Source organism: Engystomops pustulosus, unplaced genomic scaffold, assembly GCF_040894005.1.
Source record: "Engystomops pustulosus unplaced genomic scaffold, aEngPut4.maternal MAT_SCAFFOLD_197, whole genome shotgun sequence".
In the NCBI taxonomy this organism is placed as follows: domain Eukaryota; kingdom Metazoa; phylum Chordata; class Amphibia; order Anura; family Leptodactylidae; genus Engystomops; species Engystomops pustulosus.
Genome location: NW_027285077.1, coordinates 257 through 72,345, shown reverse-complemented (window position 1 = coordinate 72,345; position 72,089 = coordinate 257). Strand labels below are relative to the sequence as shown.

General features: G+C 46.2%; 2 protein-coding genes across 5 annotated transcripts in view; one reads left to right on the top strand and one right to left on the bottom strand.

Annotated features, from left to right (window-relative positions):
• IL5RA (interleukin 5 receptor subunit alpha) overlaps positions 1-29,593 on the top strand; it is an 89,952-nt gene extending 60,359 nt beyond the window's left edge. For 3 of the 4 annotated variants that reach the window (XM_072132000.1, XM_072132003.1, XM_072132002.1), the window contains exons 3-11: positions 5,312-5,460; positions 7,373-7,505; positions 7,761-7,893; positions 14,477-14,658; positions 14,791-14,921; positions 26,973-27,120; positions 27,313-27,397; positions 28,503-28,581; positions 28,785-29,593. In XM_072132000.1, coding sequence (XP_071988101.1) covers positions 5,312-5,460; positions 7,373-7,505; positions 7,761-7,893; positions 14,477-14,658; positions 14,791-14,921; positions 26,973-27,120; positions 27,313-27,397; positions 28,503-28,581; positions 28,785-28,916 — 1,172 coding nt within the window. In that variant the 3' untranslated portion in view covers positions 28,917-29,593. Of the gene's footprint in view, positions 1-2,863; positions 2,978-5,311; positions 5,461-7,372; positions 7,506-7,760; positions 7,894-14,476; positions 14,659-14,790; positions 14,922-26,972; positions 27,121-27,312; positions 27,398-28,502; positions 28,582-28,784 lie in introns of those variants that run through there. The other variant, XM_072132001.1, reaches the window with a different exon arrangement.
• A 2,225-nt stretch (positions 29,594-31,818) lies between these two features.
• Positions 31,819-66,502, bottom strand: LOC140108920 (contactin-4-like). Its single transcript, XM_072132005.1, has 19 exons — positions 66,408-66,502; positions 62,212-62,415; positions 62,033-62,135; positions 61,532-61,716; positions 61,056-61,192; positions 60,832-60,961; positions 60,058-60,208; positions 48,933-49,060; positions 48,507-48,682; positions 48,260-48,380; positions 45,741-45,899; positions 45,134-45,283; positions 44,835-44,905; positions 39,825-40,059; positions 38,794-38,909; positions 38,528-38,714; positions 38,179-38,291; positions 37,935-38,103; positions 31,819-36,553 (listed from the first exon to the last, which is right to left on the bottom strand). Exons 1-19 carry the CDS (start codon positions 66,442-66,444, stop codon positions 36,453-36,455), a joined length of 2,673 nt encoding a protein of 890 aa, XP_071988106.1. The 5' UTR covers positions 66,445-66,502; the 3' UTR covers positions 31,819-36,452.
• Between the last annotated feature and the right edge of the window lie 5,587 nt (positions 66,503-72,089).

Here is a 72,089-nt window from a genome sequence, read left to right as displayed (position 1 = left end):
TTCTGCTGCTGGTGTAGTCACTGTACATACATGACATTATTTATCCTGTACTGATCCTGAGTTACATCCTGTATTATACCCCAGAGCTGCTCTCACTATTCTGCTGGTGCAGTCACAGTGTACATACATGACATTACTTATCCTGTACTGATCCTGAGTTACATCCTATATTATACTCCAGAGCTGCACTCACTATTCTCCCATCACTCTGTGTTGGTGCAGTTTCTCGCTCGCTGTGGGTTAGACACATATTATATTACAGCTGGAGGTCAGTGTATTGTAGGACACATATTGATCACAATCTATGACCTTGAGTTGTTTCTCCTCACATTCCTGGTGCAGACTTTTCCTGCCTTTAGTCTTTAATAATTTTAATAACTTTAATAATTTTTGCCTAAGTCACAATATTGTAAAGAGAATTTTCTAGTTTCATTGATTGCACCAAATATTTGACTTTTTTCTCATGACTCCGCACATTTCTGTCTCTATGTGTTGGATCCAGTGTAAATCACTAGATCTTCCTGACTGCAACATTGAAGATTTTAAAGTCCTTGCATTAAAAGACAAATCTCAGAGAGAAAGGAGGGTCTGGGTCTTTGACACTCTGAGAACAGGGAACCTGTCAGCAGGGACCTCATTTTCACTACAGACAGGTTGCAGAAGCCCATCACACCTGCAGTGCACATCTGCCTCTCTGCCTTCTCTAAGCATTTACATTACAATATAATTGTGTGTTTTAACTTACCTTGCACTCTGACAGAATCCTCTGTGTAGTCCCAGGGGTTGGGCTTTGGTTTTGTTTGTCTTGTCTGTGCTGCAGACTCCTCAGCTCTCAGCCACCACCTCAGCTCCTGTACAGCTCCTCCTTCTCCCACTGATGTCAGCTCTCCAGGCTGTGAGCTCTGTGAAGGAGGAGGAAGGAGCTGTACAGGAGCACAAAGGTGGAGGATGAGAGCTGAGGAGTCTTCTGCAGCATAGACGAGGCACATGTTGTTTTTTGGAAATGCATCCAAACCAAAACCCAACCCCTGGGACTACACAGAGGTTTCTGTCAGGTGCAAGGGAAGTTATAACACACAATTATATTGTAATGCAAATGCTTAGAGAAGGCAGAAAGACAGATGTGCACTGCAGGAGTGATGGGCTCCTGAACTGAGGACCCTAGTGACATGTTCCCTTTAAGTAATCTGCTCCTCAGACTTTATGGGGTCATCACTGCCCTGGACCAGAACTCAGTCGAGGGACAGTAAACATCTCACTCCCTAAGTGCTGGGACAGTTATTGCTACGAGCGTTTCCTTCTCTTCTTCCATAGATTGTTCTGTCTCTTATCACTTGCCTCCTCCATCACATGTGGCGTTTTGAACCCGTTTTTGGCCCGTTTTTAAGCAGTCTGTTTTTTAAAAAAAACGCATGTGTTTTTGACAGGTTTTACCAATTATCTTAATTAAAACTGGTGAAAAACGGATGCGTTTAAAAAAAAAACATGCTTAAAAACTGGCCAAAATCGGGTTCAAAGCGCCACGTGTGCCGCCGGCCTTAGTCTGGTGACTGTGTCCATCTGTTCTATTAGATGTTGTCTTCTACCTGATGAAGAAAGCCTGAAATTGTCACCTGATTAATTCTCCAATAAGTAAATTCTTTGCAATTGAGATTTTTGAGTAACATTGGGAAACAGGACGGCAGAAATTTTGTATCTCAGCCACAAGTCGCGGCGTAGACTGACACACCCGAGCGTCTTGATACATTGTAACGGATCCTGTTTGTTATGTTTGTTCTGTTTTAATAACAAGTTGCAGATGTGTAGTAAGAAGATCACCAGATGGGAGAATAGAGACCTGGCAATGCCGAGGAAGCAGCACTGCAGTGTAAAGCACGGGGGAGCGGCAGAGCAGGGACCTCTCATGACGTAGCGGGTGGAGGGGGGACTTCCTGAGGGCGCGTTCACACGTTGCGTTTTGACCTGCGTTTTCATTGCGTTTGAAACGCATATACAACAGCTGAGGAGGCGATATGCCTAATTACATAACTGTTAACATTTCCGTTTACAAAACGCATCGTAAATGCAATGTTAACACACATGTTAACAAAGCGTTAACACACGCATTTTGTTAACGCATGCGTTAACATTGCGCTTACAAACCTAAACGGTAATGTAATTAGGCAAATTACCTCTCATCAGCTGTTGTATATGCGTTTCAAACGCAATGAAAACGCAACCAAAACGCAACGTGGGAACGCGCCCTCAGGCTCCCAACAGTCCTGAGACAAATCTAGTTATACAGATAGATACTGCTGAGGCGTAAGGGTGGTGGCACACGCGGCGTTTTGAACACGTTTTTAGTCATTTGTTTTCAGTCCGATAAAAACGCATCCTTTTTGTTACTGTTTTGTCCGTTTTCCCAATTTTCTTAATACATAAACAGGTTGTAGGCAGCCCAACGCATGGTAAGCGGTCAAAAACAGTCAAAACGGATGCGTTTTTAAACGGACTGAAGGACCAAAATAATAGGGATAGGTTCCAGAATTTGGGACACAGTAACAATCACTAAGTTATCGGCCGCTATGTTACTCATATTAAACCTTCCTATTGGGTAGAGTGCGGCTCTTGACTATATTGTATTCATGAAACAGCAAGTCCTGGATGAACAATCCTGTGATCATTCATGGAGTTGTGCTAAGTTTTCGGCTGATATCTGCGGGGTTTCTTGGAAAGGTCTCAGAGGGATCATTAGTTTGGGATAATTGCAGTAAGTTTGGCTGTGATGGGAGTGCGTGGGCCGGGAGGCGCTGGACCCGCACAGCTGGAATCTGTCTGCAGCTGATATCAGGATAAGACGCGGCTGCTGCTCATTACTGCTGATCAAATACTTCAATATATTAGAGGAAATGTTCCTACTGTTGGGAAATGACTCCCTGGATGGTGACCCTAGGGTCAAAGAGAAACCAGAGTTACTCCAATGGCAAACCATCAGCAGGTGAGACCATACAGACTACAGCCAATGTTATGTATTGTCCCTGGAGAGATGTGTAATCAGACCTCACACTGCTGTGCTCTGTGCTCTCTGCAGCCAGTGTTATGTATTGTCCCTGGAGAGAAGTGTAATCAGACCTCACACTGCTGTGCTCTGTGCTCTCTGCAGCCAGTGTTATGTATTGTCCCTGGAGAGATGTGTAATCAGACCTCACACTGCTGTGCTCTGTGCTCTCTGCAGCCAGTGTTATGTATTGTCCCTGGAGAGATGTGTAATCAGACCTCACACTGCTGTGCTCTGTGCTCTCTGCAGCCAGTGTTATGTATTGTCCCTGGAGAGATGTGTAATCAGACCTCACACTGCTGTGCTCTGTGCTCTCTGCAGCCAATGTTATGTATTGTCCCTGGAGAGATGTGTAATCAGACCTCACACTGCTGTGCTCTGTGCTCTCTGCAGCCAGTGTTATATATTGTCCCTGGAGAGATGTGTAATCAGACCTCACACTGCTGTGCTCTGTGCTCTCTGCAGCCAGTGTTATGTATTGTCCCTGGGGAGATGTGTAATCAGACCTCACACTGCTGTGCTCTGTACTTTCTGCCGCCAGTGTTATGTATTGTCCCTGGAGAGATGTGTAATCATACCTCACACTGCTGTGCTCTGTGCTCTCTGCAGCCAGTGTTATGTATTGTCCCTGGAGAGATGTGTAATCAGACATCACACTGCTGTGCTCTGTGCTCTCGGCAGCCAGTGTTATGTATTGTCCCTGGAGAAACGTGTACTCAGACCTCACACTGCTGTGCTCTGTGCTCTCTGCAGCCAGTGTTATGTATTGTACCTGGAGAGATGTGTAATCAGACCTCACACTGCTGTGCTCTCTGCAGCCAGTGTTATGTATTGTACCTGGAGAGATGTGTAATCAGACCTCACACTGCTGTGCTCTGTGCTCTCTGCAGCCAGTGTTATGTATTGTCCCTGGAGAGATGTGTAATCAGACCTCACACTGCTGTGCTTTGTGCTCTCTGCAGCCAGTGTTATGTATCATCCCTGGAGAGATGTGTAATCAGACCTCACACTGCTGTGCTCTGTGCTCTCTGCAGCCAGTGTTATGTATTGTCCCTGGAGAGATGTGTAATCAGACCTCACACTGCTGTGCTCTGTGCTCTCTGCAGTCATTGTTATGTATTGTCCCTGGAGAGATGTGTAATCAGACCTCACACTGCTGTGCTCTGTGCTCCCTGCAGCCAGTGTTATGTATTGTCCCTGGAGAGATGTGTAATCAGACCTCACACTGCTGTGCTCTGTGCAGCCAGTGCTATGTATTGTCCCTGGAGAGATGTGTAATCAGATGTTATTGTATGTTGTATGAAGCAGCAGGTTTGTGATAAATACACTCATTTTCCAGAAATGCAGCTCCTCCTAGTGCACTCGGGGCGTGTCCTCACACTGCTGTGCTCTGTGCTCTCTGCAGCCAATGTTATGTATTGTCCCTGGAGAGATGTGTAATCAGACCTCACACTGCTGTGCTCTGTGCTCTCTGCAGCCAGTGTTATATGTTGTCCCTGGAGAGATGTGTAATCAGACCTCACACTGCTGTGCTCTGTGCTCTCTGCAGCCAGTGTTATATATTGTCCCTGGAGAGATGTGTAATCAGACCTCACACTGCTGTGCTCTGTACTTTCTGCTGCCAGTGTTATGTATTGTCCCTGGAGAGATGTGTAATCAGACCTCACACTGCTGTGCTCTGTGCTCCCTGCAGCCAGTGTTATGTATTGTCCCTGGAGAGATGAGTAATCAGACCTCACACTGCTGTGCTCTGTGCTCCCTGCAGCCAGTGTTATGTATTGTCCCTGGAGAGATGTGTAATCAGACCTCACACTGCTGTGCTCTGTGCTCTCTGCAGCCAGTGTTATGTATTGTCCCTGGTGAGATGTGTAATCATACCTCACACTGCTGTGCTCTGTGCTCTCTGCAGCCAGTGTTATGTATTGTCCCTGGAGAGATGTGTAATCAGACCTCACACTGCTGTGCTCTGTGCTCTCTGCATCCGGTGTTATGTATTGTCCCTGGAGAGATGAGTAATCAGATGTTATTGTATGTTGTATGAAGCAGCAGGTTTGTGATAAATACACTCATTTTCCAGAAATGCAGCTCCTCCTAGTGCACTCGGGGCGTGTCCTCACACTGCTGTGCTCTATGCTCTCTGCAGTGTTAATACACAGTCTGTTTAATAACTTTAGGTTGTTGTTTGTACAGTACTTCATCTGAAGATTTTATGACTTGTGCCCTCACCTCATAATATAAATAACCAAAGTAAATAATTCTGCTTCTAATATTCAGATCACATTGAACCTCCACAAGACCTGAACATCGCCGTCCCCTTTCTCGGTAAGATTGTTCTGACCTGGAAACACAGCAAAGCCCCGGAGAACAAAACCATCATCTACCACGTGAATATCAGCACCCCGGAAAAAACAGATATATACAAGGTAAGATCCCCGGGTTATACCGGCTGTACATATATCATTATATACAGGAGATCCCCAGGTTATACCGGCTGTACATATATCATTATATACAGGAGATCCCCAGGTTATACCGGCTGTACATATATCATTATATACAGGAGATCCCCAGGTTATACCGGCTGTACATATATCATTATATACAGGAGATCCCCAGGTTATACCGGCTGTACATATATCATTATATACAGGAGATCCCCAGGTTATACCGGCTGTACATATATCATTATATACAGGAGATCCCCAGGTTATACCGGCTGTACATATATCATTATATACAGGAGATCCCCAGGTTATACCGGCTGTACATATATCATTATATACAGGAGATCCCCAGGTTATACCGGCTGTACATATATCATTATATACAGGAGATCTCCAGGTTATACCGGCTGTACATATATCATTATATACAGGAGATCCCCAGGGTATACCGGCTGTACATATATCATTATATACAGGAGATCTCCAGGTTATACCGGCTGTACATATATCATTATATACAGGAGATCCCCAGGTTATACCAGCTGTACATATATCATTATATACAGGAGATCCCCAGGTTATACCGGCTGTACATATATCATTATATACAGGAGATCCCCAGGTTATACCGGCTGTACATATATCATTATATACAGGAGATCCCCAGGTTATACCGGCTGTACATATATCATTATATACAGGAGATCCCCAGGTTATACCGGCTGTACATATATCATTACATACAGGAGATCCCCAGGTTATACCGGCTGTACATATATCATTATATACAGGAGACCCCCAGGTTATACCGGCTGTACATATATCATTATATACAGGAGATCCCCGGGTTATACCGGCTGTACATATATCATTATATACAGGACATCCCCGGGTTATACCGGCTGTACATATATCATTATATACAGGAGATCCCCAGGTTATACCGGCTGTACATATATCATTATATACAGGAGATCCCCAGGTTATACCGGCTGTACATATATCATTATATACAGGAGATCCCCAGGTTATAGGGGCTGTACATATATCATTATATACAGGAGATCCCCAGGTTATACCGGCTGTACATATATCATTATATACAGGAGATCCCCAGGTTATACCGGCTGTACATATATCATTATATACAGGAGATCCCCAGGTTATACCGGCTGTACATATATCATTATATACAGGAGATCCCCAGGTTATACCGGCTGTACATATATCACTATATACAGGAGATCCCCAGGTTATACCGGCTGTACATATATCACTATATACAGGAGATCCCCAGGTTATACCGGCTGTACATATATCATTATATACAGGAGATCCCCAGGTTATACCGGCTGTACATATATCATTATATACAGGAGATCTCCAGGTTATACCGGCTGTACATATATCATTATATACAGGAGATCCCCAGGTTATACCAGCTGTACATATATCATTATATACAGGGGATCCCCAGGTTATACCAGCTGTACATATATCATTATATACAGGAGATCCCCAGGTTATAGCGGCTGTACATATATCATTATATACAGGAGATCCCCAGGTTATACCGGCTGTACATATATCATTATATACAGGAGATCCCCAGGTTATAGCGGCTGTACATATATCATTATATACAGGAGATCCCCAGGTTATACCGGCTGTACATATATCATTATATACAGGAGATCCCCAGGTTATACCGGCTGTACATATATCATTATATACAGGAGATCCCCAGGTTATACCGGCTGTACATATATCATTATATACAGGAGATCCCCAGGTTATACCTGCTGTACATATATCATTATATACAGGAGATCCCCAGGTTATAGCGGGATCTATTCCTCTATATTCAGTGAGTTTCTGTCTTGTCCTGTAGACTCGGGATAATGTCTCCTCTCGGTCCATGCTTGAGCTGTATCGGGGTCTCCGCGCTTCCGTTGCTGCACAAGTAATTGATGATAATCCTATAATCAGCCAGTGGGTTTCTGCAGAGCTGCCCCCGTATCCAGGTGAGTGGCAGCGCAGCACAGAGGATTTCAGGAGAGCTGGGTCGGGCGTGTTACTTGTCTTACAGGAGATCACAGGTCAGCAGCACAGAGGATTTCAGGAGTGGAGCGTATGGAGAATGTTCTGATATTCTGGAGGTTCCTGGATGCTGCATTATGTATGGGTAGCAGCTCGGCCTCACAGCAGCACAGAGTGTTTGCAGCAAACCTTCCCTCATCTTGTCCACTAACGATCTTACGTCTGTATTTGCCTTTAAGGGATTGAAGGAACATCGGCCACTAATGTCTCCTGTCAGATCGATTTAGTGGCATCCGGATATTCTTCCCTCGGGTGCACCTGGGTTCCTGGGGGCCGGGCCCCTGCAGACACTGAGTACCACCTATACTACAGGTATCAGCACTCTCATCATTGTAAGGGGAATAGTGGGGGTTGTAAGTACTGGATGTTTTGTGCCACACTGCGCCCCTACTAGTGGCGGCCACTCTGCGCCCCTACCAGTGGCGGCCACTCTGCGCCCCTACCAGTGGCGGCCACTCTGCGCCCCTACCAGTGGCGTGCACACTGCGCGCCTACCAGTGGCGTGCACACTGCGCGCCTACCAGTGGCGTGCACACTGCGCGCCTACCAGTGGCGTGCACACTGCGCGCCTACCAGTGGCGTGCACACTGCGCGCCTACCAGTGGCGTGCACACTGCGCGCCTACCAGTGGCGTGCACACTGCGCGCCTACCAGTGGCGTGCACACTGCGCGCCTACCAGTGGCGTGCACACTGCGCGCCTACCAGTGGCGTGCACACTGCGCGCCTACCAGTGGCGTGCACACTGCGCGCCTACCAGTGGCGTGCACTCTGCGCGCCTACCAGTGGCGTGCACTCTGCGCGCCTACCAGTGGCGTGCACTCTGCGCCCCTACCAGTGGCGGCCACACTGCGCCCCTACCAGTGGCGGCCACACTGCGCCCCTACCAGTGGCGGCCACTCTGCGCCCCTACCAGTGGCGGCCACTCTGCGCCTGTTAGGATTGGGTACACAAAAGACAGGGGATAGTGTGCCCTGAGCTTGCCCCAGCCTCTGTCCCTTCCTATAGCCCCCCCACGCTAAACCGTGGGGCGACTACTTGAAGACTCGGAATACTCTGGTTTAAGTGCGGGAAGGGAAATACAAACAGACTGACGAACATAAAACACAAAAGAATCGTAAACTAGCCGGAGTCACAACGGGAGGGTACGTCAATAGCAAAGTCAGTAAGCAATAAGTCAATGTCAAAAACTAGCCGAGGTAACAACAATACAGATACAGAGCAATACAACCTAGTGCAGCAAGCAAGTGGAGAAAGAGATTTCAAACACTGGCACAGGTGACTAGTGAAGCTGCAATTTATGCAGCCAGAACTCCACCTCCAGAACCTGATAGGAGCTGGACAGCATCTGGGAATTAACCCCTCACGGTGCAGAACAACAGGCACCAAGCTGAGGTTCAAAGTCCCAGCCACTCCTAGACAGCGCGAGATCTTAGCAGCCGCTGCCCAGGACGAGAGGTGGAGTTTGCGCGGACACGCGCCGGGGTTCGGAGAACGCTGCTGCCACCACCAGAAGTTCCAGCATTCTCCCTAGCGAACCTGACAGTACCCCCCCCCTGACGGGGGGCCTTCGGACCCCTAGATCTTAAAGATGGCTTCTGAGGGTAGGTCTGATGAAACAACCTGAGTAACCGTGGAGCATGAACATCTCTAGCCGGAACCCAAGACCTATCCTCAGGACCAAAACCTTTCCAATGGACCAGGTACTGCAGGGAGTTACCTACCCATCTGGAATTCACAATTTTTTCTACCTCAAATTCAAGATTCCCCTCCACAATAGATGGAGAAGGAGGGTCAGAAAGAGGCAAAACAGGCTCAACATAGCGCTTCAGAAGACTCTTATGGAAGGTGTTATGGACCCGCCACCCTGCTGGAAGTGTAATCTTGAAGGAAACCGGGTTAACAATATGAGTAACAACAAACGGACCCACAAACCTGGGCGCAAACTTCAAAGAGGGGACCTTCAATTTAAGGTTTTTCGTGGATAACCACACTTTATCCCCCACCACAAACGTATCGGAGTTAGTGCGCCTTCTTTCAGTTTGTTGGACCATAGAATTTTGTGCCCTCTGAATATTCCCCCGAACCTGTGACCAGAGTGAGCGCAACTTGGATGTAATGGCTTCCGCTCGAGGAATATTAGAGACAGGCACAGATGAAAAAGAGAAACGAGGATGAAAACCATAATTGCAGAAAAACGGAGATACCTGTGTGGACGAACTACTGTGGTTATTAATAGCAAATTCTGCCAACGGAAGGAATTTCACCCACTGGTCCTGACTGTCCGAGACAAAGAGTCGCAGATATTGAATCATCTCCTGATTCATTCTCTCGGACTGACCATTAGACTCAGGGTGAAACGCCGACGAGAACGATAAATTAACTTCCAGTCTAGAACAAAATGCTCGCCAAAATTTGGAAACAAATTGTACGCCCCTATCTGACACAATATCATCTGGTATACCATGGAGGCGTACAATATTCTGTATAAACAATTCAGCTAATTCTTCAGCTGAAGGCAACTTTTTTAACGGAACAAAGTGTCCCATTTTAGAGAAACGGTCCACTACTACCCAAACCACTGTACAGCCTTGAGACGCTGGCAGATCAGTGACAAAGTCCATAGACACTTTAGACCACGGCCTGGTGGGAACTGGAAGCGGAAGAAGAGGCCCCTCAGGACGTCTCCTGGGAGTCTTTCCTCGCGCACAGACCTGACAGGCTTGGACAAATGCGTGCACATCATTAGTCATGTGAGGCCACCAGTAACTTCTCTTTAAGAGATCCAAGGTACTCCGCATTCCCGGATGACCTGCCAACACCGAGCAATGCGTCTCCTCCAACACTCTCAAACGACAAGAAAGAGGAACAAATAATTTGCCTTCCGGAAGGTCTTTAGGTGCAGATCTTTGTTCTGCTAAAATTTGAGAGGAGAGGTGGGAGGAGACAGCTGCCAGCACAACCCCTGGAGACAAAATATTACTGTCAGTAGCCTCTGGAAGCTCAGGAGTCCCGAAGCTACGGGACAAGGCATCAGCCTTCACATTTTTTGACCCAGGTCGGTAGGTGACCACAAAATTGAAGCGAGAGAAAAACAAGGCCCACCTAGCCTGACGTGAGTTCAAACGTTTAGCAGTATCCAAATATACTAAGTTCTTATGATCCGTGAGCATAGTGATCGGATGAAGAGCTCCCTCCAAAAAGTGTCGCCAGACTTCAAATGCCCACTTAATGGCAAGGAGCTCTCGATTACCAATATCATAATTCCTCTCACAAGAGGAAAACTTTCTAGAGAAATATGCACAGGGCCTAAGTCTGGTGAGAGTGGAGGACCCCTGAGACAACACTGCACCAACTCCTACCTCGGAGGCATCCACCTCCACAACAAACGGTAGAGAGAGGTCAGGTTGAACCAAGACTGGGGCTGACGAGAATGCCGCTTTTAAAGTTTCAAACGCTGAGCAAGCGGCAGGGGACCAATTGTTCGGATCAGCACCCTTACGGGTTAGATCCGTGAGGGGTTTGGCGATCACGGAAAAGTTCTTTATAAAGTTCCGATAATAGTTAGCGAAACCTAAAAAACGTTGTAGGGCCTTAAGATTGGTAGGCCGAACCCAGTCCGTGAGCGCCTGAACCTTACTCGGATCCATCTGTACATCAGAGGGAGTCACAACATAACCTAAGAAGGAAACCTTCTGGACGCAAAAAACACACTTTTCCAGCTTAGCGAAGAGGTGGTTTTTGCGCAACCTGGTAAGTACTTGGCGGAGGTGTTGCTGGTGAGAAACCATATCAGGAGAGAAAATCAAAATATCGTCTAGATAAACCACCATAAACACACCGATGTAATCATGAAAGATGGAGTTCATAAACCCTTGAAAAACCGCTGGGGCATTACTCAAACCAAAGGGCATAACCAGGTATTCAAAGTGTCCCAAAGGTGTATTAAATGCGGTTTTCCACTCATCCCCTTCCCGGATCCGAATCAGGTTATAAGCCCCTCTGAGATCTAATTTAGAGAAAACTTGGGCCCCAGAAACCTGATTTAAGAGATCCGGGATCAAGGGGAGAGGACCTGAGTTTTTTACCGTTATCTTGTTTAATTCTCGATAATCAATACACGGCCGTAAACCACCGTCTTTTTTCTCAACAAAAAAGAACCCGGCCCCAGTGGGCGACTCAGAAGGACGGATATGTCCGATTGCCAAACTCTCCTCAATATAACTCTTCAGTGCCTCCCGTTCAGGTACCGACAGGTTATATATACGACCCTTTGGCAATCTAGCATCAGGAAGAAGGTCAATTTTACAATCAAACTCCCTGTGAGGAGGAAGTACTTGGGATAAGGGTTTTGAAAACACATCTGAGTAATCAGAGAGAAAACCTGGAAGACTCTGATCTTCCGCCACTACTGTACATAATGAAACTCTGGACAGGTGATCCTTACAGTGAGGACCCCAATGAACCAGCTCCAGAGTTTCCCAATTAATTACCGGATTATGGATCCGGAGCCAGGGTAGACCAAGAATGACATTTTCAGACAGGTTTTCCATAACTAGGAAAGAACACCATTCTACATGCATAGCTCCTACCATAAGTTTTATCTGCGGGGTTCGGAATTTAATCAACCCTGCCTGTAGAGGGGTCAAATCCGCACCCGACATCTGGATAGGAGTGGACAATGGAATCAATGACATGCGAAACTGAGAGACAAAACTATAATCAATTAAATTAGACGCAGCACCTGAATCCAAAAAGGCGCGACCAGTGCAGGAAACAGACTGAAACTTAATAGTACAAGGTAAATACATTCTAGACACAATTGGGAGTACCTGAGCTCCTAAGCAGTCCCCCCGACTACTGCTTAGGAGCGGAAGTTTTCCTGCTGCTGCCTCTTGGAACAGGTGTTGACCTGATGATCAGGACTTCCACAGTAGAAACAAAGATGATGTCTCATTCGATGTTGCTTCCGCTGTGCAGGAGAGATGCTATCCAGCTCCATGGATTCCAATTCTGGACTACCCGGAGACAGATTGGCCGCTGGCTGACAGTCAGAGGACACCCGAGGTGATCGCCTGGATCTTAGGCGACGATCAACTCGGATGACCAGAGTCATAGCATCATCTAATGTCTGAGGCTCGGCATAAGCTAAGACTAAGTCCTGTACTCGATCTGACAGTCCGGACATAAATTGGTCCTTTAGGGCGCAGTCATTCCATTGCGAGTCAGTCACATACTGTCTGAACTGGGCACAATAATCTTCTGCTGTCCGTTTTCCCTGACACAGAGATCTAAGGTGGGAAACTGCAAGTGCTCGGCGGTCAGGTTCGTCATAAATCTGGCCTAGAGCAGAAAAAAAAGCGTCAAGAGAAGAACGGGATGGAGAGTCAGGTGGGAGAGAAAAAGCCCAATTTTGCGGATCCCCACGCAACAGGGAAATTACCACGCCCACCCTTTGAATCTCTGTGCCCGATGAACGAGGGCGTAAAGAAAAGTAAAGTTTACAGCCCTCCCGAAATGAAAAAAATTTCTTACGGTCACCAAAAAACACGTCAGGGAGAGGAACCTTAGGTTCAGGCATGGGTGGCAGTGGATCCTGCGGTGATGTCCGTTGTGGAACCTGCATAGATTCCTGAATTTGGAGACGGGAAGCTAGATCCTGAACAAGCTGAGTTAGGGTCTGGACCTGAGCGACCACAGCTGACAAAGGCTCCATGGAAGGAGAGAATGTAGCAGGTCGGATACAGGATGCAGACCTATGTGTGGCCAGTGTTTCTGTTAGGATTGGGTACACAAAAGACAGGGGATAGTGTGCCCTGAGCTTGCCCCAGCCTCTGTCCCTTCCTATAGCCCCCCCACGCTAAACCGTGGGGCGACTACTTGAAGACTCGGAATACTCTGGTTTAAGTGCGGGAAGGGAAATACAAACAGACTGACGAACATAAAACACAAAAGAATCGTAAACTAGCCGGAGTCACAACGGGAGGGTACGTCAATAGCAAAGTCAGTAAGCAATAAGTCAATGTCAAAAACTAGCCGAGGTAACAACAATACAGATACAGAGCAATACAACCTAGTGCAGCAAGCAAGTGGAGAAAGAGATTTCAAACACTGGCACAGGTGACTAGTGAAGCTGCAATTTATGCAGCCAGAACTCCACCTCCAGAACCTGATAGGAGCTGGACAGCATCTGGGAATTAACCCCTCACGGTGCAGAACAACAGGCACCAAGCTGAGGTTCAAAGTCCCAGCCACTCCTAGACAGCGCGAGATCTTAGCAGCCGCTGCCCAGGACGAGAGGTGGAGTTTGCGCGGACACGCGCCGGGGTTCGGAGAACGCTGCTGCCACCACCAGAAGTTCCAGCATTCTCCCTAGCGAACCTGACAGCGCCCCTACCAGTGGCGGCCACTCTGCGCCCCTACCAGTGGCGGCCACTCTGCGCCCCTACCAGTGGCGGCCACTCTGCGCCCCTACCAGTGGCGGCCACTCTGCGCCCCTACCAGTGGCGTGCACACTGCGCCCCTACCAGTGGCGTGCACACTGCGCCCCTACCAGTGGCGTGCACTCTGCGCCCCTACCAGTGGCGTGCACTCTGCGCCCCTACCAGTGGCGTGCACTCTGCGCCCCTACCAGTGGCGTGCACTCTGCGCCCCTACCAGTGGCGTGCACTCTGCGCCCCTACCAGTGGCGTGCACTCTGCGCCCCTACCAGTGGCGTGCACTCTGCGCCCCTACCAGTGGCGTGCACTCTGCGCCCCTACCAGTGGCGTGCACTCTGCGCCCCTACCAGTGGCGTGCACACTGCGCCCCTACCAGTGGCGGCCACACTGCGCCCCTACCAGTGGCGGCCACACTGCGTCTCATACCTTGTACCACGTGACGCTTGGTCTCTTGCAGAAAAGATTACGTGACAAGGAGATGCCAGGACTACAGCGCGGAGCCCGGGGGGCGCAGGAGGGTCGGGTGTCGCGTCTCTTTGGGGGAGATGTCTTCCGAAAGGATCCTGATCCACATCAACGGAACAAGTCACAGCCGAAAGATCAGAGCCACCGAGAAGATCTACAACTCCATGGATATAGGTGAGGGGCCGGCTGGAGACTTGACCCCCGAAAACCCAAACATGAAGTCCTGCACCCCACAATAAAGTATCAAACCCCAAAACCTCCAATTACTTACAGGATAACAATGTAACAACTGTGTTCTTATTGCAGAGATGATCCCCCCTGTCCAGAACCTGAAGCTGGACCAGACCGGACTACACTGGAGCAAACCCATCAACACAATGAATGATATCTGCTTCACCTACCACATCAACATCTGGTCCCAGAGCAAGAACGATACCGTAATATAATACCGCTACATTGTATACATGACACAGGTCACATGTCTGTAATGATGGCGGAGGGAGTGCTGCAAGTATTATAGTAGTTATATCCCTGTACATAGGGGGCAGTATTATAGTAGTTATATTAGTGTACATAGGGGCAGTATTATAGTAGTTATATTCCTGTACATAGGGGGCAGTATTATAGTAGTTATATTCTTGTACATAGGGGGCAGTATTATAGTAGTTATATTCTTGTACATAGGGGGCAGTATTATAGTAGTTATATTAGTGTACATAGGGGCAGTATTATAGTAGTTATTCTTGTACATAGGGGGCAGTATTATAGTAGTTATATTCCTGTACATAGGGGGCAGTATTATAGTAGTTATATTCCTGTACATAGGGGGCAGTATTATAGTAGTTATATTCTTGTACATAGGGGGCAGTATTATAGTAGTTATATTCTTGTACATAGGGGGCAGTATTATAGTAGTTATATTCTTGTACATAGGGGGCAGTATTATAGTAGTTATATTCTTGTACATAGGGAGCAGTATTATAGTAGTTATATTCCTGTACATAGGGGGCAGTATTATAGTAGTTATATTCCTGTACATAGGGGGCAGTATTATAGTAGTTATATTCTTGTACATAGGGGGCAGTATTATAGTAGGTATATTCTTGTACATAGGGGGCAGTATTATAGTAGGTATATTCTTGTACATAGGGGGCAGTATTATAGTAGTTATATTCTTGTACATAGGGGGCAGTATTATAGTAGTTATATTCCTGTACATAGGGAGCAGTATTATAGTAGTTATATTCTTGTACATAGGGGGCAGTATTATAGTAGTTATATTCCTGTACATAGGGAGCAGTATTATAGTAGTTATATTCTTGTACATAGGGGGCAGTATTATAGTAGTTATATTCCTGTACATAGGGAGCAGTATTATAGTAGTTATATTCCTGTACATAGGCGGCAGTATTATAGTAGTTATATTCCTGAACATAGGGGGCAGTATTATAGTAGTTATATTCTTGTACATAGGGGCAGTATTATAGTAGTTATATTCTTGTACATAGGGGGCAGTATTATAGTAGTTATATTCTTGTACATAGGGGGCAATATTATAGTAGTTATATTCCTGTACATAGGGGGCAGTATTATAGTAGTTATATTCTTGTACACAGGGGGCAGTATTATAGTAGTTATATTCCTGTACACAGGGGGCAGTATTATAGTAGTTATATTCCTGTACACAGGGGGCAGTATTATAGTAGTTATATTCCTGTACACAGGGGGCAGTATTATAGTAGTTATATTCCTGTACACAGGGGGCAGTATTATAGTAGTTATATTCCTGTACATAGGGGGCAGTATTATAGTAGTTATATTCTTGTACACAGGGGGCAGTATTATAGTAGTTATATTCCTGTACACAGGGGGCAGTATTATAGTAGTTATATTCCTGTACACAGGGGGCAGTATTATAGTAGTTATATTCCTGTACATAGGGGGCAGTATTATAGTAGTTATATTCCTGTACATAGGGGCAGTATTATAGTAGTTATATTCTTGTACATAGGGGCAGTATTATAGTAGTTATATCCCTGTACATAGGGGCCAGTATTATAGTAGTTATATCCCTGTACATAGGGGGCAGTATTATAGTAGTTATATTCCTGTACATAGGGGGCAGTATTATAGTAGTTATATTCCTGTACATAGGGAGCAGTATTATAGTAGTTATATTCCTGTACATAGGGAGCAGTATTATAGTAGTTATATTCCTGTACATAGGGAGCAGTATTATAGTAGTTATATTCCTGTACATAGGGGGCAGTATTATAGTAGCTATATTCTTGTACATAGGGGGCAGTATTATAGTAGTTATATTCCTGTACATAGGGAGCAGTATTATAGTAGTTATATTCCTGTACACAGGGGGCAGTATTATAGTAGTTATATTCCTGTACACAGGGGGCAGTATTATAGTAGTTATATTCCTGTACACAGGGGGCAGTATTATAGTAGTTATATTCCTGTACATAGGGGGCAGTATTATAGTAGTTATATTCTTGTACACAGGGGGCAGTATTATAGTAGTTATATTCCTGTACACAGGGGGCAGTATTATAGTAGTTATATTCCTGTACACAGGGGGCAGTATTATAGTAGTTATATTCCTGTACATAGGGGGCAGTATTATAGTAGTTATATTCCTGTACATAGGGGCAGTATTATAGTAGTTATATTCTTGTACATAGGGGCAGTATTATAGTAGTTATATCCCTGTACATAGGGGCCAGTATTATAGTAGTTATATCCCTGTACATAGGGGGCAGTATTATAGTAGTTATATTCCTGTACATAGGGGGCAGTATTATAGTAGTTATATTCCTGTACATAGGGAGCAGTATTATAGTAGTTATATTCCTGTACATAGGGAGCAGTATTATAGTAGTTATATTCCTGTACATAGGGAGCAGTATTATAGTAGTTATATTCCTGTACATAGGGGGCAGTATTATAGTAGCTATATTCTTGTACATAGGGGGCAGTATTATAGTAGTTATATTCCTGTACATAGGGAGCAGTATTATAGTAGTTATATTCTTGTACATAGGGGGCAGTATTATAGTAGTTATATTCCTGTACATAGGCGGCAGTATTATAGTAGTTATATTCCTGAACATAGGGGGCAGTATTATAGTAGTTATATTCTTGTACATAGGGGCAGTATTATAGTAGTTATATTCTTGTACATAGGGGGCAGTATTATAGTAGTTATATTTTTGTACATAGGGGGCAATATTATAGTAGTTATATTCCTGTACATAGGGGGACAGTATTATAGTAGTTATATTCTTGTACACAGGGGGCAGTATTATAGTAGTTATATTCCTGTACACAGGGGGCAGTATTATAGTAGTTATATTCCTGTACACAGGGGGCAGTATTATAGTAGTTATATTCTTGTACACAGGGGGCAGTATTATAGTAGTTATATTCCTGTACACAGGGGGCAGTATTATAGTAGTTATATTCCTGTACATAGGGGGCAGTATTATAGTAGTTATATTCCTGTACATAGGGGCAGTATTATAGTAGTTATATTCTTGTACATAGGGGCAGTATTATAGTAGTTATATCCCTGTACATAGGGGGCAGTATTATAGTAGTTATATCCCTGTACATAGGGGGCAGTATTATAGTAGTTATATTCCTGTACATAGGGGGCAGTATTATAGTAGCTATATTCTTGTGCATAGGGGGCAGTATTATAGTAGTTATATTCTTGTGCATAGGGAGCAGTATTATAGTAGTTATATTCCTGTACATAGGGAGCAGTATTATAGTAGTTATATTCCTGTACATAGGGAGCAGTATTATAGTAGTTATATTCCTGTACATAGGGGGCAGTATTATAGTAGCTATATTCTTGTACATAGGGGGCAGTATTATAGTAGTTATATTCCTGTACATAGGGAGCAGTATTATAGTAGTTATATTCTTGTACATAGGGGGCAGTATTATAGTAGTTATATTCCTGTACATAGGCGGCAGTATTATAGTAGTTATATTCCTGAACATAGGGGGCAGTATTATAGTAGTTATATTCCTGTACATAGGGGGCAGTATTATAGTAGTTATATTCCTGTACATAGGGGGCAGTATTATAGTAGTTATATTCTTGTACATAGGGGACAGTATTATAGTAGTTATATTCCTGTACATAGGGGGCAGTATTATAGTAGTTATATTCCTGTACATAGGGGGCAGTATTATAGTAGTTATATTCTTGTACATAGAGGGCAGTATTATAGTAGTTATATTCCTGTACATAGGGGGCAGTATTATAGTAGTTATATTCCTGTACATAGGGGGCAGTATTATAGTAGTTATATTCTTGTACATAGGGGGCAGTATTATAGTAGTTATATTCTTGTACATAGGGGGCAGTATTATAGTAGTTATATTCTTGTACATAGGGGGCAGTATTATAGTAGTTATATTCTTGTACATAGGGGGCAGTATTATAGTAGTTATATTCCTGTACATAGGGGGCAGTATTATAGTAGTTATATTCCTGTACATAGGGGGCAGTATTATAGTAGTTATATTCTTGTACATAGGGGGCAGTATTATAGTAGTTATATTCTTGTACATAGGGGGCAGTATTATAGTAGTTATATTCTTGTACATAGGGGGCAGTATTATAGTAGTTATATTCCTGTACATAGGGGGCAATTTTTATTGTAAAAACCAACAAAATACAATTAAACAAAATCATAAATACATTCTTCTGTATACACAATTAGGAATCAAACAAATATAAACTCAGAGTAAATGTAACTTAGAGTCCATAGCTGCTGCTGGAAAGGAAAAAGAAGAAAACTAAATCAATAAATATAGAAATTATACACCAGATATATTCCTCCATAATTTCCTATTTCTTTGGTCTTTCCTGACTTCCAGTGATTTTATCCACCTTATCTCTGATAATATTTGGGATACCACAGCCATGTAGTTATAGTCCTCACTATGCAGGGACACCCGGGTTCTGGCATGCCATTGGTAATACTTTATCACTGTTATTATGAGATACATGGTTCCCGGATCTATATCACCATCTGGAGATGGGACGCCATAGATGATGTCCGGGTACTGGAGGAATTGCAGCCTCGGGATGTTCAGCAGGTCAGACACTTCCTTCCAGATCTTCCTCCCTCCCCAGCACTCAGAGATGAAATGTTCCATCGTCTCCTCCTGCTGACACCCCAGGGGACACTTCCTATCTGCCACACTCACAAACTTTAGGTTCCCTCTCACAAATAACTTCCCATGTAGTGACAACCAAGAAATATCAAACAACTTGGGGGGAAGTCGCTTCCCATTGAGGAACCTGAGACTCTTCTGTAAGGTGGTGGTCACACAGTCTCTAAGAGCGAGTGGGGAATGGTAGAAAGCCTGACATATCCTAGTATAGAGATCTCTCCTGCTGTTACTCACAATGTAGGACTTCTCCAGCTTCCACATCCTGACACACTTCAGACCATATACCAGATACTGGGGGAGGAAGCCAGGAGTCCATCGGCCCCTCTTGAGACTGCCGCCTCGCACCCAAGACTCTGCAAAAGGCAATATCCAGTCCCTGACACTACTTACCCACAGGAGACCATTGTTTGAGTCCAGGCAACCAAAATTGACTTTCAGAAACATGGAGTCAAAAAATACCCTTGGATTTAACATATCCAGTCCACCCTCTCTCCTCTGCAGATAGGTGATCCCTCTTTTTACTGGGTTCAACCTGTTCCCCCATAAAAGCTGGAAGAACAGGCTAAAGAGCCGAGCGGAGAAAGATTCTGGCAAAGGAAAGACGACAGAGACGTAGAGGAAGACAGGGACCAGGTAAGTCTTCAGCAGAGTAACCCTTTCTCTATAGGTCAGCCTCCAGTTCTTCCATCGCTGAACCTTTACATTTCCGGTATCCAACTTCTCTTCCCAATTTAGTTTGGCATTATCTTCCCTCCCGAATTTAACCCCAAGGATCTTGATATGGGTGGAGGCCTTGGCGAATTGTGGCAGATCAAAGCCAGGAGCAGTATCCAATTTCCAGAAAGCTTGACTCTTCTCAAGGTTGACCAGAGACCCGGAGGCCTCTGAGTAACTTCTGATGGCTGTGGACAGCATCTCCACCTCACGAGGTTCAGATATCACCACAGTCACATCATCCGCGTAGGCGACTACCTTCAAAGGCAAGCAATGGGGGACAGGCACCCCCTGAAAATCACACCGCTGCAGTGATCTCAGGAACGGGTCGATAGCAAACACATACAGCAGTGGACTCAGAGGACAACCTTGTCGCACCCCAGCCTCTACCCCGAAAGTGTCCCCCTGCCAACCATTGATCAGAGGAAAGCTCTCAGCCTCTCTATACAAAGTTCTCAGCCAATCTATAAATTGTCCCGGAATACCGTACTTTGATAAAGTGGCCCATAGATAATCGTGATCAACCCTGTCAAAGGCTTTAGCCTGGTCCAGACCTACAACATATCTCCCACACCTCAGGGCTTTACATCTCTCAAACATCTCTCTTATCGAGATGACTGCTCCAGAGATGTTCCGCCCTTTTACTGTGCCGTACTGAGAGCCTGCCAACAGTGCCGGGGACAAACAGACTAATCTAGAGAAGAGGATTTTTGCCAGAATTTTCCTATCAACATTCAAGACGGCGATCGGCCTCCAGTTCTTGATGTCACTAGGCTCCTTACCTTTAGACAGCAGAATAAGGGAGGACACTCTCATGGATGGAGGCATCAGGTGATTTTTTAGACAATTGGTAAACACATCCACAAGGATCGGGGCTAAGAGGTCCCTGAACTTCTTATAGAATTCTGCGGTAATACCATCAGGACCTGGTGCCTTCTTCAGATGTAACTTATCAATGGCCTCTTTAACCTCCTCCTCTGTTATTTCTGCTGTCAAAGGAGAAAAGTCCAAATCTCTAGTGTCAGGGCCTGGAGTTGCCTCCAAGAATTGAGCCATTTTGTCTTTATCCAAAACCTTCTTCTGAAATAATTCAGCATAGTAGGATCTCACCACCCCCAGGATACCCTCCCGAGATTCCTGTAAAACTCCCTGGGAGTCAGTGAGACCTGTGATAGATTTCTTAGCCACACGTTCCCGGCAACTCTCATATGGATCTGGCGTGACTAAGTTTCCGTAGTCTCGCTCCACAACCAGGGACGTGTAGCGGCTGTACTGATACTGCTTTATTTCAGATTTCAGTCGGTCAATCTTTTGTTTGTCATCCCCACCCGCCGAATAGAGTGACTCCAATTCTTCCCGCAGCTTGAGATACTGGCTGTACTTGCTCTTACCCTTCTTCACTGACAGTCTCTTCAAGAGGGACCGGATCTCCTCCTTGACGTCCTCCCACCAGTCGGATATGTGGTTATAGAAATACACTCTCTCCGATTCACCCTGTATAAGAGAGTGGACTTGCTCCTGGACAAACACATCTTCTAATAGGGTAGAATTTAGTCTCCACAAGCCTCTTCCTATATCTGGCCGTTCTGTATTACCTAAGTAGAAGTATAGGGCCAGGTGATCCAAGTATGGGACAGACTTCTCACTTCTATCCCCAATGACCTCCGAGGGAGTCACCAGCGCTAGGTCTATTCTGCTATGCCTCCCAGCACAGGAGTAGGTAAATTTGGGTTTCCTACCACCCTGCACAAAGACATCAGACAAACCTGACTGTGCTATAATATCATTTAAGACCTTAGAGTCCCTAGCAAGAGGCCTACCAGTGGGTCTGTCACTCACTGTCCTAGTGGCATTGAAATCACCCGCCATGATGACTGGGAGAGATGTAAATAAATATGGCTTCACGTCATTAAATAGATTGACTCTCTCAGTCACTGTCTGTGGACCATAGATATTGATAAGCCGGAGCCTTCTACCTCGGATAGTAACCTCCAGCACCAAACATCTTCCCATCGACACCTCGGTTAGTCTGTGAATGGTGACATCGTGGGTATTAAACAGTATGGAGACCCCGGCACACGGCTCCACAGACAGTGACCAGATGGACGGCCCGGAGCGCCATTCTCTCTCTGCTTCTTTTAACAAACTAAGACTATTAAGATGAGTCTCCTGTAGGAAAAAGACATCGGCATCGAGATAATGTAGATGTTCATACACCGCATGTCTTGTCCTTCTTGCCCTAATGCTGTTGACATTGCTAGATATTATTTTCAGATTAAAGTTCGCCATTAGAGCCATAACAAGAAGCAGAGAGAGTGTCCCCATCATCATAAATCTGGATCAGATCCCTCCTCTTCACCACCCGTCTCCATGTCTGATTCAGACTCTGGCCCCACCCTATGGGGTCTCCGTTTTGAGGGGGGGTCACCATCGGGATCCTCATCATACTCTGCCACCATCCTCTGAAGTTCCTTCTCTAGCTCCTCCTCTGCGTCTGACTCTGAGAGGACACTGAATCTATTGACTGTCATGGTCATGTCTGTTCCACTGTCCACTCTGATCTTTGATGACTTGTGAACTGTGGTCCACTCACCCTCAGGCTTCCGGGTGGACCTATCTTTTTTCCTCCTCTTATTAGCAGATGTTGTGGCTGGAGAGGGAATGAGCACTGAGGGTGGTGCAACCTGCTGGACAACTTCCATATCTCCCTCTGTGGTTTGGGTCTGAGGCTGCTCTGGTGTTGGTATAGCATCACTTGACTCTAGGACCTGATGAGGTTCTGGCGTAGCCTGATCTGACCCTAATAACAAAGCCTCCTCCTCCCCCAGGTCATCTGCCCCTGCCAATAGGTCTTCATCAGGGAAGCTCTTACATATGTTGTGCCAGGCATTGGGACAATCCCTGTGGGCATGCCCGATCTCCCCGCACAGGTTACACCTGATGTTCTGGCAGTCCGCACTCACATGGCCGATATCCCCACACAGGCTGCACTTGACCACAGAGCAATTACTGGCGATGTGACCGACTCTACCGCATTTGAAGCATCTACGGGGCTGACCTGGATAGAAACATACCCCCTTCTCCCGGCCAATGAAGAAGGAGTTGGGCAGATGCTGGGTTATGTTGTTGTACTGTCTTAATTTCACCAGGACCTTCCACCCTCCTGTCCAGATCCCGTCCTCATCCCGGGTCTTGGTGAGCTCTGACATGAGGTCACAGTGCCTCTTGAGCCAGATGACAATATCCTGCTGGGGAACAGACTCATTCCAGAAGATGACTGTGACAGTGACTGTACCAAGTTTAGAGATGGGGATGAAGCTGAAATTATTCCACCCCTCTGCATCTCTAAACCTGGGGAAGACGGCCCAAAAGCGGTCCAGGTTGCACATCAGCTTAAAGCTCACATCATATCCCTGGCGGTCGGGGAGGTTAATTACTGCCAAAATGTCACTTGGCGAGAAACCCATTTGTTCACACAATAGCGACCTGACCACAAACCGCCTGTCAGGTAGGTCCTCCTTGGCCCCTTTGTGCCTAAATCTCACCACATTCCTCCTCTTAAATGCCTGACCGGTGTAATGAGAGCCGGATGAAAAAGATGGTGCACCCCGGCTCCAGGCGTTGCCAGAAGAAGACTGGTGAGGGCCAGTACCCTGCTGTGTCTGGGGGCGCTGCGGGGGCTGCTGGGCTCCTGCACTCTGAGGGTCTGCTACCTCAGCAACTAGAGGAGGGAAGTCCTGAGCATCAGACTGTACTACCCCCTCCCCACCATCAGCCTCCATACACTGCTCTGCCTGCTCTATGGCAACATCCCACACAGACTGCCCTTCCCCTGCTGGAACATTATCACACACAATGGTATTATCAGGAGGAGATACAGATGCATCAGCATTATCACCAACATTGGGGGCAGCAGTGTCACAGATATTAGAAACAGCATTAGGCACTGATGTATGAGCAGTATCAGGCACTGAAGTCCCATCAATGTCAGTACAATCAGTCCCAGCAGAGTCCTGATGATCCTGCTCAGATGCCACAGTGTTACCTTCAGGATCAGGTGCACAGTCCTGCTGCAGTGAGCCGTCAACTGGGACTTGTGGTGCTTGTTCTCCGCTACCATCAGGCAGATGTCCACGTTGCACGCTGAATGCTGGGACATGTGGTGTTTTCACTGCTCTGGTAACATCAGAGGGACGGCTGTGATCCTTCTGCTGATTGCAGGTTACTGGGACTTGTGGTGCCTCTGCTGTGGGTGGTTGCTGTTTCATGGCTTTATCTTTCTTGTAGAGATCCCCTTGCTGATATGGGAAAGTCGCAGGCTGGAGTATAGGTTTCCCCTTGGTCTCAGTTGCCGGATTAGATGCTCCTCCATGATGTCTCTGGGCCTGGAAGCGCTCCTGGTTCCTGTATGTCTCTGCCAGGGGACCCATCTGCTCCAGGACAGCCTCAGTCTGGGCGACATTGTCAGCGAGCTGCTTGGCCAGGGTGGTCAGCTTCTTGTCTAACAGCTCATGTCTCTCCGGGTTTGCTGCCTTCAGCTTGTAGGCACAGTCAATGTTTTTTTGTAGCAGCAGTTTTTGTTCCTTCAGGTTTCCCAGTCTCTTTACCAGTGCTGGAATCTGATCAGCCAGGAGGAGCTCAGGTGCACGCTCAGCCGCTGCATAGGGAGTTGCTGCAGGTGCACGCTCAGCCGCTGCATAGGGAGTTGCTGCAGGTGCACACTCAGCCGCTGTACATGGAGTTGCTGCAGGTTTCTTACAGGTGGTAGGTGATGGCACTCTGTTGGGTCCGGGTCTCTGCGCCACTGTTGGGTTCTGGCGCGCTGCGGCTCTTACTGCTGGGGGGTGACACTGTCCAGTAGCAGCACTTGTGGCAGCCTGAGGCCTCCCTGCTAGTTTGGTCTCGGCCTTGCTGCCTCCACTCCCATACCTTGTGCGCTCAGAGCGGATGAGCACAGGCTGCTGCAGGTTCTCCAGCAAGGTCTGCTTCTCCAGAGATGTCCTCCTCTGCCTGGCTGATGGAGGTGTACACGGCACAGGTGAGGCCGGGGCTGGAGGCTTCCTCTGCTCCTGCACAACCTGCTCGCTCCTCTGTCCTGGATGACCCGACATTGTGTTCCCACTCACTGGCTTCTGCTGCACATTCACACTGGTAGGTGACTTCACCAAACTGGAACTTACTGCTGCTTCTTTCTTCACAACATCTTCATTCTTTACATGACTACTTCTGGCTGAACTGCAGCCGCTGACATGACTTACTGTACCGGAGATTTTAGGATTCTCATCCATTAGTTTTGGTGTCTGGGAGTTATTTCCCAGAGAAGGCCTTGGAGCCTGGGCCTTGCATGGGGAACTTCCCCACCCAGGGTGGCCCCGCCCTGGGCTAGCTCCAGACATGAGGAGACCTCAGGAGCTCACACTGCACACAACTTCTCAGCAAGGGGGCAGTATTATAGTAGTTATATTCTTGTACATAGGGGGCAGTATTATAGTAGTTATTTTCTTGTACATAGGGGGCAGTATTATAGTAGTTATATTCCTGTACATAGGAGGCAGTATTATAGTAGTTATATTCCTGTACATAGGGGGCAGTATTATAGTAGTTATATTCCTGTACATAGGGGGCAGTATTATAGTAGTTATATTCCTGTACATAGGGGGCAGTATTATAGTAGTTATATTCTTGTACAAAGGGGGCAGTATTATAGTAGTTATATTCTTGTACATAGGGGGCAGTATTATAGTAGTTATATTCTTGTACATAGGGGGCAGTATTATAGTAGTTATATTCCTGTACATAGGGGGCAGTATTATAGTAGTTATATTCCTGTACATAGGGGGCAGTATTATAGTAGTTATATTCTTGTACATAGGGGGCAGTATTATAGTAGTTATATTCTTGTACATAGGGGGCAGTATTATAGTAGTTATATTCCTGTACATAGGGGGCAGTATTATAGTAGTTATATTCCTGTACATAGGGGGCAGTATTATAGTAGTTATATTCCTGTACATAGGGAGCAGTATTATAGTAGTTATATTCTTGTACAGAGGAGCAGTATTATACTAGTTATATTCCTGTACATAGGGGGCAGTATTATAGTAGTTATATTCCTGTACATAGGGGGCAGTATTATAGTAGTTATATTCCTGTACATAGGGGGCAGTATTATAGTAGTTATATTCTTGTACATAGGGGGCAGTATTATAGTAGTTATATTCTTGTACATAGGGGGCAGTATTATAGTAGTTATATTCCTGTACATAGGGGGCAGTATTATAGTAGTTATATTCTTGTACATAGGGGCAGTATTATAGTAGTTATATTCTTGTACATAGGGGGCAGTATTATAGTACTTATATTCCTGTACATAGGAGGCAGTATTATAGTAGTTATATTCCTGTACATAGGGGGCAGTATTATAGTAGTTATATTCTTGTACATAGGGGGCAGTATTATAGTAGTTATATTCTTGTACATAGGGGGCAGTATTATTGAATGTATAAATGTAAGAGATACAGTAGAATGAAATACTGAAGCTTTATCCTGTTTGTCTTATTTCTGTGCAGTTTACAGTCAGGAGTTGCAGCTTCTCTAGTGATTTGCTCCTGAATCCCTCTGATCGTCAGTTCATCCGTGTGAGAGCGGAGGGTTTGCCATCGTGTTGGGATCACTATCCCTGCAGCCCCTGGTCAGACATTATACATATTGGTGGAGGTGAGATCAGTTTGTATTTTTTTGTGAAATGGATCTTAGAATTTGGGAGCTCAAACTGCCCAAAACATCATTTGTATTTTCACCTTGAGATCAGTTTCAGATTAAAGAATTTTGAGATTTATGTTGAAATCCCATATAACATCTATATGACACAGTATAGAGAAATATACCATTGTCTCTGCTTCTCTTTAGATGGTGACAGAGCTAATATTTTGGTGATTATTGTATCTGTCTGCCTCATGGTAGCAAGTATCATCACATTTCTTATGTGCATTAGGTAAGTAAATGTATATTCTATGGCAGTGATGGCGAACCTATGGCACGGGTGCCAGAGGTGGCACTCGGTGACCTTTCTATGGGCACTCAGGCCATCACCCCAGGACAGAGTTCACCAAACAGGACCAAATCCATCAAATCTTCCTGCTGTCCCAGGCAACTTGGAGAGAAGCTATAATTAAAGTCTAAATTTGCCCTCCTTCTTTCAACTGTTTTGGTGGCCTCAGGTGGCCGATACAATTGAAAAAAGTGGAAGAACAGGTAGCATTAAGTTACTGCTTAAAAAGCAACATTGGCACTTAATGGTAAATAAGTGGATTTTGGTTGTAGGTCGGGCACTCTGTCTCTAAAAGGTTCGCCATCACTGTTCTATGGGATTGACTGAGAGCCAGAGAGCAGATCCCCAGGTTATACCGGCTACACATATATCATTATATACAGGAGATCCCCGGGTTATACCGGCTGTACATATATCATTATATACAGGAGATCCTCAGGTTATACCGGCTGTACATATATCACTATATACAGGAGATCCCCAGGTTATACCGGCTGTACATATATCATTATATACAGGAGATCCCCAGGTTATACCAGCTGTACACATATCATTATATACAGCAGATCCCCAGGTTATACCGGCTACACATATATCATTATATACAGGAGATCCCCAGGTTATACCGGCTGTACATATATCACTATATACAGGAGATCCCCAGGTTATAGCGGCTGTACATATATCATTATATACAGGAGATCCCCAGGTTATAGCGGCTGTACATATATCATTATATACAGGAGATCCCCAGGTTATAGCGGCTGTACATATATCATTATATACAGGAGATCCCCAGGTTATAGCGGCTGTACATATATCATTATATACAGGAGATCCCCAGGTTATACCGGCTGTACATATATCATTATATACAGGAGATCCCCAGGTTATACCGGCTGTACATATATCAGTATATACAGGAGATCCCCAGGTTATACCGGCTGTACATATATCATTATATACAGGAGATCCCCAGGTTCTCTGTGGGTCTGCACATTATTTATAGTGATAAATTGTTTTGTGTAATTTACTGTCTTTTTTCCAGGTTTTGGAGAAAGATATTCCCACAAATACCAAAGCCCAAGAAAGACCTAAAGCAGGCCTTCCAGAACGTCCAGAACCAGGTACAAATCAGGTTCCGGTGTCAGATATCAGATGAAATTTGCTCCATGGCCACATTGTAACTTCTTTTGATACTGTTTTTCTGTGGGTGTTTTGTGTAGATACAATGTATCCAGGATGTTTACATAATATTGAGGGTCCTTTGTGTCGGGTTTTCCAGTGTGAGCTTTTTTCCTTGAGCTTTTTTCCTGCTCTCTCTCTCCAGGCTCTGATGCGCCACAACTCCTGGGAGAACGAGGAAGTGATCAGTTACATCGAGGAGCTGGTGGCTCCAGACAAGTACAAGACGTCTGCAGATTATGGACATATTGCAGACTATTCCTCCCTCAGGCTGTGACCCGACTACATACATCATCAGGACACAAGGTCACTGGCTGGCGGGAGCACAGACCTGGGTAAAGGATAGGATTGCGCCTCCGCAGCGCCCCCAGAACAGAGCACACCCCTATTCATAAGGGTCGGAGTCTTGGACCTAAAATGACAAGTCATGGAATTAGAGCCGATCCTTGTGCTTTTACCTCTTCTGCTCTCATTATGTGATGATTTTGGACTGAATTGAGATTATTTAGAGTTTTCTATGTTTCTCTTTTATATTTGTGACTTTTTTTGACACATTTGTAGCTTTGCAACTTTTCCACTCTTCTAGCAAAGTTAGTGGGGCATGAATTTTTCAGTATTGCGCTTGATACATATCTTTAAGATCCCGATGTGGATGTATGAAAAAGTAGCAATTTTGGCACAAATTGTGGTTAAAAAGTCCGTAAACTCCAGCCCCGATCCAGCGCAGGAAAAACATTAGAAGAGTTTGCAACTTTTGTACAAAGTTGCAGAATCCCCACAGACTCCAATGCCGAATATATCAACATCTAAAAAAAGATCAAACAAGTCCAAAACTGGGAAGAAAAAAAAAGACACAAATGCCCTCACAAAAGATAAACGACCCCCATTGTGTATTTTTTATATATTTTGTTCTTTTCTTCTGTTTTTCACTGTGTAAAAAAATAATAAAACCAAAGAAAGTTTAAAACTTTGTGTCCCTGTGGAGCATAAACGGGACGCAATTGTAACAAGTCCTCAGCTGTGAGTATGAAGTGAGGACGCTGATATCTGCTGCTCGGAGATAACATGGAGACCTTCTGCTCTGCATTAAATATTATACCGGTCCTGAGGGACGTCCCGGGCCTCAACCCCATCTGCAACATGTGGAGGTGATACAGTTTACTGCAACAGTGAAGTAAAAACCCGTCAGCTCCCTGCTCCACCGTTATGTCACAGCTGTGTGTGGCTAAGGCTGGGGAGGTGCCAGGTGATGATGTCTTCATACCTGACAACTTAAGAGCTGCGCAAAGCAGGGGCCGGGGTGTCTGAGCTGCGCACAGCAGGGGCCGGGGTGTCTGAGCTGCGCACAGCAGGGGCCGGGGTGTCTGAGCTGCGCACAGCAGGGGCCGGGGTGTCTGAGCTGCGCACAGCAGGGGCAGGGGTGTCTGAGCTGCGCACAGCAGGGGCAGGGGTGTCTGAGCTGCGCAAAGCAGGGGCAGGGGTGTCTGAGCTGCGCACAGCAGGGGCCGGGGTGTCTGAGCTGCGCACAGCAGGGGCCGGGGTGTCTGAGCTGCGCACAGCAGGGGCAGGGGTGTCTGAGCTGCGCACAGCAGGGGCAGGGGTGTCTGAGCTGCGCACAGCAGGGGCAGGGGTGTCTGAGCTGCGCACAGCAGGGGCAGGGGTGTCTGAGCTGCGCACAGCAGGGGCAGGGGTGTCTGAGCTGCGCACAGCAGGGGCAGGGTGTCTGAGCTGCGCACAGCAGGGGCAGGGTGTCTGAGCTGCGCACAGCAGGGGCAGGGGTGTCTGAGCTGCGCACAGCAGGGGCCGGGGTGTCTGAGCTGCGCACAGCAGGGGCCGGGGTGTCTGAGCTGCGCACAGCAGGGGCAGGGTGTCTGAGCTGCGCACAGCAGGGGCAGGGGTGTCTGAGCTGCGCACAGCAGGGGCCGGGGTGTCTGAGCTGCGCACAGCAGGGGCAGGGGTGTCTGAGCTGCGCACAGCAGGGGCAGGGGTGTCTGAGCTGCGCACAGCAGGGGCCGGGGTGTCTGAGCTGCGCACAGCAGGGGCAGGGGTGTCTGAGCTGCGCACAGCAGGGGCAGGGGTGTCTGAGCTGCGCACAGCAGGGGCAGGGGTGTCTGAGCTGCGCACAGCAGGGGCAGGGGTGTCTGAGCTGCGCACAGCAGGGGCAGGGGTGTCTAAGCTGAGCACAGCAGGGGCAGGGGTGTCTGAGCTGAGCACAGCAGGGGCAGGGGTGTCTGAGCTGCACACAGCAGGGGCAGGGGTGTCTGAGCTGCGCACAGCAGGGGCAGGGGTGTCTGAGCTGAGCACAGCAGGGGCAGGGGTGTCTGAGCTGAGCACAGCAGGGGCAGGGTGTCTGAGCTGCGCACAGCAGGGGCAGGGGTGTCTGAGCTGCGCACAGCAGGGGCAGGGGTGTCTAAGCTGAGCACAGCAGGGGCAGGGGTGTCTGAGCTGCGCACCGCAGGGGCAGGGGTGTCTGAGCTGCGCACAGCAGGGGCAGGGGTGTCTGAGCTGCACACAGCAGGGGTAGGGGTGTCTGAGCTGCACAGTTTGCATTAATGTTGGAAGAAGCAGTTTTTAGGTTTATCCTCTCCCTATGCCGCTTCTATAAATTCACATGTTTTCTATACCTGTAATTTAAATTTTCCTCCTGTGATGTCAGAGATGAACTGTGATCCAATCCGATACCGTATTCTTCCCCTGGAGCTCCATCCCCTCCTTTCCCTGCAGCTTCTTCCCCTCCTTTCCCTGCAGCTCCATCCTCTCCTTCCCCTGCAGCTTCTTCCCCTCCTTTCCCTGCAGCTCCATCCCCTCCTTTCCCTGCAGCTTCTTCCCCTCCTTTCCCTGCAGCTTCTTCCCCTCCTTTCCCTGCAGCTTCTTCCCCTCCTTTCCCTGCAGCTTCTTCCCCTCCTTTCCCTGCAGCTCAACCTCCAAAACCCCAACAATGCTGAGAATGAAGAGGCCATAATGTGTCAGGACTGTGCAGGTTTTCATTGACCCCTTTTTTCTCAGGATTGGTGAGATTCCCAGAGGTTAATCAGATTGATTCCTGAAAATATTCCATTAAGTTCTCCGTAGGACATTGTCTCCCCCTCCCTCCGGGGTCAGGGTCGCTCTTACATTTGATGCCATTTAGAGGAGACGCACAAGAAATGAACGACCAATGACTTTGTGTGACACAGATCCTTAGGAACAGAAGTTTAATTAACCGCATGGCAGACATGGTTCTGTACAGATACCTTAAGAAAAAAGTTGCATACTGGATATTTGTAAACAGAATCACAAAGAAAAGAAAAAAAAAAAACCTAAATTGTGTCAGAACATAAATCTCCAGAGCTCGAGACCCGAGGTAAAAAAATAAAGTGCCTTTAATTAGTATGTGCTTTATATATCATCACCGAAGCCTTTCCCGCAGGGTCTCCACAATGTACCACAAGGCTCCTCCCCCATCTCATGACATCATCTGGGGCGCACATTCGGTAATCGCCTCTCGCTCAGAACGGACAGAGGAAATCTCGGAACCGAATAGTACAAACCACAATAAACAAAGTCCTATCTGAAGATGGGGGTCTCCTGCCATGTGCCCCCCGGGAGAGCGGGGTGACGGGGAGGAAGGGAGTGGGCAGAGCTCCCAACCAAAAGGGGAAAGAACTGGATTATATCAGCAAATAGGGGTGTGGGCAAGACAAAGGATGAGGGTCTGTAACTGTATGGAGCCATTCAATCGCCTTGAGGACCCCCAAGTGCTGCCCAGGGGTCACTGCTCACAGACGCCCCATGGGAGGTGAAAGCAACCAACCAGCGGATCCATTTCCTCAAATTTTATAAATTACTAAAAAAAAGAAAGAAAAAAGTTCTTTGTGTCGTCGTTTTTGCGTCTACCATCCCAGACGAGGATATTGTTATTACATCCTATAGGTGGCGCCGTCTGTAGCAATCACATCTATTTAAGTGCAATATCCAAAAATTAAAAAAAAAAACCCTAAAAAAAAGATTTCATCTGTGCCACGTTGCATAAGCGTCACCCATCCATGTACAGGGGGGCCGCGAGGGTCGGCCGTGTCCCGTTCCTCCATGGATCTCCATCGCATCTAAGACACTCGTCTGCAAACAGTAACCTAACCCATAGTAACAAAAAGGCAAAAATATAAGATAATCTGCGTCAGTTCTCGTCTTACAATCACCCTGCACCTAGATCTAGATCATAACAGGCGACACAATGAGAAGCGATGCGGCTGCACACCGGCTCCGCGCGTTCCGGCCAACGGCTTATGCTCTTAACAAAAGACCCTGAGTTTTCGGTTCTTTACATGGATGATATGAAATGGTATCGATGGGCTGAGCAGGCACTCTCCTTACTGCACGCTCACCCTCTCCGCGTGCTTCCTATAAAAAGATCTAGGTACAGTCCTTTGTGTATAGGTTCTAGGTATCCTATGAGAACGTTCTAGGTATATCATACATCGTAGCCCCTGTAGGAAGCTTTATACACTCTCTGCAATATATATATATATTTATAGATTATTTTTTCCACTTGGATAAGTAAGAACATTCATAACTTAAGGTACTATATAAACATAGAGGAGGCTTCGCGCTCCAACGTCTCTTTGTAGGCAGGTCACTTTTTTTTTTTTGTAATGTTCCGCTCTCTGCATGAGTCAAGTGGTGTCGTATTTGTAAGTCCAAACCCAACGTTTAGTGCTGGAAGAAGCTGAAAGGAATGACATTGTATATGTGCCACGTGGCTGGCCAGGACTGCAGACGACCGACGCTCATGGTGGAGGTCCTGGTAATCTTCAAAAACTCTTCTAGGACTTGAACCCTGGTTCCCAAACTCTGTGATGATCAGGATCTTTACTTCCAAGGTACAGATGAGGAATATTCTCCATCCCCGCACCCTAGGAAGCTACAATCTCTATTTGAAAGGTCATAAAATATCGGAATGTTACTAATAGTCCATAAAAAGATCAGGACCTTATGTTCTCCAGAATATCTACTTAGTATGCAGGTTCTCCGTCTCTCTGCTCCTCATCTATGCACTGACCAGAGATCAGGACTTCTTACTACATCTACCTATGGTCCTAGACAGAAGAGGGCTGATCATCCACAGGGGATCAGGAACCCCCCCTTCTGTAGGGATTTAGGACCTCTTCCCCTATAGAATATCTACTTATTGTCCAGAATATATGAGGCCGACCTTCTACAAGAGATCAGGCGCTCGTCTCACCATATGATATGAACATTTACTTATTGCCTATAACAGAAGATCATCTCCCTCCTGTATGGAGCATGACCCTGTATCCAAAACCCGAACATCTCACCACTGTCTAGATACAAATGGGATCCAACACATCAAGCAAACAATAATCAAGATACCGGCAATCCAGAACCACAGTGAACCCACAGGGATCAGGGACACTAAACCATCTATTCTTCATCCATGAGGTGCCACTTGTTCCTTAAAGGACCTGTAGATGTCCCAGTCATTCATTATTAACATCTCTCTATACCGATGCTAAGACTAGGTGACCTCTTCCCACCATCCCTGATTCTAGCATCTTATATGAATCCATAACCAAAGAGTATCCACCTTCTATAGACCAGGAACTGTTCCAAATCCAAAAGTATGTTCCAAAACTAAGAGAATCCACCTTCCCGGAGGAGACCAGAAGCTGCTCCAACCATTTATAATCAAAATGTCTACTCAGGACCCAAAACCAAAGAATATGTACCTTCTATGGGAGTTTAGAGACCCTTCTGGCCACCTATAATCCAAATATCTAGTCATCACCCATAATCACAGAGTATCCACCTTCTATAGGAGACCAGGACCTCCTCCAACCACCTATAATCCAAATGTATTATTATTACCCATAAGCAAAGAGCATTGACCCTTCTATAAGAGAGGAAAGGTCCCTCCAACTACCTATATCCCAGATATCTAATCATTACCCACATATAAGGAGCCTCCACCTTCTATTCGTGCCGAAAAGTTCATCCAAAATTTACTCATTGCTCATTAAAAGAGAAGATCCAGCATCTACTGAAGACCAGGAATTCTTCTTACCAACAATCCATGTCCATGGCCAATAATGGTCCATCCGGCACCAGGGGCTCTTCCAATCATCTTCAATCCATATATCTAATCACTACCTATGACTCTAGACAAGACCATGACATCTGACCATCATCTATATATGAAGGAACAATCCAGTATCATTAGCCAAGCTGATTCCCTACGTGTGAAGACCGGAGACTCTTCCAACCATCCACAATGTATTTATTGCCCATGACCAAAGATGATCCTCCTTCCACTGAACCTTCTCACCATTCATAATCTTAATATTTACTTAACGTCCATAAATCAAGAGGATCCACCTTCTATAGAAGATCAACCATCCATTGTCTAAATATATACTTATTGCCAATGATGATCCACCATCTATACGAGACCAAGAACTTGTCCACCACCATCTCCAACCTGAATATGCTCCATCCATTGCCAAGATGATCCACCATCTATACGAGACCGAGAACAGGTCCACCACCATCTCCAACCTGAATATGCTCCATCCATTGCCAAGATGATCCACCATCTATACGAGACCAAGAACTTGTCCACCACCATCTCCAACCTGAATATGCTCCATCCAATGCCAAGATGATCCACCATCCATACCAGGAGCTCTTCCCACCATCTCACCACAAGTTCCTCCTACCATCTAAATATCTATTGGTATCTATGGATGGACCTTCTTCAGAAGATGAGAAGCTCTTCCCCCCATCCATACCAGGAACTCTTCCTACCATCTAAATATCTATTGGTATCTATGGATGGACCTTCTTCAGAAGCCGAGAAGCTCTTCCCCCCATCCATACCAGGAACTCTTCCTACCATCTAAATATCTATTGGTATCTATGGATGGACCTTCTTCAGAAGCCAAGAAGCTCTTCCCCCCATCCATACTAGGAACTCATCCTACCATCTAAATATCTATTGGTATCTATGGATGGACCTTCTTCAGAAACCGAGAAGCTTGTCCCACCATCCATACATGGCCACAGAACATCCTCTTCCTACAACCATTGCCAGATTGTCTTGAGGTCTTCTACTCACTCAGTCCCTTTCCACCTCCTAGAGTCTCACGTTCATCTTTGGGATGATGACTACTACTCATCCAGTTGCTCCCTTGGACCATCTACTAGGTTTTGGAAACTCAAAAATTCTCATGGGAATCAGAACGTTGACTGATGGTAGAAGGTTTTCAGTTCCTGGTCCTAGTTCGTTATGTATCAGCTATAATTAACCCTTTGGAGACACCGTTTTTACGGACCAGCCCTGACCCCCCCCCCCCTGGTGTTCTGCAGCCCATCGGGTCACATCTGGTGGTGGTGACGCCTTCGGGGGATGGGCAGGTCCAGGAGAAGTGAAATATAAAGAGACAGCGTATAAAATATTCGAGTCCTGGGTCATGACGGAAGGAGAGGAGAGAGTTGTATGAGACACCTGCAGCATTTTACAGCAAAAAACGGAGATATCTACATCATTTTAACCTTAAAAAACTCTATAAAACACTAGATATTAAGAATAAAAAATATGCATATACGGCATGTAAACTGCTTTGGTAACATCGTATTCCAGATGTCGTCAGTGCATAAAATCCTCCCCGTCGTAGGGAGAGGAGGAAGCTCAAAAGCCGAGGGCCATCTCAGGAGGTTCCAGGAGGAGCCATCATGTGTGGAGGAGGTTCCTGGTCCACCGCCCCAGAGGCCAGGGGGGGGGGGGGGGTCAGTCCCTGGGGGTCCTAGAAGCTCGAGGTCATAAGCTGGAGCGCGCAGTGAGGGAGATCATTAAGGTGCTGATGGCGGATAAGGTGCAGGCGTTGGACGTGGAAGCACCTGACCCCTGCGCATAGGCATCTGCCAAAGATAAAAGTAGGAAGTCCATTAATGGGCTGGGTCCCTATGACAACACTTCTTGATCTCCTGCTGGTCTTCTCTATGATACAGTCACTGAGCCTCATATCAAAGAACCAGGATTCAGATTTTATCAAAGAGAATTCAGTGCCCCACGATAAAACTGAGCAGCCAATGCACGTGAGCAGGAAGTGTTGTCATAGGACACAGATAGAAATGTTCTTCTGCAGTATAACTGCAGTGATTAAAGGAAATCTCCATTAAGAACCCGTCCTGATAAACCAGGGACATTACTCATAGATCAAGGCACCGGGACTGTCTTATATTTATAATCAATTTATTATCCTCCTTCCTGCTAATATCAACTTTTATAATTATGCTAATGAGTCTGAATGGCCCCTCCTTGATGCATTTTTACAGGCTGTCACACTGTCTCCCCTCCCCCCTCTAAATGTCACATAGTTAGAGGCTCTGGTAATGCCCCCAGGAGCCCTTCTGACTCATTAGCATAATTATAAAAGTTGATATTAGGAGGAGAAGGGAGGTCATGGAGAAGATTCCCACAGTCTCTCTGCCCGGATCAATGATTTTATTCAAAATAAAATGTCCATTTCTTTGACCCCTTGTGAGCTTTTGTCACACACTTTAAACTTTTTTTGTAACAGTCGATCATAATTGGTGCACTTTTTATATTTATTATCAGCTCTTTGGGGGGGGGGGCGCTTTCTCTGTCCCTGTTTCTTGGTGTATTCCTGTGTTTTATATATTCTTGTTGTTTGTGCCTTGTGGCATTTTGGATGATTAATAAAGCTTGGGCTTTTTGTACGCTATACTGTATATATATACTGTCCTGTATATTGTATGTCCCTGGTTTATCATGATGGATTTTCATGGTCGCTTTCCTTTTGATAACTGGTATCATCTACACTGAAAGCTATGAAGCCCCAGGGTTTCCGCTGACAGCAAGCAGAGATCATGAAAATGATGAGAAATTGATACCAAAAGCAGATTAGAAAGTTTCAGAACTTTTCCCCATTGTACGTGGGGTCATCTATAACATTATATGTGAATGACTGGGTGAGGGGAGAGCAGGGGGGGGGGGGATTAGAGGAGGGATTGAGGCCGGATGACAGAGATTAAAGGGGTTGTCCAGGGAGTATAAATAGTTGGCTACTTTCCCCTAAAAACCTGGATTGGTTCCAGTATTTTGCATTCCAAGGCTCTGCCCATGGTCCAGACCGGAGCGGTTTATGGAAGTGCAGCCATATTTTCCATCCCTGGACAATCCCTTTAAGAGAGGCGTTGGGGGAGGGATCAGACTCCCGATGATGGAGGTTTAGGTTTCTACTTGTCCTATTCTCCTGCTTTCTCACCGCCCACTCACTGGATATCCGAGGGATGCGGATGGGCTCGCTGCTGCTGCCTTCTCCTCCATCGCTGATTGGTCGGATCTCGATGATGTAATCCTCATCGTACGGCAGCGACAGCTCGACGGACGTCTGGTTGGTCTCGATCAGAGCGGCTCCTCCCTGTCTGTTCCACCGATAGAAAACCTGTGGAGAGATGACGGCGTCAGGCAATGACCCCTCCAGGAGCGGTGGTGGCCCTGGTGCCCGCGCGACACTCACCCTGTAGCCCTTCACCTCGGACTCGTCCTCCTGCGCCGTCACCTGGTCCCAGTTCAGGATGATCTTGGAGTTGGAGGAGTTCCAGGTGATGTTTCCAGGCGGTTGACTTGGAGCTGATGACAGAAGACAAGATTTCAGGACAATGGCGGCCATAACGATATTACATCACTATGGCGCGTGTGTGTCAGGGACAGGGCAAGGAGCAACAATACTGCGAGCAGCCGTAGAAAAATGGCGCAGTGCCGGCTACACATGTTCCGGGGGTGATGTGCGCTATTCTTCTTTTGTAGCCACCTTGATGTATGACACTAGTAACTATCCGTGTAACCTCGGCTCTGAGGTCACTTACGTGGCTTCCTGGTGGTGACATTGATGGTGGTACTGGCCGGGCCGGTGCCTGCGCTGTTGTACGCCCGCACGTTCAGGTAATACAGGGTGTGGCCTTGGAGATGGCTCAGTTTGGTGGAGGTCTGGTTCCCCAGGGTCCGCAGTTTCCTCGCACTTTGTTCTTTCTCGTTTTGTTTCCAATAACGAACCTGAGACGCAAATAATAACAATGTATCCGAAAACAGTGAAGATGGAGGATGGAGAGTGGAGGATGATGAGGCCCCTCACCTCGTAACCCTGGATCCTTCCCTTGCTGAGAGTCCCAGGTACCCCAATCCAGGACACCTCAATGTCCCACGCAGTAAGACTCCGAGCGAAGACACCCGCCGGGGCGCGGCCGGGCTCTGCAGGGCACAAAGGGTTAATTCTGATATACCGTATAGCAATAGCTTCATATTATGTCATCTAATAACTTGTATAACAGGAAAGAGCAGAGAAGTCTAATGATATAACATAATAATAGAATGTAAAAGATTATACTAATACAATAATAATAATAAATAATATGAATAATAAAATATAAGGTGATATAATAATATAATGATACTAATACAATAAGAATATAATATGTGCCTAATGTAATATAATACAGAAAGTAAGAGGATTGTAGTGTATAATAGAGTGCACTAATACCGTGTAATAATATAACATTGTATAATAGAAGGTGATATAATATAATGTAACATAAATGATTATACTAATACAATGTAACAGAAAGTAAGAGGATTATAGTGTATAATAGAGTGCACTAATACCGTGTAATAATATAACATTGTATAATAGAAGGTGATATAATATAATGTAACATAAATGATTATACTAATACAATGTAACAGAAAGTAAGAGGATTATAGTGTATAATAGAGTGCACTAATACCATATAATAATATAACATTGTATAATATAAGGTGATACATTGTATAAGTATGATCTTTTATATTATATTATTATAACACAAAGTAAGAGGATTACACTGTATAATATAGTGCAGTAATACCGTATAATAATATAACATTGTATAATAGAAGGTGATATAATATAATGTAACATAAATGATTATACTAATACAATGTAACAGAAAGTAAGAGGATTATACTGTATAATATAGTGCACTAATACCGTGTAATAATATAACATTGTATAATATAAGGTGATATAACAGAAGATTATAGTATTATAACATGATAATGTGATATTGTAGAATATAATGTAACCATATGTAACGCTGATAACCCCTGGCGCCCCCTCCAGGCTCTCACCTTCCTCTGCGGTGTAGACCACGGTCAGGGGGCTGAAGGGTCCCTCTCCTCTGTTATTGAACACCCCGACCTTCACCTCGTAGGGAGAGAAGGACGGGAGACTCTCGTTCCTGTAGATGTAGCGCGAGGAGTCCGCCGAGGCCACCACCGTCTGCATCCAACTGATCGTCCCGAAAGGCCGGAAAGCCACCACATAGCCGAAGCCCCCGCCGTTCTGGAACTCCTCCGGTACAGGCTGCAGGGACACGGGGGTGTACAGATGCTTAAAGGAATTGTCCATCTATATCACACTGTGTATGTGACTGACGCTTAGAGGGACTGTCCATCTATATCACACTGTGTATGTGACTGACTGACGCTTAGAGGGACTGTCCATCTATATCACACTGTGTATGTGACTGACGCTTAGAGGGACTGTCCATCTATATCACACTGTGTATGTGACTGACTGACGCTTAGAGGGACTGTCCATCTATATCACACTGTGTATGTGACTGACTGACGCTTAGAGGGACTGTCCATCTATATCACACTGTGTATGTGACTGACTGACGCTTAGAGGGACTGTCCATCTATATCACACTGTGTATGTGACTGACTGACGCTTAGAGGGACTGTCCATCTATATCACACTGTGTATGTGACTGAGTGATGCTTAGAGGGACTGTCCATCTATATCACACTGTGTATGTGACTGACGCTTAGAGGGACTGTCCATCTATATCACACTGTGTATGTGACTGACTGACGCTTAGAGGGACTGTCCATCTATATCACACTGTGTATGTGACTGAGTGACGCTTAGAGGGACTGTCCATCTATATCACACTGTGTATGTGACTGACTGACGCTTAGAGGGACTGTCCATCTATATCACACTGTGTATGTGACTGAGTGACGCTTAGAGGGACTGTCCATCTATATCACACTGTGTATGTGACTGACGCTTAGAGGGACTGTCCATCTATATCACACTGTGTATGTGACTGAGTGACACTTAGAGGGACTGTCCATCTATATCACACTGTGTATGTGACTGAGTGATGCTTAGAGGGACTGTCCATCTATATCACACTGTGTATGTGACTGACTGACGCTTAGAGGGACTGTCCATCTATATCACACTGTGTATGTGACTGACTGACGCTTAGAGGGACTGTCCATCTATATCACACTGTGTATGTGACTGACGCTTAGAGGGACTGTCCATCTATATCACACTGTGTATGTGACTGAGTGACGCTTAGAGGGACTGTCCATCTATATCACACTGTGTATGTGACTGACTGACGCTTAGAGGGACTGTCCATCTATATCACACTGTGTATGTGACTGAGTGACGCTTAGAGGGACTGTCCATCTATATCACACTGTGTATGTGACTGACTGACGCTTAGAGGGACTGTCCATCTATATCACACTGTGTATGTGACTGAGTGATGCTTAGAGGGACTGTCCATCTATATCACACTGTGTATGTGACTGACTGACGCTTAGAGGGACTGTCCATCTATATCACACTGTGTATGTGACTGACTGACGCTTAGAGGGACTGTCCATCTATATCACACTGTGTATGTGACTGACTGACGCTTAGAGGGACTGTCCATCTATATCACACTGTGTATGTGACTGACTGACGCTTAGAGGGACTGTCCATCTATATCACACTGTGTATGTGACTGAGTGACGCTTAGAGGGACTGTCCATCTATATCACACTGTGTATGTGACTGACGCTTAGAGGGACTGTCCATCTATATCACACTGTGTATGTGACTGACTGACGCTTAGAGGGACTGTCCATCTATATCACACTGTGTATGTGACTGACGCTTAGAGGGACTGTCCATCTATATCACACTGTGTATGTGACTGAGTGACGCTTAGAGGGACTGTCCATCTATATCACACTGTGTATGTGACTGACGCTTAGAGGGACTGTCCATCTATATCACACTGTGTATGTGACTGAGTGACGCTTAGAGGGACTGTCCATCTATATCACACTGTGTATGTGACTGACTGACGCTTAGAGGGACTGTCCATCTATATCACACTGTGTATGTGACTGACTGACGCTTAGAGGGACTGTCCATCTATATCACACTGTGTATGTGACTGAGTGACGCTTAGAGGGACTGTCCATCTATATCACACTGTGTATGTGACTGACTGACGCTTAGAGGGACTGTCCATCTATATCACACTGTGTATGTGACTGAGTGACGCTTAGAGGGACTGTCCATCTATATCACACTGTGTATGTGACTGAGTGACGCTTAGAGGGACTGTCCATCTATATCACACTGTGTATGTGACTGAGTGACGCTTAGAGGGACTGTCCATCTATATCACACTGTGTATGTGACTGACTGACGCTTAGAGGGACTGTCCATCTATATCACACTGTGTATGTGACTGACTGACGCTTAGAGGGACTGTCCATCTATATCACACTGTGTATGTGACTGACTGACGCTTAGAGGGACTGTCCATCTATATCACACTGTGTATGTGACTGACTGACGCTTAGAGGGACTGTCCATCTATATCACACTGTGTATGTGACTGATGCTTAGAGGGACTGTCCATCTATATCACACTGTGTATGTGACTGAGTGATGCTTAGAGGGACTGTCCATCTATATCACACTGTGTATGTGACTGACGCTTAGAGGGACTGTCCATCTATATCACACTGTGTATGTGACTGACTGACGCTTAGAGGGACTGTCCATCTATATCACACTGTGTATGTGACTGACTGACGCTTAGAGGGACTGTCCATCTATATCACACTGTGTATGTGACTGAGTGATGCTTAGAGGGACTGTCCATCTATATCACACTGTGTATGTGACTGACGCTTAGAGGGACTGTCCATCTATATCATACTGTGTATGTGACTGATGCTTAGAGGGACTGTCCATCTATATCACACTGTGTATGTGACTGACTGACGCTTAGAGGGACTGTCCATCTATATCACACTGTGTATGTGACTGACTGACGCTTAGAGGGAGTGTCCATCTATATCACACTGTGTATGTGACTGACTGACGCTTAGAGGGAGTGTCCATCTATATCACACTGTGTATGTGACTGACTGACGCTTAGAGGGACTGTCCATCTATATCACACTGTGTATGTGACTGACGCTTAGAGGGACTGTCCATCTATATCACACTGTGTATGTGACTGACTGACGCTTAGAGGGACTGTCCATCTATATCACACTGTGTATGTGACTGACGCTTAGAGGGACTGTCCATCTATATCACACTGTGTATGTGACTGACGCTTAGAGGGACTGTCCATCTATATCACACTGTGTATGTGACTGACGCTTAGAGGGACTGTCCATCTATATCACACTGTGTATGTGACTGACTGACGCTTAGAGGGACTGTCCATCTATATCACACTGTGTATGTGACTGACTGACGCTTAGAGGGACTGTCCATCTATATCACACTGTGTATGTGACTGAGTGACGCTTAGAGGGACTGTCCATCTATATCACACTGTGTATGTGACTGATGCTTAGAGGGACTGTCCATCTATATCACACTGTGTATGTGACTGAGTGACGCTTAGAGGGACTGTCCATCTATATCACACTGTGTATGTGACTGACTGACGCTTAGAGGGACTGTCCATCTATATCACACTGTGTATGTGACTGACGCTTAGAGGGACTGTCCATCTATATCACACTGTGTATGTGACTGACTGACGCTTAGAGGGACTGTCCATCTATATCACACTGTGTATGTGACTGAGTGACGCTTAGAGGGACTGTCCATCTATATCACACTGTGTATGTGACTGACTGATGCTTAGAGGGACTGTCCATCTATATCACACTGTGTATGTGACTGACGCTTAGAGGGACTGTCCATCTATATCACACTGTGTATGTGACTGAGTGATGCTTAGAGGGACTGTCCATCTATATCACACTGTGTATGTGACTGAGTGACGCTTAGAGGGACTGTCCATCTATATCACACTGTGTATGTGACTGACTGACGCTTAGAGGGACTGTCCATCTATATCACACTGTGTATGTGACTGAGTGACGCTTAGAGGGACTGTCCATCTATATCACACTGTGTATGTGACTGACTGACGCTTAGAGGGACTGTCCATCTATATCACACTGTGTATGTGACTGACTGACGCTTAGAGGGACTGTCCATCTATATCACACTGTGTATGTGACTGAGTGACGCTTAGAGGGACTGTCCATCTATATCACACTGTGTATGTGACTGACTGACGCTTAGAGGGACTGTCCATCTATATCACACTGTGTATGTGACTGACTGACGCTTAGAGGGACTGTCCATCTATATCACACTGTGTATGTGACTGACTGACGCTTAGAGGGACTGTCCATCTATATCACACTGTGTATGTGACTGACTGACGCTTAGAGGGACTGTCCATCTATATCACACTGTGTATGTGACTGACTGACGCTTAGAGGGACTGTCCATCTATATCACACTGTGTATGTGACTGACTGACGCTTAGAGGGACTGTCCATCTATATCACACTGTGTATGTGACTGAGTGACGCTTAGAGGGACTGTCCATCTATATCACACTGTGTATGTGACTGAGTGACGCTTAGAGGGACTGTCCATCTATATCACACTGTGTATGTGACTGACTGACGCTTAGAGGGACTGTCCATCTATATCACACTGTGTATGTGACTGACTGACGCTTAGAGGGACTGTCCATCTATATCACACTGTGTATGTGACTGACTGACGCTTAGAGGGACTGTCCATGTGACTGACGCTTACATTTTCCATCAATGTCATATTGTCTATGCATCTGACACTTCAACTATATTGTGGGTGTGACTGATGCTAAAAGGAATTGTTCATCTGAGTACTTGATACTTAGAGGAATTTTCCATCAATGTCTTATTGTGTATGTGACTCAGTAACACTTAGAGGAAATGTCCATTTACAGAGCGTGTGTAGCCGCTCACCTCCCATGTGATGACCAGCTCGCTCTTGCTCCCTCCTCCACCGCTGACGTTAGCCGGAGTCACCTCAGGAACTGTCAGAGAGGAGAGAAGAGGCGGAGAGTGAGGGTTGTAGTACAGTGGTACAGATCTGCTGATTGGACGCTGGCGCCATCTTGTGGTCAGATATGATACTACAGTCATCCTGTATAATGGGCCGCTATCAGCTCCCAGCATGCACAGCAACCTCTGACATTATAACATGTGCACTGACTACCTCTATAACACTCCAACAGTGTAATAGAAGAGGGGGTGCTACTCACGCGCTTCCTCTGTTCTCCTCTTGTCAGAGGGGGGGCTGGGCTCCCCAATACCGATCTGATTGATGGCGATAACTCGGAACTCGTATTCCACCCACGGACTGAGACCGACCACAGTCGCTGTGAAGGATCGGCCGTCCACAACCTCAGGAACTGGAAGAAGAGCAGAATATATTATAACGCTCCAGCACTGATATAACCCCCAGATATTACATCATATATAACGCTCCAGCACTGATGTAACCTCCAGATATTACATCATATATAACGCTCCAGCACTGATATAACCTGCAGATATTACATCATATATAACGCTCCAGCACTGATATAACCCCCAGATATTACATCATATATAACGCTCCAGCACTGATATAACCCCCAGATATTACATCATATATAACGCTCCAGCACTGATATAACCTGCAGATATTACATCATATATAACGCTCCAGCACTGATATAACCTCCAGATATTACATCATATATAACCTCCAGATATTACATCATATATAACGCTCCAGTACTGATATAACCCCCAGATATTACATCATATATAATGCTCCAGCACTGATATAACCCCCAGATATTACATCATATGTGACGGCCTCACCTGTGCTGACCGCCTGCCAGCCCACGGAGAAGGGGGTCCGCGCCTGCACCACGTACATGGTGATGGGGCTGTGATTGTCCACTCCGGGCATCCAGGATAACTGAGCGGTGGTGTCTGTGATCTCCTCCACTGTGAGGGCATCAGGGGGTCCCGGGGGTCCTGCCGAGGGCACACATCAGGGGGTTACAGCATGGTATAATCTCACGCCTCGTGATGTGAGGAGTGTAATATGCAGAGAGAACCTCACAGCTTATAGGAAATCTACCATGATAGATAGATCCGGGCACCGGGACTGCGGGAATCGGCTTTGATTGTAGAAGGAAGGGGGCAATGGAAAACAAATATGCTTTCAAAAATATGCTAATGAGTCAGAAGGGCTCTGGGGGTGTTACCAGAAACCCCAGGTGTTGCAAATTCAAAGGCTGTCACACTGTGCAGGAGCAAGTGCCCCTCCTACTGTGTGAGATTATATCAGCCAGAGGGAGGGGGAAGTGCTGACAGAGCGGGGTGGGGGGACACAGTCTTAGAGCCTGTAAAGCTACAGCACAGAGGGGCTCTGGTAACACCCCAGGAGCCCTACATGCTCGTTAGCATTATTATACAAGTTGATTTTAGAAGAAAGGAGACATTGGGGCTCATTTACCTACCCGGTCCTATCGCGATCCCGCGGCGCGTTGTCCGAAATGTTTAATCAGACCTCACACTGCTGTGCTCTGTGCTCTCTGCAGCCAGTGTAAGGTATTATCTCTGGAGAGATGTTTAATCAGACACGCCCCCAGTGCACTTGGAGAAGCCACAATTCCAGAATATAAATCCACATATCACAGTCCTGCTGCTACTTACAACATACACAAACGTCTGATTACACATCTCTCCAGGGACAATACATAACACTGGCTGCAGGGAGCACAGAGCACAGCAGTGTGAGGTCTGATTACACATCTCTCCAGGGGTAATAGATAACATTGGCTGCAGAGAGCACAGAGCACAGCAGTGTGAGGTCTGATTACACATCTCTCCAGGGACAATACATAACACTGGCTGCAGAGAGCACAGAGCACAGCAGTGTGAGGTCTGATTACACATCTCTTCAGGGACAATACATAACACTGGCTGCAGAGAGCACAGAGCACAGCAGTGTGAGGTCTGATTACACATCTCTCCAGGGACAATACATAACACTGGCAGCAGAGAGCACAGAGCACAGCAGTGTGAGGTCTGATTACACATCTCTCCAGGGACAATACATAACACTGGCTGCAGAGAGCACAGAGCACAGCAGTGTGAGGTCTGATTACACATCTCTCCAGGGGTAATAGATAACATTGGCTGCAGAGAGCACAGAGCACACCAGTGTGAGGTCTGATTACACATCTCTCCAGGGACAATACATAACACTGGCTGCAGAGAGCACAGAGCACAGCAGTGTGAGGTCTGATTACACATCTCTCCAGGGACAATACATAACACTGGCTGCAGAGAGCACAGAGTACAGCAGTGTGAGGTCTGATTACACATCTCTCCAGGGACAGTACATAGCAATGGCTGCAGAGAGCACAGAGCACAGCAGTGTGAGGTATGATTACACATCTCTCCAGGGACAGTACATAACACTGGCTGCAGAGAGCACAGAGCACAGCAGTGTGAGGTCTGATTACACATCTCTCCAGGGACAATACATAACACTGGCTGCAGAGAGCACAGAGCACAGCAGTGTGAGGTCTGATTACACATCTCTCCAGGGACAATACATAACACTGGCTGCAGAGAGCACAGAGCACAGCAGTGTGAGGTCTGATTACACATCTCTCCAGGGACAGTACATAACACTGGCTGCAGAGAGCACAGAGCACAGCAGTGTGAGGTCTGATTACACATCTCTCCAGGGACAATACATAACACTGACTGCAGAGAGCACAGAGCACAGCAGTGTGAGGTCTGATTACACATCTCTCCAGGGACAATACATAACACTGGCTGCAGAGAGCACAGAGCACAGCAGTGTGAGGGCTGATTACACATCTCTCCAGGGACAATGCATAACACTGGCTGCAGAGAGCACAGAGTACAGCAGTGTGAGGTCTGATTACACATCTCTCCAGGGACAATACATAACACTGGCTGCAGAGAGCACAGAGCACAGCAGTGTGAGGTCTGATTACACATCTCTCCAGGGACAATACATAACACTGGCTGCAGAGAGCACAGAGCACAGCAGTGTGAGGTCTGATTACACATCTCTCCAGGGACAGTACATAACACTGGCTGCACAGAGCACAGAGCACAGCAGTGTGAGGTCTGATTACACACCTCTCCAGGGACAATACATAACACTGGCTGCAGAGAGCACAGAGCACAGCAGTGTGAGGTCTGATTACACATCTCTCCAGGGACAATACATAACACTGGCTGCAGAGAGCACAGAGCACAGCAGTGTGAGGTCTGATTACACATCTCTCCAGGGACAGTACATAACACTGGCCTGCTGATGGTTTCCTATTGACTATTTCTGGTTGTACCTCTGACGATGAGGTCGGCCCCTGCGGACAGTTTATCGACGCTGGTGTGGACCAGGCAGATGTATTTCCCAGCATGCTTCAGCTGAATGCTCCTTATCATTAAGTCGCCCGCAGAGTCTTGCTGTGGAGAACAATACAAAGTAACGTAAGAAGAAGGATGATGACTCTGATACACTGAATCCATAGACACACAAGCAGTGCCACAAGGGGAGGAGCTTATGCTCCTCCTGGGCGGAGTCATACTTACTCCTCCCACGCGCTCAAAGTGTTCTCCATCTTTCTGGAAATCGATGAGCTGTCCATTGAAGACCCAGGAGAAGGAGATGTCCAGGGAGTGGTCATGGGAGACCTGGCAGGGCAGCACAATGCTCTCCCCCACTGTGACGTCCATGCTGGAAGGGGGCACCAACACCTGGGTGGGATCTGAGGAGCGAACAGACACAAGGATTCAAGGCAGAGAAACATCTCATATCAAGAAGAGCAACTACAAGGCAGAACTCCTGTGCTGGAGGACCCAACAAGCCCTTCGCTTCAATGCACACGTGTAATACCTCATTACACCTGTGGAGGCAGCGCAGGAAATTATTCCAGCTGGAGGATCCTTTAAAAATAACTCAGAGCTTCCTGTAGGCAATCTTAATACTGACAAATACTATAAAAATGGATACTGTACCCTTAACCACGAGAGTCCCAGTGCTGCTGGCAGTCCCAAAGTGATTGGTGGCCGTACAAGTATAACTCCCAGCATCTGCTTTGGTCAGGTTAGAGATTTTCAAACTTCCATCATCCAAAATTGCAACTCTGCAGGACAGAGAGAACATAAACAGTATGTGAGGAGCCAAACCTACAGTATGTAGTGATCTCCCCCTAGTGGTGGTGTATAATCTGTATGTAGTGATCTCCCCCTAGTGGTGGTGTATAATGTGTATGTAGTGATCTCCTCCTAGTGGTGGTGTATAATGTGTATGTAGTGATCTCCCCCTAGTGGTGATGTATAATCTGTATGTAGTGATCTCCCCCTAGTGGTGGTGTATAATGTGTATGTAGTGATCTCCTCCTAGTGGTGGTGTATAATCTGTATGTAGTGATCTCCTCCTAGTGGTGGTGTATAATGTGTATGTAGTGATCTCCTCCTAGTGGTGGTGTATAATGTGTATGTAGTGATCTCCTCCTAGTGGTGGTGTATAATCTGTATGTAGTGATCTCCTCCTAGTGGTGGTGTATAATGTGTATGTAGTGATCTCCTCCTAGTGGTGGTGTATAATCTGTATGTAGTGATCTCCTCCTAGTGGTGGTGTATAATGTGTATGTAGTGATCTCCTCCTAGTGGTGGTGTATAATGTGTATGTAGTGATCTCCCCCTAGTGGTGGTGTATAATGTGTATGTAGTGATCTCCTCCTAGTGGTGGTGTATAATGTGTATGTAGTGATCTCCTCCTAGTGGTGGTGTATAATGTGTATGTAGTGATCCCCCCCTAGTGGTGGTGTATAATGTGTATGTAGTGATCCCCCCCTAGTGGTGGTGTATAATGTGTATGTAGTGATCTCCCCCTAGTGGTGGTGTATAATCTGTATGTAGTAATCTCCTCCTAGTGGTGGTGTATAATGTGTATGTAGTGATCTCCCCCTAGTGGTGGTGTATAATGTGTATGTAGTGGTCTCCCCCTAGTGGTGGTGTATAATGTGTATGTAGTGATCTCCTCCTAGTGGTGGTGTATAATCTGTATGTAGTGATCTCCCCCTAGTGGTGGTGTATAATGTGTATGTAGTGATCTCCCCCTAGTGGTGGTGTATAATGTGTATGTAGTGATCTCCCCCTAGTGGTGGTGTATAATCTGTATGTAGTGATCTCCCCCTAGTGGTGGTGTATAATGTGTATGTAGTGATCTCCCCCTAGTGGTGGTGTATAATGTGTATGTAGTGATCTCCCCCTAGTGGTGGTGTATAATCTGTATGTAGTGATCTCCCCCTAGTGGTGGTGTATAATGTGTATGTAGTGATCTCCCCCTAGTGGTGGTGTATAATGTGTATGTAGTGATCTCCTCCTAGTGGTGATGTATAATGTGTATGTAGTGATCTCCCCCTAGTGGTGGTTTATAATGTGTATGTAGTGATCTCCCCCTAGTGGTGGTGTATAATCTGTATGTAGTGATCTCCTCCTAGTGGTGGTGTATAATGTGTATGTAGTGATCTCCTCCTAGTGGTGGTGTATAATCTGTATGTAGTGATCTCCTCCTAGTGGTGGTGTATAATGTGTATGTAGTGATCTCCTCCTAGTGGTGGTGTATAATGTGTATGTAGTGATCTCCCTCTAGTGGTGGTGTATAATGTGTATGTAGTGATCTCCTCCTAGTGGTGGTGTATAATCTGTATGTAGTGATCTCCTCCTAGTGGTGGTGTATAATGTGTATGTAGTGATCTCCTCCTAGTGGTGGTGTATAATGTGTATGTAGTGATCTCCCCCTAGTGGTGGTGTAAAATGTGTATGTAGTGATCTCCCCCTAGTGGTGGTGTATAATATGTATGTAGTGATCTCCTCCTAGTGGTGGTGTATAATGTGTATGTAGTGATCTCCCCCTAGTGGTGGTGTATAATGTGTATGTAGTGATCTCCTCCTAGTGGTGGTGTATAATGTGTATGTAGTGATCTCCCCCTAGTGGTGGTGTATAATGCGTATGTAGTGATCTCCTCCTAGTGGTGGTGTATAATGTGTATGTAGTGATCTCCTCCTAGTGGTGGTGTATAATGTGTATGTAGTGATCTCCTCCTAGTGGTGGTGTATAATGTGTATGTAGTGATCTCCCCCTAGTGGTGGTGTATAATGTGTATGTAGTGATCTCCCCCTAGTGGTGGTGTATAATGTGTATGTAGTGATCTCCTCCTAGTGGTAGTGTATAATCTGTATGTAGTGATCTCCTCCTAGTGGTGGTGTATAATGTGTATGTAGTGATCTCCCCCTAGTGGTGGTGTAATATCTGTATGTAGTGATCCCCTCCTAGTGGTGGTGTATAATCTGTAGTGATCTCCCCCTAGTGGTGGTGTATAATCTGTATGTAGTGATCTCCCCTAGTGGTGGTGTAAAATGTGTATGTAGTGATCTCCCCCTAGTGGTGGTGTAATATCTGTATGTAGTGATCCCCTCCTAGTGGTGGTGTATAATCTGTATGTAGTGATCTCCCCCTAGTGGAGGTGTATAATCTGTATGTAGTGATCTCCCCCTAGTGGAGGTGTATAATCTGTATGTAGTGATCTCCCCCTAGTGGTGGTGTATAATGTGTATGCAGTGATCTCCCCCTAGTGGTGGTGTATAATGTGTATGTAGTGATCTCCCCCTAGTGGTGGTGTATAATGTGTATGTAGTGATCTCCTCCTAGTGGTGGTGTATAATGTGTATGTAGTGATCTCCCCCTAGTGGAGGTGTATAATCTGTATGTAGTGATCTCCCCCTAGTGGTGGTGTATAATCTGTATGTAGTGATCTCCCCCTAGTGGTGGTGTATAATGTGTATGTAGTGATCTCCTCCTAGTGGTGGTGTATAATCTGTATGTAGTGATCTCCTCCTAGTGGTGGTGTATAATCTGTATGTAGTGATCTCCCCCTAGTGGTGGTGTATAATGTGTATGTAGTGATCTCCTCCTAGTGGTGGTGTATAATGTGTATGTAGTGATCTCCTCCTAGTGGTGGTGTATAATGTGTATGTAGTGAGCTCCCCCTAGTGGTGGTGTATAATGTGTATGTAGTGATCTCCTCCTAGTGGTGGTGTATAATGTGTATGTAGTGATCTCCTCCTAGTGGTGGTGTATAATCTGTATGTAGTGATCTCCCCCTAGTGGTGGTGTATAATGTGTATGTAGTGATCTCCTCCTAGTGGTGGTGTATAATGTGTATGTAGTGATCTCCTCCTAGTGGTGGTGTATAATGTGTATGTATTGATCTCCTCCTAGTGGTGGTGTATAATCTGTATGTAGTGAGCTCCTCCTAGTGGTGGTGTATAATGTGTATGTAGTGATCTCCTCCTAGTGGTGGTGTATAATCTGTATGTAGTGATCTCCTCCTAGTGGTGGTGTGTAATCTGTATGTAGTGATCTCCCCCTAGTGGTGGTGTATAATGTGTATGTAGTGATCTCCCCCTAGTGGTGGTGTATAATGTGTATGTAGTGATCTCCCCTAGTGGTGGTGTATAATGTGTATGTAGTGATCTCCCCCTAGTGGTGGTGTATAATGTGTATGTAGTGATCTCCCCCTAGTGGTGGTGTATAATGTGTATGTAGTGATCTCCCCCTAGTGGTGATGTATAATCTGTATGTAGTGATCTCCTCCTAGTGGTGGTGTATAATGTGTATGTAGTGATCTCCCTCTAGTGGTGGTGTATAATGTGTATGTAGTGATCTCCCTCTAGTGGTGGTGTATAATGTGTATGTAGTGATCTCCTCCTAGTGGTGGTGTATAATGTGTATGTAGTGATCTCCCCCTAGTGGTGGTGTAAAATGTGTATGTAGTGATCTCCCCCTAGTGGTGGTGTATAATATGTATGTAGTGATCTCCTCCTAGTGGTGGTGTATAATGTGTATGTAGTGATCTCCCCCTAGTGGTGGTGTATAATGTGTATGTAGTGATCTCCTCCTAGTGGTGGTGTATAATGTGTATGTAGTGATCTCCTCCTAGTGGTGGTGTATAATGTGTATGTAGTGATCTCCCCCTAGTGGTGGTGTATAATGTGTATGTAGTGATCTACCCCTAGTGGTGGTGTATAATGTGTATGTAGTGAGCTCCCCCTAGTGGTGGTGTATAATGCGTATGTAGTGATCTCCTCCTAGTGGTGGTGTATAATGTGTATGTAGTGATCTCCTCCTAGTGGTGGTGTATAATGTGTATGTAGTGATCTCCTCCTAGTGGTAGTGTATAATCTGTATGTAGTGATCTCCTCCTAGTGGTGGTGTATAATGTGTATGTAGTGATCTCCTCCTAGTGGTGGTGTATAATCTGTAGTGATCTCCCCCTAGTGGTGGTGTATAATGTGTATGTAGTGATCTCCTCCTAGTGGTGGTGTATAATGTGTATGTAGTGATCTCCCCCTAGTGGTGGTGTATAATCTGTATGTAGTGATCTCCCCCTAGTGGTGGTGTATAATCTGTATGTAGTGATCTCCCCCTAGTGGTGGTGTATAATGTGTATGTAGTGATCTCCTCCTAGTGGTGGTGTATAATGTGTATGTAGTGATCTCCTCCTAGTGGTGGTGTATAATGTGTATGTAGTGATCTCCCCCTAGTGGTGGTGTATAATGTGTATGTAGTGATCTCCTCCTAGTGGTGGTGTATAATGTGTATGTAGTGATCTCCCCCTAGTGGTGGTGTATAATCTGTATGTAGTGATCTCCCCCTAGTGGTGGTGTATAATCTGTATGTAGTGATCTCCCCCTAGTGGTGGTGTATAATGTGTATGTAGTGATCTCCCCCTAGTGGTGGTGTATAATGTGTATGTAGTGATCTCCCCCTAGTGGTGGTGTATAATGTGTATGTAGTGATCTCCCCCTAGTGGTGGTGTATAATGTGTATGTAGTGATCTCCCCCTAGTGGTGGTGTATAATGTGTATGTAGTGATCTCCCCCTAGTGGTGGTGTATAATGTGTATGTAGTGATCTCCTCCTAGTGGTGGTGTATAATGTGTATGCAGTGATCTCCCCCTAGTGGTGGTGTATAATGTGTATGTAGTGATCTCCCCCTAGTGGTGGTGTATAATGTGTATGTAGTGATCTCCTCCTAGTGGTGGTGTATAATGTGTATGTAGTGATCTCCCCCTAGTGGTGGTGTATAATGTGTATGTAGTGATCTCCCCCTAGTGGTGGTGTATAATCTGTATGTAGTGATCTCCTCCTAGTAGTGGTGTATAATGTGTATGTAGTGATCTCCCCCTAGTGGTGATGTATAATGTGTATGTAGTGATCTCCTCCTAGTGGTGGTGTATAATGTGTATGTAGTGATCTCCTCCTAGTGGTGGTGTATAATGTGTATGTAGTGATCTCCTCCTAGTGGTGGTGTATAATGTGTATGTAGTGATCTCCCCCTAGTGGTGGTGTATAATGTGTATGTAGTGATCTCCTCCTAGTGGTGGTGTATAATGTGTATGTAGTGATCTCCCCCTAGTGGTGATGTATAATGTGTATGTAGTGATCTCCTCCTAGTAGTGGTGTATAATGTGTATGTAGTGATCTCCCCCTAGTGGTGGTGTATAATGTGTATGTAGTGATCTCCTCCTAGTGGTGGTGTATAATGTGTATGTAGTGATCTCCTCCTAGTGGTGGTGTATAATGTGTATGTAGTGATCTCCCCCTAGTGGTGGTGTATAATGTGTATGTAGTGATCTCCCCCTAGTGGTGGTGTATAATGTGTATGTAGTGATCTCCCCCTAGTGGTGGTGTATAATGTGTATGTAGTGATCTCCTCCTAGTAGTGGTGTATAATGTGTATGTAGTGATCTCCCCCTAGTGGTGGTGTATAATGTGTATGTAGTGATCTCCCCCTAGTGGTGGTGTATAATGTGTATGTAGTGATCTCCCCCTAGTGGTGGTGTATAATGTGTATGTAGTGATCTCCCCCTAGTGGTGGTGTATAATCTGTATGTAGTGATCTCCCCCTAGTGGTGGTGTATAATGTGTATGTAGTGATCTCCTCCTAGTGGTGGTGTATAATGTGTATGTAGTGATCTCCTCCTAGTGGTGGTGTATAATGTGTATGTAGTGATCCCCTCCTAGTGGTGGTGTATAATGTGTATGTAGTTATCTCCCCCTAGTGGTGGTGTATAATGTGTATGTAGTGATCTCCCCCTAGTGGTGGTGTATAATGTGTATGTAGTGATCTCCTCCTAGTGGTGGTGTATAATGTGTATGTAGTGATCTCCTCCTAGTGGTGGTGTATAATCTGTATGTAGTGAGCTTCCCCTAGTGGTGATGTATAATCTGTATGTAGTGATCCCCTCCTAGTGGTGGTGTATAATGTGTATGTAGTGATCCCCTCCTAGTGGTGGTGTATAATGTGTATGTAGTGATCCCCTCCTAGTGGTGGTGTATAATGTGTATGTAGTGATCTCCCCCTAGTGGTGGTGTATAATCTGTATGTAGTGATCTCCTCCTAGTGGTGGTGTATAATCTGTATGTAGTGATCTCCCCCTAGTGGTGGTGTATAATGTGTATGTAGTGATCTCCTCCTAGTGGTGGTGTATAATGTGTATGTAGTGATCCCCTCCTAGTGGTGGTGTATAATGTGTATGTAGTTATCTCCTCCTAGTGGTGGTGTATAATGTGTATGTAGTGATCTCCCCCTAGTGGTGGTGTATAATGTGTATGTAGTGATCTCCCCCTAGTGGTGGTGTATAATCTGTATGTAGTGATCTCCTCCTAGTGGTGGTGTATAATGTGTATGTAGTGATCTCCCCCTAGTGGTGGTGTATAATCTGTATGTAGTGATCTCCTCCTAGTGGTGGTGTATAATGTGTATGTAGTGATCTCCTCCTAGTGGTGGTGTATAATCTGTATGTAGTGATCTCCCCCTAGTGGTGGTGTATAATGTGTATGTAGTGATCCCCTCCTAGTGGTGGTGTATAATGTGTATGTAGTGATCTCCCCCTAGTGGTGGTGTATAATCTGTATGTAGTGATCTCCCCCTAGTGGTGGTGTATAATGCGTATGTAGTGATCTCCTCCTAGTGGTGGTGTATAATGTGTATGTAGTGATCTCCTCCTAGTGGTGGTGTATAATGTGTATGTAGTGATCTCCCCCTAGTGGTGGTGTATAATGTGTATGTAGTGACCTCCCCCTAGTGGTGGTGTATAATGTGTATGTAGTGATCTCCTCCTAGTGGTGGTGTATATTCTGTATGTAGTGATCTCCTCCTAGTGGTGGTGTATAATGTGTATGTAGTGATCTCCCCCTAGTGGTGGTGTATAATCTGTATGTAGTGATCCCCCTCTAGTGGTGGTGTATAATCTGTATGTAGTGATCTCCCCCTAGTGGTGGTGTATAATGTGTATGTAGTGATCTCCCCCTAGTGGTGGTGTATAATGTGTATGTAGTGATCTCCTCCTAGTGGTGGTGTATAATGTGTATGTAGTGATCTCCCCCTAGTGGTGGTGTATAATGTGTATGTAGTGATCTCCTCCTAGTGGTGGTGTATAATCTGTATGTAGTGATCTCCTCCTAGTGGTGGTGTATAATGTGTATGTAGTGATCTCCTCCTAGTGGTGGTGTATAATGTGTATGTAGTGATCTCCTCCTAGTGGTGGTGTATAATGTGTATGTAATGATCTCCTCCTAGTGGTGGTGTATAATCTGTATGTAGTGATCTCCCCCTAGTGGTGGTGTATAATGTGTATGTAGTGAGCTCCTCCTAGTGGTGGTGTATAATCTGTATGTAGTGATCTCCCCCTAGTGGTGGTGTATAATCTGTATGTAGTGATCTCCTCCTAGTGGTGGTGTATAATGTGTATGTAGTGATCTCCTCCTAGTGGTGGTGTATAATCTGTATGTAGTGATCTCCCCCTAGTGGTGGTGTATAATGTGTATGTAGTGATCTCCCCCTAGTGGTGGTGTATAATCTGTATGTAGTGATCTCCAGACGCTGTGATATTCCTGAGATCCTGTACTGACGCTGCTGTAGCTGCACAGAGATGACATTATGTGACATTCATCCCCAGCCAAATCCCAGGCGCGGCTGCGCTGACACAGTGTCACGGCTGCCTGTACATGGACGCCATCAAGTCCTTGGCCAAAGAGCACGATAATAATAATCTGTCTCATCAGACTCGGAGGACTCGGGAGCGGCGGGAGATCTCAGCTCTCGCTCCAGTTGATGCGCCTCTAATGCAGACTATTGTAATCTGTTATCAGCTAGGATATGCCGACCTGCACTCTGTAGGATTCATGATCTCGAGTGGGACACTTGCACTTTCAACTGTGGGCTCCACTAGGGTCTTATGTAATATTGCTGGACAGCAGGGGCTCCACTAGGGTCTTATGTAATATTGCTGGACAGCAGGGGCACCACTAGGGTCTTATGTAATATTGCTGGACAGCAGGGGGCACCACTAGGGTCTTATGTAATATTGCTGGACAGCAGGGGGCTCCACTAGGGTCTTATGTAATATTGCTGGACAGCAGGGGGCACCACTAGGGTCTTATGTAATATTGCTGGACAGCAGGGGGCTCCACTAGGGTCTTATGTAATAATGCAGGACAGCAGGGGGCTCCACTAGGGTCTTATGTAATATTGCTGGACAGCAGGGGGCTCCACTAGGGTCTTATGTAATAATGCAGGACAGCAGGGGGCTCCACTAGGGTCTTATGTAATATTGCTGGACAGCAGGGGGCTCCACTGGGGTTTTATGTAATATTGCTGGACAGCAGGGGCTCCACTAGGGTATTGTGTTATATTTCTGGACAGCAGGGGGCTCCATTAGGGTATTATGTAATATTGCTGGACAGCAGGGGGCTCCACTAGGGTCTTATGTAATATTGCTGGACAGCAGGGGGCACCACTAAGGTCTTATGTAATATTGCTGGACAGCAGGGGGCACCACTAGAGTCTTATGTATTATTGCTGTACAGCAGGGGCACCACTAGGGTCTTATGAATATTGCTGGACAGCAGGGGCTCCACTAGGGTCTTATGTAATATTGCTGGACAGCAGGGGGCACCACTAGGGTCTTATGTAACATTGCTGGACAGCAGGGGGCTCCACTAGGGTCTTATGTAATATTGCTGGACAGTAGGGGGCACCACTAGGGTCTTATGTAATATTGCTGGACAGCAGGGGGCTCCAGTATGGTCTTATGTAATATTGCTGGACAGCAGGGGCTCCACTAGGGTCTTATGTAATATTGCTGGACAGCAGGGGGCTCCACTAGGGTCTTATGTAATATTGCTGGACAGCAGGGGCTCCACTAGGGTCTTATGTAATATTGCTGGACAGCAGGGGCTCCACTAGGGTCTTATGTAATATTGCTGGACAGCAGGGGCACCACTAGGGTCTTATGTAATATTGCTGGACAGCAGGGGCTCCACTAGGGTATTGTGTTATATTTCTGGACAGCAGGGGGCTCCATTAGGGTCTTATGTAATATTGCTGGACAGCAGGGGCTCCATTAGGTTCTTATGTAATATTACTGGACAGCAGGGGGCACCACTAGGCTTTTATGTAATATTGCTGGACAGCAGGGGGCTCCACTAGGGTCTTATGTAATATTGCTGGACAGCAGGGGGCACCACTAGGGTATTATGTAACATTGCTGGACAGCAGGGGTTCCACTAGAGTCTTATGTAATATTGCTGGACAGCAGGGGCTCCACTAGGGTCTTATGTAATATTGCTGGACAGCAGGGGCTCCACTAGGGTCTTATGTAATATTGCTGGACAGCAGGGGTTCCACTAGAGTCTTATGTAATATTGCTGGACAGCAGGGGCTCCACTAGGGTCTTATGTAATATTGCTGGACAGCAGGGGCACCACTAGGGTCTTATGTAATATTGCTGGACAGCAGGGGCTCCACTAGGGTATTGTGTTATATTTCTGGACAGCAGGGGGCTCCATTAGGGTCTTATGTAATATTGCTGGACAGCAGGGGCTCCATTAGGTTCTTATGTAATATTACTGGACAGCAGGGGGCACCACTAGGCTTTTATGTAATATTGCTGGACAGCAGGGGGCTCCACTAGGGTCTTATGTAATATTGCTGGACAGCAGGGGGCACCACTAGGGTATTATGTAACATTGCTGGACAGCAGGGGTTCCACTAGAGTCTTATGTAATATTGCTGGACAGCAGGGGCTCCACTAGGGTCTTATGTAATATTGCTGGACAGCAGGGGCTCCACTAGGGTCTTATGTAATATTGCTGGACAGCAGGGGTTCCACTAGAGTCTTATGTAATATTGCTGGACAGCAGGGGCTCCACTAGGGTCTTATGTAATATTGATGGACAGCAGGGGTTCCACTAGAGTCTTATGTAATATTGCTGGACAGCAGGGGTTCCACTAGAGTCTTATGTAATATTGCTGGACAGCAGGGGGCACCACTAGAGTCTTATGTAATATTGCTGGACAGCAGGGGGCACCACTAGAGTCTTATGTAATATTGCTGGACAGCAAGGGGCACCACTAGAGTCTTACGTAATATTGCTGGACAGCAGGGAGCTCCACTATGGCTCTTTTATGTTCTGTATATTTGGGGTCTTCACTGGGAGGGGGGTCTATCATCTCCAGTCCTCAGGTCGCACCTCCACAGCTGCAGACAGATGATGTCCTGACCTCCGGTGGCTTTGGCTGCTGGAGATGACATCCGTTGGCCGAGGCTTATACTTGATGTGGGTCCAGGCGCCGCAGATATTCGCAGACTTGTTGCAGCAGATGGTCGCACTCCAGCAGCAGATGGCACAGAAAAAGTTACAAGAGAACATCCAGATTCCGGAAATTTGAGGGAAAGTTCTGTAATGACCTCCAGGCCGGAAGGACATGAGATCCAGAGGAGACGAGTGCAGGGGCTGGGGTCCTCCGGAGGACCATGGATGAAGTTCTGGGAGCCACAGGAGGTGTCCTCTCATGTCACATCTCTGTGAGGTCGGCAGCTAGATGTTTAGGACCCCCAGGAGACGGTAGGTTCTCCAAAGGTCCGTATCTTACTGATACATTGCTCCAAATCCTCCAGCAAATTGGTGTCAGTCTCATAGTGGAGGCTCTGGCTGTAGTCATTGCTGTGAGGTATGAGCCGCCCTGTGCCTCCCCCTCAGTACAATGTATCCCCCCACTACTCACCTCGCGCTGGTCCGCACCAGGTCCCTCCCCTTCTTCCAGGATATGGTGGGCTTCGGAGAGGCTCTGGGTTTACATTCAATCATAACAAAACCTCCGACTTTTCCCAAGGTCACTCTCCGTACAAATGCAGAAGAAAAGTCCGGACCGACGGCTGCAACGAGAGACGAGGTGTCATCAAAACTGAAATCACAGGGGCATCACGGGGGGCACAGTCTGCACCGATATCACGGGGGGGCACAGTCTGCACCGATATCACAGGGGGGCACAGTCTGACATCACGGGGGGCACAGTCTGACATCACCGGGGGGCACAGTCTGACATCACCGGGGGGCACAGTCTGACATCACCGGGGGGCACAGTCTGACATCACCGGGGGGCACAGTCTGACATCACCGGGGGGGCACAGTCTGATATCACCGGGGGGGCACAGTCTGATATCACCGGGGGGGCACAGTCTGATATCACCGGGGGGGCACAGTCTGATATCACCGGGGGGGCACAGTCTGATATCACCGGGGGGGGGCACAGTCTGATATCACCGGGGGGGGGCACAGTCTGATATCACCGGGGGGGCACAGTCTGATATCACCGGGGGGCACAGTCTGATATCACCGGGGGGCACAGTCTGATGCTTCTTTTAGGTGCAGTAATGGGCAGAGACCTGATACTTGCCCCCATTACTGCCCCTTGACCTCTATAATTGCACAGATAATTATGGGAAGTCGCGGTACGGTCCAGACCAGGACACAATTCCCGTTGTAGTAATGGACTCACCAATGACCCGGAGCTCGGCGCTGGAGTATATGGTGCCATGTTTATTCTCCGCCAGACACTGATACATCCCCGAATCCGAGCCGTTCACCGAGGCGATGGTGAGACTCCCGTGCTCAATCTGGAGACGACCCTGAGGAGAAGACAAGTGTATAGCAACTGTATCTAATCATGTGTGATACAATGTGCAGAGCTGTGTATCTAATCCTGTGATACGGCTCTTGTACCTTGCTCTGCAGGTGCTGCCCGTTCTTCAGCCAGGTGTAGGTGGGTTTCGGTCGCCCGCTGGCTTTACACTCCAGTAATATGTTCTCCTCGATGGCGATGTGGGCGTCGTTGATCTTCTGCACCCAGGCCGGAGGTGCTACAGGGAAAACATTTCACGTTACATTTTAATGCATTTACTCTTTAACCCTTTAATCTGTGTGTAAAATCCCCAGAATCCCCTGTGCACAGCAGATGTTGTGATATTGCTGCAAAGGAAAATCTTCCTCCGGGAAAGCTGGGTGACGACCAATCTGACTCCCAAGATGCACTTGTAGTGTCTGGTTATGATGTGACTGGTTCCCTTCTCCATCACTAGGCCAGTTGTATATTCTGGAAAGGTTGGGTGACAAGTTTTGGCAGCCCTATAGGTTGTCACCCAGCTTTTCCATGAGCAGATATACTGGGTGATTGTCTTTATACAGAGTCCTAATCATACCAAAGTACGTGAGCTGCCCTCGCACCATGTTCTTCCCCCGCGTGTTCTCCGCCACGCACTCATAGGGTCCGGCGTCTTCCTGCTGGAAGTTGGGAATCTCCAGGACGCCGCTGGACCGATGGCGTCGCACTTTACGGGATATGGCTTTACCGTCCGCCCGCCTCCAGGTGATGGTGGGGACCGGACTGTGGAAGACACACAAGGATGATGCTACAGACAAAGATACAAGTGACAACCAGCTTTCACCCAGCTTTCCCAGAATCCTGATCTAATCAAATGGTCAAAATGAGTAGAAGCCTCTCTAATGATGTCCTTCTATGTACAGGCTTCTTCATTCCGGAATACAATCCCAGAACTGCAGTGAAGACTGACACACAGACTAGTAGTTAGAATGATGCATACATCATACAGTGTCAGGGGAAAGCTGGGTGACGAGGCGCACTGTAGAAGACCCCAAAGTCCAAATCGTTCTCATCAGAGCACAGTTATAATGGAACTCACTTTCCAAGTGCAAAACATTCCAACTTCACCGTGGAGCCTTTGGCCGCAGACACGGATTCCGGAAAATGGACCTCGATCTTGGGCTCATATTCTCCCATGACTCCTGCAGAGTGAAGGGGACAGTGAGGAGGAGCTGCGTACACAATACGGCGATAGATTCCGGGATGATGTTTGGGTACCGTCGGTCCGGAGTGTGAGGGGGGTGGTGGGCCCGTGCTGCCGGGTGCTGGTCACGGTGTTGGTCACCACGCAGGTGTAGTTCCCGGCGTCAGGCGGCTCCACTTTGGCGATGTACAGATTCCCGGTCACCTGGGACACAAATCTGCGGTTGTCTTGCTGTACGAATGGCGGATACTCATTAAAGGTCCAGGAGTAGACGAGCTCTGTGTGCAGAAGAGGGGGATGAGGAAAGCGGGCACCAGATATAACATGACATCACCGGGGGCACAATGTAGTCACCAGATATAACATGACATCACAATGTAGTCACCAGATATAACATGACATCACTGGGGGCACAATGTAGTCACCAGATATAACATGACATCACCGGGGGCACAATGTAGTCACCAGATATAACATGACATCACAGGGGGCACAATGTAGTCACCAGATATAACATGACATCACAGGGGGCACAATGTAGTCACCAGATATAACACGACATCACCGGGGGCACAATGTAGTCACCAGATATAACATGACATCACCGGGGGCACAATGTAATCACCAGATATAACATGACATCACCGGGGGCACAATGTAGTCACCAGATATAACATGACATCACCGGGGGCACAATGTAGTCACCAGATATAACATGACATCACCGGGGGCACAATGTAGTCACCAGATATAACATGACATCACCGGGGGCACAATGTAGTCACCAGTTATAACATGACATCACCGGGGGCACAATGTAGTCACCAGATATAACATGACATCACCGGGGGCACAATGTAGTCACCAGATATGACATGACATCACCAGGGGCACAATGTAGTCACCAGATGTAACATGACATCACCGGGGGCACAATGTAGTCACCAGACGTAACATGACATCACCGGGGGCACAATGTAGTCACCAGATATAACATGACATCACCGGGGGCACAATGTAGTCACCAGATGTAACATGACATCACCGGGGGCACAATGCAGTCACCAGATGTAACATGACATCACCGGGGGCACAATGTAGTCACCAGATGTAACATGACATCACAGGGGGCACAATGTAGTCACCAGATATAACATGACATCACCGGGGGCACAATGTAGTCACCAGATGTAACATGACATCACCGGGGGCACAATGTAGTCACCAGATATGACATGACATCACCGGGGGCACAATGTAGTCACCAGATATAACATGACATCACCGGGGGCACAATGTAGTCACCAGATGTAACATGACATCACCGGGGGGCACAATGCAGTCACCAGATGTAACATGACATCACCGGGGGCACAATGTAGTTACCAGATATAACATGACATCACAATGTAGTCACCAGCTATAACATGACATCACAATGTAGTCACCAGCTATAACATGACATCACCGGGGGCACAATGTAGTCACCAGATATAACATGACATCACCGGGGGCACAATGTAGTCACCAGATGTAACATGACATCACCGGGGGGCACAATGCAGTCACCAGATGTAACATGACATCACCGGGGGCACAATGTAGTTACCAGATATAACATGACATCACAATGTAGTCACCAGCTATAACATGACATCACAATGTAGTCACCAGCTATAACATGACATCACCGGGGGGCACAATGCAGTCACCAGATGTAACATGACATCACCGGGGGGCACAATGTAGTCACCAGATGTAACATGACATCACCGGGGGCACAATGTAGTCACCAGATATAACATGACATCACCGGGGGGCACAATGTAGTCACCAGCTATAACATGACATCACCGGGGGGCACAATGCAGTCACCAGATGTAACATGACATCACCGGGGGGCACAATGTAGTCACCAGATGTAACATGACATCACCGGGGGCACAATGTAGTCACCAGATATAACATGACATCACAATGTAGTCACCAGCTATAACATGACATCACCGGGGGGCACAATGTAGTCACCAGATATAACATGACATCACAATGTAGTCACCAGCTATAACATGACATCACCGGGGGGCACAATGCAGTCACCAGATGTAACATGACATCACCGGGGGCACAATGTAGTCACCAGATGTAACATGACATCACCGGGGGCACAATGTAGTCACCAGATGTAACATGACATCACCGGGGGCACAATGTAGTCACCAGATGTAACATGGCATCACCGGGGGGCACAATGTAGTCACCAGATGTAACATGACATCACCGGGGGGTACAATGTAGTCACCAGATGTAACATGACATCACCGGGGGGCACAATGTAGTCACCAGATATAACATGACATCACCGGGGGCACAATGTAGTCACCAGATGTAACATGACATCACCGGGGGCACAATGTAGTCACCAGCTATAACATGACATCACCGGGGGCACAATGTAGTCACCAGATATAACATGACATCACCGGGGGGCACAATGTAGTCACCGGATATAACATGACATCACCGGGGGCACAATGTAGTCACCAGATGTAACATGACATCACCGGGGGCACAATGTAGTCACCGGATATAACATGACATCACCGGGGGCACAATGTAGTCACCAGATGTAACATGACATCACCGGGGGCACAATGTAGTCACCAGCTATAACATGACATCACCGGGGGCACAATGTAGTCACCAGATATAACATGACATCACTGGGGGCACAATGTAGTCACCAGACGTAACATGACATCACCGGGGGCACAATGTAGTCACCAGCTATAACATGACATCACCGGGGGCACAATGTAGTCACCAGATGTAACATGACATCACCGGGGGCACAATGTAGTCACCAGCTATAACATGACATCACCGGGGGCACAATGTAGTCACCAGATATAACATGACATCACCGGGGGGCACAATGTAGTCACCAGACGTAACATGACATCACTGGGGGCACAATGTAGTCACCAGATGTAACATGACATCACCGGGGGCACAATGTAGTCACCAGATGTAACATGACATCACCGGGGGCACAATGTAGTCACCAGATGTAACATGGCATCACCGGGGGCACAATGTAGTCACCAGATATAACATGACATCACCGGGGGCACAATGTAATCACCAGATATAACATGACATCACCGGGGGCACAATGTAGTCACCAGATGTAACATGACATCACCGGGGGCACAATGTAATCACCAGATATAACATGACATCACCGGGGGCACAATGTAATCACCAGATATAACATGACATCACCGGGGGCACAATGTAGTCACCAGATGTAACATGACATCACCGGGGGCACAATGTAGTCACCAGATGTAACATGACATCACCGGGGGCACAATGTAGTCACCAGATGTAACATGGCATCACCGGGGGCACAATGTAGTCACCAGATGTAACATGACATCACCGGGGGCACAATGTAATCACCAGATATAACATGACATCACCGGGGGCACAATGTAGTCACCAGATATGACATCACCGGGGGCACAATGTAGTCACCAGACGTAACATGACATCACCGGGGGCACAATATAGTCACCAGATATAACATGACATCACAGGGGGGCACAATGTAGTCACCAGATATAACATGGCATCACCGGGGGGCACAATGTAGTCACCAGATGTAACATGACATCACCGGGGGGTACAATGTAGTCACCAGATGTAACATGACATCACCGGGGGCACAATGTAGTCACCAGACGTAACATGACATCACCGGGGGCACAATGTAGTCACCAGCCCAACCTTTATGCCCCGTGGATGTATAAACTGCATTTCCATTGTGGATCCCCTTTAAATGTCATGGGGTCTGACATGATAACGGGGAGAGGTCATCCAGGGGGTCTTAGGGGCTCAATATATAAGGAAGTACCAGCAAAACCAGATTCCTGTGACTACTTCCCCCGCCCCCCCTCTTGTGGGGGTCTACAATTATTTTGATACATTGTTTCTTTCCATATTTATAAATACATTTCCCACGTCTCTTTGTATCCTGAGTGTCACATGGTTATTTACAGATGATGGGAATATCACAGACTACTGGTGAACTCACAGGTCATCATGAAACACTGAAGCGAACACCTCAGCTGTTAGAGTCACACCTTAAAGTGACAGCAGACAACAGGCTCAGATCTAATCTGCTGATACATCCCCATAGACAGGGCACAATACACACAGTGAACAGCAGGGGGCGCTGCACTACAAGGAATGATCACAGACTGACCTCCAGAATGAGCAGGGGGTCCGCACAGCAGCACCATCCCCTGCCCCTCCCGTACATACACCGTACTGCGGGGCCGCGTCTGGAATGAATCAAGATCTGCAGAAAAAAAAACATTCACAGATTAAATGGATAAATCATTAAAAACGCCAAATAATAATAAGAGGAAATCAAATGGAAACAGCAACACAACAGAGAGAAGGCAGATTATAGGAGTAATATATACTAGGCACCGACTACCGCATCACACAGGGGGGCACAAAGTATTCACAACCCCGCCCCTCTCTTTTCATTGGTAACATACACATCAATTGGTAACATAAACAAAGTCACTCTGCCCCCCAGTAATGTGCCCTCTGATCCCCCCTCCCAGTAATGTGCCCTCTGCTCCCCACCCCAGTAATGTGCACTCTGCTCCCACCCCAGTAATGTGCCCTCTGCTCCCCCCCCCCCAGTAATGTGCCCTCTGCTCCCCCCCCCCAGTAATGTGCCCTCTGCTCCCACCCCAGTAATGTGCCCTCTGCTCCCACCCCAGTAATGTGCCCTCTGCTCCCCACCCCAGTAATGTGCACTCTGCTCCCACCCCAGTAATGTGCCCTCTGCTCCCACCCCAGTAATGTGCCCTCTGCTCCCACCCCAGTAATGTGCCCTCTGCTCCCCACCCCAGTAATGTGCCCTCTGCTCCCACCCCAGTAATGTGCCCTCTGCTCCCACCCCAGTAATGTGCCCTCTGCTCCCCACCCCAGTAATGTGCACTCTGCTCCCCACCCAGTAATGTGCCCTCTGCTCCCCCCCCCAGTAATGTGCCCTCTGCTCCCCCCCCAGTAATGTGCCCTCTGCTCCCCCCCCCAGTAATGTGCACTCTGCTTCCCCCCCCAGTAATGTGCCCTCTACTCCCCCCCCAGTAATGTGCCCTCTACTCCCCCCCCCAGTAATGTGCCCTCTGCTCCCCCCCCCAGTAATGTGCCCTCTGCTCCCCCCCCCCAGTAATGTGCCCTCTGCTCCCCCCCCCAGTAATGTGCCCTCTACTCCCCCCCCAGTAATGTGCCCTCTACTCCCCCCCCCCAGTAATGTGCCCTCTGCCTCCCCCCCCCAGTAATGTGCCCTCTGCTCCCCCCCCAGTAATGTGCCCTCTGCTCCCCCCCAGTAATGTGCCCTCTGCTTCCCCCCCCAGTAATGTGCCCTCTGCTCCCACCCCAGTAATGTGCCCTCTGCTCCCCCCCCCAGTAATGTGCCCTCTGCTCCCACCCCAGTAATGTGCCCTCTGCTCCCCCCCCCAGTAATGTGCCCTCTGCTCCCCCCCCAGTAATGTGCCCTCTGCTCCCCCCCAGTAATGTGCCCTTTGCTCCCCCCCCAGTAATGTGCCCTTTTCTCCCCCCCCCCAGTAATGTGCCCTCTGCTCCCCCCCCAGTAATGTGCCCTCTGATCCCCCCAGTAATGTGCACTCTGCTCCCACCCCAGTAATGTGCACTCTGCTCCCACCCAAGTAATGTGCCCTCTGCCTCCCCCCCAGTAATGTGCACTCTGCTCCACCCCAGTAATGTGCCCTCTGCTCCCCACCCCAGTAATGTGCCCTCTGCTCCCACCCAGTAATGTGCACTCTGCTCCCCACCCCAGTAATGTGCACTCTGCTCCCACCCCAGTAATGTGCACTCTGCTCCCCCCCCAGTAATGTGCACTCTGCCCCCCAGTAACGTTCCCTGCCCCCATCTTGACATCTTGCACTCTACACCCCCCCCCCCCCCCATTGTGCTCTTAGGACCTTGAGTGCTGCAGAAATTTTTTTGTATCCTTGGTCAGATCTGTGCCTTGCCACAATTCTGTCTCTGTGCTCCTTGGGCAGTTCCTTAGACCTAATGATTCCCTTGTGCTCTGACATACTCTGTGATCGGTGAGCTCTAACATAGACAGGTGTGCGCCTTTCCTAATCAAGTCCAATCAGTTTAATGAAACACAACTGGGCACCAAAGAAGGAGTAGAACCATCTCAAGGAGGATCGGAAGGAAACAGAGATCATGTGAGTTACATATAAGAGTCACAGCAAAGGGGCTGAATACTTATGAGCATGTAATATTTCAGTTTTTCTTGTTTAATAAATTAGCAAAAATATCTAAATTTCCATTTTTTCTCTGTCTAGATGGAGGAAGAGGGCACATTAATGAGCCAAAAAAATGATTTTTTTTTTTTTAATTTTACCAACTGGCTGCAATAAAACAAATAGTGAAAAATTAGAAGAGTTCTGAATACTTTCTTTACCCACTGTATATTCCTGTACATAGGGGGCAGTATTATAGTAGTTATATCCCTGTACATAGGGGGCAGTATTATAGTAGTTATATTCCTGTACATAGGGGGCAGTATTATAGTAGTTATATTCTTGTACATAGGGGGCAGTATTATAGTAGTTATATTCCTGTACATAGGGGGCAGTATTATAGTAGTTATATTCCTGTACATAGGGGGCAGTATTATAGTAGTTATATTCCTGTACATAGGGGGCAGTATTATAGTAGTTATATTCCTGTATATAGGGGGCAGTATTATAGTAGTTATATTCTTGTACATAGGGGGCAGTATTATAGTAGTTATATTCTTGTACATAGGGGGCAGTATTATAGTAGTTATATTCCTGTACATAGGGGGCAGTATTATAGTAGTTATATTCTTGTACATAGGGGGCAGTATTATAGTAGTTATATTCCTGTACATAGGGGCAGTATTATAGTAGTTATATTCCTGTACATAGGGGCAGTATTATAGTAGTTATATTCCTGTACATAGGGGGCAGTATTATAGTAGTTATATTCTTGTACATAGGGGGCAGTATTATAGTAGTTATATTCCTGTACATAGGGGGCAGTATTATAGTAGTTATATCCCTGTACATAGGGGGCAGTATTATAGTAGTTATATTCCTGTACATAGGGGCAGTATTATAGTAGTTATATTCTTGTACATAGGGGGCAGTATTATAGTAGTTATATTCCTGTACATAGGGGGCAGTATTATAGTAGTTATATTCCTGTACATAGGGGGCAGTATTATAGTAGTTATATTCCTGTACATAGGGGGCAGTATTATAGTAGTTATATTCCTGTATATAGGGGGCAGTATTATAGTAGTTATATTCTTGTACATAGGGGGCAGTATTATAGTAGTTATATTCTTGTACATAGGGGGCAGTATTATAGTAGTTATATTCCTGTACATAGGGGGCAGTATTATAGTAGTTATATTCTTGTACATAGGGGCAGTATTATAGTAGTTATATTCCTGTACATAGGGGCAGTATTATAGTAGTTATATTCCTGTACATAGGGCAGTATTATAGTAGTTATATTCCTGTACATAGGGGGCAGTATTATAGTAGTTATATTCTTGTACATAGGGGGCAGTATTATAGTAGTTATATTCTTGTACATAGGGGGCAGTATTATAGTAGTTATATTCTTGTACATAGGGGGCAGTATTATAGTAGTTATATTCTTGTACATAGGGGGCAGTATTATAGTAGTTATATTCTGTACATAGGGGGCAGTATTATAGTAGTTATATTCCTGTACATAGGGGGCAGTATTATAGTAGTTATATTCTTGTACATAGGGGGCAGTATTATAGTAGTTATATTCTTGTACATAGGGGACAGTATTATAGTAGTTATATTCCTGTACATAGGAGGCAGTATTATAGTAGTTATATTCTTGTACATAGGGGGCAGGTATTATAGTAGTTATATTCCTGTACATAGGGGGCAGTATTATAGTAGTTATATTCTTGTACATAGGGGGCAGTATTATAGTAGTTATATTCTTGTACATAGGGGGCAGTATTATAGTAGTTATATTCCTGTACATAGGGGGCAGTATTATAGTAGTTATATTCCTGTACATAGGAGGCAGTATTATAGTAGTTATATTCTTGTACATAGGGGGCGGTATTATAGTAGTTATATTCCTGTACATAGGGGGCAGTATTATAGTAGTTATATTCTTGTACATAGGGGGCAGTATTATAGTAGTTATATTCCTGTACATAGGAGGCAGTATTATAGTAGTTATATTCCTGTACATAGGGGGCAGTATTATAGTAGTTATATTCCTGTACATAGGGGCAGTATTATAGTAGTTATATTCCTGTACATAGGGGGCAGGTATTATAGTAGTTATATTCCTGTACATAGGGGGCAGTATTATAGTAGTTATATTCTTGTACATAGGGGGCAGTATTATAGTAGTTATATTCCTGTACATAGGGGGCGGTATTATAGTAGTTATATTCGTGTACATAGGGACAGTATTATAATAGTTATATTCCTGTACATAGGAGGCAGTACTATAGTAGTTATATTCTTGTACATAGGGGGCAGTATTATAGTAGTTATATTCCTGTACATAGGGGGCAGTATTATAGTAGTTATATTCCTGTACATAGGGGGGCAGTATTATAGTAGTTATATTCCTGTACATAGGGGGCAGTATTATAGTAGTTATAGTCCTGTACATAGGGGGCAGTATTATAGTAGTTATATTCTTGTACATAGGGGGCAGTATTATAGTAGTTATATTCCTGTACATAGGGGGCAGTATTATAGTAGTTATATTCCTGTACATAGGGGGGCAGTATTATAGTAGTTATATTCCTGTACATAGGGGGCAGTATTATAGTAGTTATATTCTTGTACATAGGGGGCAGTATTATAGTAGTTATATTCCTGTACATAGGGGGCAGTATTATAGTAGTTATATTCCTGTACATAGGGGGCAGTATTATAGTAGTTATATTCCTGTACATAGGGGGCAGTATTATAGTAGTTATATTCCTGTACATAGGGGCAGTATTATAGTAGTTATATTCCTGTACATAGGGGGCAGTATTATAGTAGTTATATTCCTGTACATAGGGAGCAGTATTATAGTAGTTATATTCCTGTACATAGGAGGCAGTACTATAGTAGTTATATTCCTGTACATAGGGCGCAGTATTATAGTAGTTATATTCCTTGTACATAGGGGGCAGTATTATAGTAGTTATATTCCTGTACATAGGGGGCAGTATTATAGTAGTTATATCCCTGTACATAGGGGGCAGTATTATAGTAGTTATATTCCTGTACATAGGGGGCAGTATTATAGTAGTTATATTCTTGTACATAGGGGCCAGTATTATAGTAGTTATATTCCTGTACATAGGGGGCAGTATTATAGTAGTTATATTCTGTACATAGGGGGCAGTATTATAGTAGTTATATTCCTGTACATAGGGGGCAGTATTATAGTAGTTATATTCCTGTACATAGGGGGCAGTATTATAGTAGTTATATTCTTGTACATAGGGGGCAGTATTATAGTAGTTATATTTCTTGTACATAGGGGGCAGTATTATAGTAGTTATATTCCTGTACATAGGGGGCAGTATTATAGTAGTTATATTCCTGTACATAGGGGCAGTATTATAGTAGTTATATTCTTGTACATAGGGGGCAGTATTATAGTAGTTATATCCTGTACATAGGGAGCAGTATTATAGTAGTTATATTCCTGTACATAGGGGCAGTATTATAGTAGTTATATTCTTGTACATAGGGGGCAGTATTATAGTAGTTATATCCTGTACATAGGGGCAGTATTATAGTAGTTATATTCCTGTACATAGGGGCAGTATTATAGTAGTTATATTCCTGTACAT

Coding starts and splice junctions, on each gene's coding strand:
- LOC140108920 (XM_072132005.1), bottom strand. CDS start 66,444: ATGGTGCTGCTGTGCGGACCCCCTGCTCATTCTGGAG. Junction 62,416..66,407: donor ACCCCCTGCTCATTCTGGAG/GTCAGTCTGTGA, acceptor TTCTGCACACAG/AGCTCGTCTACTCCTGGACC. Junction 44,906..45,133: donor GAGGAGAACAGAGGAAGCGC/GTGAGTAGCACC, acceptor CCTCTCTGACAG/TTCCTGAGGTGACTCCGGCT.